This window comes from Pempheris klunzingeri, chromosome 8 (genome assembly GCF_042242105.1).
Source record: "Pempheris klunzingeri isolate RE-2024b chromosome 8, fPemKlu1.hap1, whole genome shotgun sequence".
Taxonomy (NCBI): Eukaryota; Metazoa; Chordata; class Actinopteri; order Acropomatiformes; family Pempheridae; genus Pempheris; species Pempheris klunzingeri.
Window position 1 is genome coordinate 18,569,028 of NC_092019.1, and position 62,355 is coordinate 18,631,382.

Here is a 62,355-nt window from a genome sequence, read left to right on the forward strand (position 1 = left end):
ATGACGGCCTGTAATTGACAGCGTGTAACATGTCTGTGCCGGGAAGGCAGAGGGCGGGAGGCGAGGAGAGGCATGCTGGGGAGGCCGGCATGCGTGGTCAGGACAGAGGAAACAAGATCTGGGGGCAGGAGAGGAGAAAGAGGAGGAGGAGGAGGAGGAGGAGGGAGGTGGTGAAGATTTCTGTCATGGAGGGGCTCGTCCCTTAACACCCCATTGGCCCTCTTATGTATTTCTATTTGTACCTTCTGTGCGTTTTAAACACGTATTCAGTGCAAGCATGAAAATCGTTCGTGCATGTGGTGCATTCATCTCACTTAGTTTACACGGGTCCAAAAACACACCAAAATGTACTTTCAGGCTGCAGACCGGCTTCACATTTCTCGTGCTCGGAACAGCAGTGGTCGCTCTTGTCTTCCTATAGGCTGTGTGAATAATGTACACCCTCGTCCGCTCAGGAGGGCTTATTAAAAGCAGCAGTGATGAGATAACTTAATTGCGTGCATGCTGGGTATCCTGGTAGGTATTAGCGTTAATCACCTATAGGTATCCATGGATTCTCTTGTCGGGTCTTCATCACTTCCCAAGCAGGCCGGTAGTAATGCACTGATCACCAATGGCATCATTATAGCCGGTATTATTAAGAGGGGGGAAAAAATCCAGAAATCAATACAGGATACCTTTTGCAGCGGTAGTGAAAACGAGGGAGATGGGGGTGGGAGGATGGAGGGAGGGGATGGAGGGGAGGGAGGTGCGGGGGTGGGGTGGTGATGTGTGAGTAGTAGCGGGTCCTCTCTCGCCTCAATGTTGCGGCCAGCCTGGTGGCAGATCGCTACAATCCTGGAGGGAGCCGGGTCGAATGAGCTATTGGGGTTCCCAAATAATAACGGGGACAAACAGACAGACAAAAAAGACACACAGACGGATGGACGGAGATAGGCAAGTGTTCCGATACAACGGGAGACCATAACCGGATTCTATACGCTTTCTTATTTCCCTTGTTTTGTGTTGTAGTGTTGTTGTTGTTTTTTTAAATTATTTATTTACCCACTGTCTCTATTTATTTATCTATTTATTTATTTATTTATTTATCTATCGATTGATTGCGTTTTAATTACTGCCTTGTGACAGAGAGCGAGGGAGGAGGAGCGTCAGGGCCAAGCGCGCGCGTTGTGTTTGTGTGTGCGTGTGGAAGAGTCCGCGTAGCCTCGCCCCCCCCACCACCCCAACCCCCACCCCCACCACCACCGCCACCACACTTGTTTATTTATTTGTTGATGATCGCCTTTAATGAAGCTGTTTTAAATGTGCCCGTGACGCGATCCGCTGCTTCGCGCGAGCGGATGAATGTCTTCTATGTAGCCTTCATGCAAAGGGGAGAGGAGAGGGAGCGCGTGCAGCTAGAGACCAAATACAATAGATCAAACCAAATACTACAGAAATCCAAATAAGACTTTATAACTCCGCTGGCCTTTTACGCCGTCTCGTCTGTTTCTATGTACATAATTTATTGTGGTGTTTTAAACTGCAAAGCGAATACCAAAGCTCAGCCCGGCCGGTGATGCTACAGGAGTAGGCTAGCGACTGTTCTCATGCCTTTTCACACCTACAGGAAACATTAACTGGCGAGGACTGAGAGGATAGAATAAGCTGCCGGGCCTCTATGTTTACTCAAGGAGAGCGCTTTAGGTAACAGAAAGACGCAGGTGCATCAACGACAGGCAGGTGACACACAGCCTTTTATTATAAAACTAACACAATAGGCCTGTAATTGTAACACACAACTTTTCCTGTAGCCTGCAGAAGTCCGATCTCCCGTCTGTCCGTCTGTGTGCTCGTCTGGACTGTAAGCTGCACTCAAGGGGACCATCCTACATATATGTTCTATGCACATTTACACCAAAACTAATGCCGGCCACCAGTCGACGTCCACACATGTAAATAAAAGTGCGCAGCTGGGCTACATGTGTACACACCTAACGGCGAATGTTGTGAGCTCTCCATACCAAATATTTTCCCAAAGCTGTCTACCAGAGAAACGGACGACGGTACAGAAGCTTCAGAAGAGGACAGAGCTTATTACAGTATTTCTGTCAGGTTATTTGCATCAAAACAAGAAGCCGGAGGAAGATCATGTTTGTTCCCTTGCCGGTGCCGTTCGTGTTTCAGAGAACTGCCCCTGACCTCAACGCCTGGCGTCTCAAGTCCCCTCTGGCTCTCCGCTCCAACTCCGGTAAGACATTTTTTTTCTCTTCTCCCTGCTACACATCCTCCATGTCGGTCAGACTCGGCCATGCAGACCCGCCCCGCCTTGCTCGGTGCCGACGCACTTGCAGCGGGGAGAGCTGTCGGCTCACACACCCACTTACACACGCACTCACACTCCTCCGGCTCCTTTTGAAGGCTTAAACGGAGTCCTTTACGCTTGCGGGGCGGCTGTTCGAATCAGAGAAGCTTCCCCGAGCGCGCCGGAGTGTCCAGACTGACTGAAAATTAACTGCGTAAAATGTCCGTTTTTGCTGTCCTTACTGTGGAGCGATGCGCCACCGTCCCGCCCGCGTGTTGGTGAATTTCCTCACCGCCTATGTTCTTTTCTCCGAGTATTTTTCTCTCCTGTCTCCGTACCCATCCTTCCCCTCTCCTCCACTGCCTCCGCCTGAGCCTCAGCCTCCGTCTCTCCCCAACTAGACTCTCGGCAGGCAGGGAATATTCATGCCAACTTATCGATCCTGCGGAGATCGATTCCTGGGCCGGTGGAAGCAGGGAGAGGGGGAGATAGAAGGAGAGAGTAGGTGCACGGAGGAGTACGAACGAACGAGAGGAGAGAGAGAGAAAACACCGTTATTCTCTAGTTTTATTTCACGGGCTACTGTTTTGCAGTTGTGCTTTATTCGTGCATATAATCTAGTTAATGACTCAGGTTTAAGCTTGCAGAACACCTCTGATTCGCCGTGGTGACTGCTTTTGGTCGGACTTGCATGCTGGTTAGGGGACAAGGCTCGCGTCTTTGCAGACACTACTGGAAATAGACTTCCAGTGACTACATCTCTCCGTCCCATCGCTGCTTGGCTGCTGCACGGTTGAAAGCGGAGGAGCAGAGGGAGTGTGGAGTCAGGAAGGGGGAGGGTGCTGGCTGGGGCGCCGTCTGCGTTTCATCTGCGCTGAAGCGGAATAAAAGGACGCATGGTGGGAGCAACCAGGCTGGCTTCAGTGTGTCACTGACTGTCGCCGTGAGAGAGCCCCAGCTCAGTCCAGCTTCGGCTGTTTCTCAGACATGCAACAGCTGTGCAGCCCTTTCCCCCCCAACTACATCTTTGGAGAGAGAGGGATGCGCTGGCTTTAATGAGTTTCTTGTCCTCTATGTGCAGACTGAAGGACTGCACTGTTGTATAGTGGAGTTAGGGACATGTGGTGTCACGTGGCGTTTATTTCCTACATATTTCAGTATTGAAGATATTCACTACTGCATATACATACAGCAACTTGCATGTCAGGGCGTAATGATGCGTAAATGTGGATGGTGTGCACCTTAGCCGGTGGATGGACTCTTAAAGGGGCAGGCAACCCCCCCCCCCCCCCCCCCCCCCATTGCACAGCCCCGCTCTCATTTCCAGATCAGTTCAAGCCCATTTGATTTCAGTGATGCCAGGCTTCACCCTTACTCCACATACTCAGTCAGCAGTGCACAGCATGTGACAGTGAACGGCTAGGTGATGGAGGGGGAGAGAAAAGGAGAGTAGAGGGATGAGAGGGACCTGTTACCCACCGTATCTCAAGAGATATACACAGAGAGGAGAGGTTAGAGGGGTTGGGGGGAGGATGAGGGGAAGAAGTGGGGACCAGGGAGGAGGAGTTTTCACGCTCCGCACATTGAAAAATGGCGAATGTCAGAATGAGATAAAAAAAAATGTGGAAAGAAAGAGCGGGAGAGAGAGAGAAGTGGGTGAAAGTAAGAGTAGATGACAGAGTGAAAAACGAGGAGGGAGAGGAAAACCCAGTTTGAGCCTGAGAGGTGAGAGTAAACCACGGATGAGCCATTATGTTGCAGTGTCCCGGGCCAGGGCCAGCATCTGAATAAGCAGGCAAACTGATGGGATGTGTACACAGGCTGCTGGATCCCTTAGATGGTAGGATAACAGTGATTTACAACGCTATGCTGATTTTAGTCCATTTTGATAACACAGTACAAGGTGCTGTCCTTTTCAAACTCAAAGGGTTGTCGCTAAAAGGGTGCAGGGTCGGTTCAGCATCTCAGGACTGAAACGGGACTGCGCTGTTGTATCCTCAAGAATTGTGCATTGACAAACAACGTAGGACGGCATCACTTTTTTTTTTTTAAATCAACCAAATATACTAAGAGTTGCTACACCACAGAGGCGTCTTCGGTAACTTGTTGTCTAGTTCAGTCGTTGTGCCCTTGAGCTCTAATCTGTGCTTTCCCAGCCTCCACTGGTTGTCCACGCTGGACATTTTTATACCGACACACACACAGGCTTTCAGGGGAGTTGTAGGGCTCTTGACTCAGTTAACTTGTCTCCTTGACTGGTAGCAACTCCTTTACTCATTTGAGTTGGAGCTTTGTGCGAGGTCAGAGGTCACAGCAGGAGTGTTTGACTCAGCCCCACCTGACCCTTCTCTGCCCCCTGTGTTTTCATTCTCTTTCATGTTACAACAGGCCCCGAGCACTCATGCACAACTCCAGTGGGGGCTCACACACACACACACACACACACACAAACACGTTGTCATGAAACAGATGGACCATCATATAGCATAAAACAAGCATGTTAGACCGTTTTCCACCTGGATAGCGAGCCGGTGTAACTGATCCAGGTTTTGTTCTATTTTTAATGCCATTGTGTCTGTGAAGTTACAGGTCAGGCCACTGCTATGTGAGCCGTGCGTGTGTGTGTGTATGTATGTGTGTGTATGTGTAGTAAAGTGGTTTGTGAAGCCATCAGCATTAACTGGCGTATGAAAGTTTAATGGGACATACAGGAGAGACCACAGGTTTCTCACACAGCGCAGGGTTTGATATGATATGATATGATGGGACATCAACGGGACAGGAGACTGCTTTTTCGCTCTGCCCCTCCCCCCACACCCACCCCTTCTTCCTACCACCACCCATCTCTCTCTCTCTCTCTCTCTCTTTCTTTCTCACTCTCTCATACACACACATACACAAACACCTAGATTCACTTCAACTCAGCTATGCACCTTCTGTCACACACCATTAACCACCATCTTCTACCGTATACAGTCTCTCACACACACAGACACACAGAAAGAATTCATATTTCAGACTCACTTTGTTTCTGTCTCTGAATGTAAGACAGAGTAACATTAACCATATGGACATTTGTATTTCCCTTAACCTTTCCTCATCACGTTGGGCCTGTCTGATGTTTGATTCCAAGCAGTGCATTCCAATAAAATGCTCAGCCTTAATCCATTAATCAGTATGTCTACAGTTACGTGTCTGGCTTCCTGGCTACTTTCAAGACATTTCTAAGTGTGTATCGGGCGCTGGCACAGATCTACAGTGGCTGCATGATGTGGGGCCATGCATGTGCTTACCCATTTGCAGAGGGAAAGAGAGAGTGTGTGTATATCTGCGCACAAGCATGAGCACACGTGCAAACTAGTGTGTGTAGGTATAGATCGGTTTGTGGAGGGGAGCGTGCAAGTCGCAGTGTTAACATGATTGCAAATGACAAAATGTCAACCTGGGTTTGTTAGCAACATAATGGGGAATCAATAGACACGAGAAAGATGTCAATACTACATGCTTTATTGCATTAAGCTACCTCTCTCCTTCTCTGTGGCCCTCTCTCTCCTCTTCTTTTCCCTTTCCCTCCCACTCCCTCCTGCTCTCTGTCACAATACAATTCTCTCTCCCTCCTCTCCTCTCCCTGTGGTAGTAGAATTAGATTGCAGTATATGAGCCAGCCACAGGGCCCTGAATGCAGCAGGCTGATGGCAGAATGCTTCGAGAGCTAATGGGTTCGGCTATTTACGTATATTAGGCTCACGCAGATGCCCCCGTCACAGTTTCGCAACATGACCATGTCCAAAGGAGACGCAGCAGTGACGTCTTGCGTTTAACTGATAGACTAAACTGATGTATGCAATGAGACAGAATTTGAAAGAGAAAAAAAATTAAAGAAATCATAGGACATTAATAAAATCGTCTGGCAACAGAAAATGCTTGTTTATGACAATATTGCATAATTTCTCAGCATGCAAGCAGCTCTTCTGTACTTCAGGTGACAGTATTCTGTTTAAATTGATACAAAGCATTAGGGAATTAAACCTGTTACATGGTTTTAGATTAATCCAAAGAAATCCAGTGTGTGACGATAACACTCATTTGTGTTGTTGCGACGTTTGAAAATTTTAATCCTATTAACTGTTTTCTGTGTTTTATGGATTTGCACAGGTGTCCATATGTGCCAGTTGATTGTATTTATATATAGTGTGTGGATTTGTGTGTGTGTGTGTGTGTGTATGCAGTGATGTGTGTGTTGACTGAGACTAATGTAGTATTAATGCTGATGAGGTCCCACAGCTCATTAGCAACAGTGAGTGGTATTGAGTTTCTCCTGGGGAACAGGACACACACACACACACACACACACACACACACACACACACACACACACACACACACATTGCACAAACAGTACATCCCAATCAGCCATTAGTGAATTAATAACTATCACCATATACATATAAACACTCTCACCAAAGAATGACCTTTACACATGTGCTTTTAAATATGCACAGTCCAACAAAGACACTTAGAGCACAAACAGCAGGACACTGCAACAGCATCATCTAAAGAGCTTGAATTCACTACACACTATGTCATCAGATTGGCACACACACATACAAAGACTCACACTCTCAGGGATAATTTGTGCACTTGGTCGGTGTGTCCAGTGAAATACAGCCCAGCATTAGTCCTAATCAGGGGCCGGGTGAGCAGGCCACTTAATCAGACCTATCACCTGGAGAACACACAGACAGAGGGATAGATGGTGTGTGTGTGTGTGTGTGTGTGTGTGTGTGTGTGTGTGTGTGTGTGTGTGTGTGTGTGTGTGTGTGTGTGTGTGTGTGTGTGTGTGTGTGTGTGTGTGTGTGTGTGTGTGTGTGTGTGTGCGCGCGCATGCGTGTGCATGTGCGGGTGTGTGTGCAGGCAGTTAATCAACACATCAGCAGGAATAAACTCATACAAACCACCTGACTCCATTCTGCGTATTGATTTATACTTCTTTCTTGTTGCCTCTCTCTCTCTGTCTCTCTCTCTCTATCAATAACATACAGATGATGTACATACTGAGAAGTCAAGCATACTTGACCTCCACATGGGGGACGTCCTGTTCTCCTCTGAGTGCGAATGTGTGGACGCTCAGTCAGAGGTGGCCAGGCTGTGATCAGGGTTGGAGAGGGCTTTCGCCACATGCGGCCAATCACCCCACATCAGACTAGGCAGTCAAAACAAGCCTTTGAACTCCCGCTGAACATATTGAACACTTGATTAGCTGATTTTAGTGCTATTTTTCACCCAAGATTGCCTGATTTATTCAAGCAACAGTGGATATGCTCGGCGGCAGACTCCCTGCATTCCCATGGTCAGACGGACCAAAGCTTCACGCGTTTCATTGCAGCAAAACTTGCAACAACTGGACGGGTTTTTTGCTGACATGACTGTGGTCTCATAAACAGACCAACAATGTGTTTTCTCCAGCCGCTGTCTTTTTTTGTTGTTGATTGCCGCAAGCTGTCACCTCTGCCACCCTGCTCATGTGCCAATACATTTAGATAATAAAAAACACCAATAAAATCCAGGGGTTTGATTGGGTGGCTCCCCTTAGCCCACTAGAGCGGCGGACTAAATCAGGGGTTCTTCTCTCCATTTCATTTAGCTGATAAGATTTATGGTAATGAAGGGGTCCTATTAACCTTTGGGGTTCCACTGCTGTCCTTCAGAGTGAGGCTGGATGAGAGTGCTTACCGCTCTGGTTTTGAGGCGGAGGCAGCGAACACGTCTGCTATAAGCAATGTCACATCATCGCAAATGCACTCTCCGGAGTGCTTACACACACAGCTCACACACACTCACACACACACACACATGCACAACGGAGCCTCTCCAAAAGCAGCGCAGCCCTTTGAGAGAGTTGAATGCATGTTTAATCTCCCTCCTCTCTTTCTCTTCTCTGCATTTTCCCTGTTCTTTATCCCCTCTATCCTTCCTGCTCTCCATCCTTCTCTTGGCATGAGCTCTCTGTTCAGAAATTAATCTGTTGTACTCCACCACCTCCTCTCCCTCTCGTTCCCTTGTGCAATCTCTTTTACTCTGCCTTTCTTTTATAAGTGCACAGTCCCACTCTTTTTCTCATTGCTTGTGAAAGCATGTGCTAAGATATTAGAAATACTCCAGAGTTAACAAAAAATATGTGATAGAATTTTAACTTATTCCAATATATTTCTTTTCCTGCCTGAATTAATTAATTGTAGATTTTGACACCTCCTCCAGTGCACTGCTAATTACTCCAGCTGAGCTCCCTTTCTACCTGCGTCTATCCATACAAACAATATCCACTAGCTGTCTGTAAATATTAGGGGGCAAGGAGAAAGGGGGGATGACAGAGGGAGGCGTTAACCCCTCCTTCTTCTGTACAAGGGCTGCACCCCTCTGTCCCTTTGTCTGCTTGTAAAAGGGGCGAAGGAGGAGGCCCGAGCAGGGGGGGGCGAAGGAGTGACTAAGTGACCTCTCTCTCCCCTTTCTTTTGACGCTTCCATGTTCTGTCCATTTTGTTGTGCACATCCCTCTCCCTCCCTCCTCTTTCATCCTCTTTCGTTCCCCCTTTTTTCAGCCTGGTTAAGTCGCCATGGCTGTTGGCCTCATATGCCCCCCCCCCGCCCCTCTCTCTCTCTCCCTCTCTCTCTCCCCGCATCTTTGGCAGCAGCAGCCTGGTTGCCAAAGTGTCTGTAGGACACATTAAGGCCCATAAAAGCCTGGTCTGCGGTCGCACTCTTAACCACCAGTCAGAGGTAGTTTACAAAAGTGACTTTAAATGAGTCTGTGATTACCCTGGAACATGGAGAGATACTGAAGTGGCCAAGAGAGTGTGAGACAAGGCCGGAGCGTCGGAAAGAAGGAGAGAAAGAGCGGCTCTTGGATGTTTCTTGAGTCTCTTAAGGAAAATTGAACAGAAACGGCTATTTGTTTCTCCCACAGCTAAGAGCTAAAAAGGCTACCTGAGTGGAACAAGCAATGAAAAGTTGTAATCCAAATTTCCTGCTGCCCACCCCCTTCATCACAACCTGCTCTCCCCTTCCCTCCCCGTCACCCCTCTTTCTAATTGGCCACATGCTGCCTTGAGTGACAAGTGTAATCATCAGTCAAATTATGATGGGGGGAGAAGGTGGAGGCCAGGGGAGGTGGAGGAGGAAGAGAGGAACAGCAGAAGGTGGTTGTGGGGTGGGGGTTGAAAGGAAGTGCTTTGATCAGAGATAGAGAGGGGGTGAGTGGGCAAACAGACAGAGCTACATGGAAACCTGCTGTCCACACACCTGCTGCTTCGTAGATGGGCAACATTAGCACCCTCAGACCTCAGTGTACTATAGCACATCACAGACAGGCTTTCTAACAGCCCTCTGTCACCACAGTATGAGAAAATTGTTGCGAGTGTCATACAATGTAAATACTACTGAACTTGGACTTGTCTCTGCTTTTCATTTCAACCCAAGTAGCAACAAACCTCATCTGCTGTCATTACAACTGCAACACAGACTAGAACAATAAAAACGCTGGGTGTGGTAGCAGCATGGTCTTTGATTCTCATTTGGGCACACCAGGGCAGGTCCGTGTTATATTTGGACGCACTTTGTTAGCGAGAGCAGATGTTAGCTCTCCAGCCAGCTAACGAGGTTTACAGTAATTAGGAGTGCTGATGAAGCGCTTTGATTCTCCGGCTGTGGCGGCCCTCTCATTAGCAGCTAGCTAGCTAGCGCTGCAGCAGGCGCTCCAGTCACATCCTATTAGGCGGCTCAATGTACACTCTGAATTAGGAGCGGGAGATTAAGTGGAGATGAAAACTGTCTGCGTACACACAGATAAACACACACACACACACACACACACACACACACACACACATGCATGCGTGCACATGCATACACACAAAGACACACATAAATTCTGACTGTTTTTAAAAAAAAAAGCAAAGTCCACATACGCTCACTGTTATAATGAGGTTAGTAGAGGAAAATTCCTCCTTTGGAACTAGCCAAAGATTTAATAAGATACTAATTGGCCCGTGTTGCACTGAACACAAAGCATCCCTCAAACTTAAACATGTGCCAAGTGCCAAGTTTTAATGAAATGGGCTTGTGTAAGAGTGCTTCTCAGAGAAACAGACAAATGTAACAAACAGGAAGGGAGCTTGTTCGTTTGTATGTTTGTTCACGTGTGTATGATTGAAGGAGGTGGAATATTTCCCTGTTCCTTATGAATTAAAGAAAACAAAAAGGCAACCTTGAAATTACTCTAACACCCTTTTTTCTCTCCTTTTCTTCTCCTTCGTCAATACTCGCTGCATGCTCCACTCTGCTCTCTCTCTCTCTCTCTCTCTCTCTCTCTCTCGTCTTTTGTGTGATGGAGTGATTATTGAGGACGTGGCTCCTGTGTTTAACGCTGGTTGATGAAGTCTGCCTTTGTCTGTCTGCGCTAACCTGTCGCAAACGGGACACCGCTTATAGCAAAATCAATACACAGAGTAGAAGAGAGAGAGGCTTGGCAAGGGAGGTAGAGAAAAGAAAGGAGGGGGAGGGGTTGGGGGGGGCGTTCGAAGGTAGATGAATGCAACGGGAGAGAGGAGCGAGGATAGAACAGGAAGTCATTAGAAAGAAAAGGGAGGAGAGTAAGATGCAAAGAAGTTTAAATACTCCACCGCTGTTGAAATGTGGTGACGGGAATGACTGCTGTCACTCAAAGTGCCTGTGTGTGTGTGTGTGTGTGTGTGTGTGTGTGTGTGTTTATGTGTGTGTAAATCAGGGCATTTATATGTTTATGTTTGTCTTGCCTGAGTGTGGCCTTGACCAAGGGGTGGTGGTGCTTGTGATTGTTTAAGTGCGTGTAACCCAGGATGAAGGTACAGTCCCCATCTGTGTATGACGATCAGTGTGTGTGTGTGTGTGTGTGTGTGTGTGTGTGTGTGTGTGTGTGTGTGTGTGTGTGTGTGTGAGAGAGACAGAGAGGGCTCCGTTTGCTTCCACTCCCCAGAGTCGAAGCTAGTGTGGAGAGGAGAGGGGAGCGACAGAGGGACAAGGAGAAGGACGGAGGAGTAGAGGAGCATAGGATAGGGAGAAAGAGAGGTGCAGGGGATGAGCGGGGGGGTGGCAGTTGTGTGAGAGAGGCACAGCTGGGAAATGAGAAATGCAACCCCCCCCCCCCCCCCCGTATACTACCACCTTACACTCACACATGCGGCACACACATACACACACGATCCCCATCTCTTTATCCTCCCCTCAGGAAAGAAGGGGTGGGGGTGGAGGTGGAGGGGGGTGAAGGGAAGGGAGAGGCAGGGGGGATAGGAAGAGATGGAGAAGGGGACAGATAGGGGCATTAAAATTCATGGCCTTTTTTTTTTATTTTCCCTGCTGAAAATCAATAGTGTTTACTATGAATGAGTGGAACAGTGGACAACAGTGGTGCCGGGGGGACAGAAAGAGACAGAAGGAAGGAGGAGAGGAGGAGGAAGAAAGGAGACAGAGGGAGAGAGGGAGAGGTAAAGAGGAGGAGGGGTGACTTTATTGCGATAGGCAGAAGAACCAGAGGCCAAGGTTAAAGACCAGCAGGGGCAGAGAGACAGAGAGAGATAGAAGCACAAAGTAAATTCAGTTGTCTTCTAAAACAGACATACTGCCCTGTAAATGCATATTTACTGTTGGCTATCATAAGAACGTAATGTAATGTAAATCATAATCTGCCCCGCCGTAATGTCCCCTGCTGTAATACCAACTGTTCCACTGTCTTTACTTTTCTAACTTTCCATTCCTCATTCCTCGCTTCGGCTGACTCTACCTTTCAAAAACAGTGTGTGTGTGTGTTAATTGGCAGCCCACAAACACCACTGACATGGTCTCTGGCAAACAAAGAGCAGACCCACACACATGCACGCACAAGCCGTTCCTGTCTCAAACACACACACACACACTCACACACACACACACACACACACACAAACTCCAGACCAGTTCACACTGAGTTGTTCAGCAACCCTGACCCTGTTTCCTGCTGCTGAAAGCCTGGAAGTTCAGGATGGCTTACCAGTGTTTTGATTAAGCACTGCCTGTGTGTCTCACACCACTTGATCAAAGAAGAAAAACAGTCTTGTTGTTTTTTTTTATTTTTATTTTTTCATTTTGTTTTTTACTGGATGTGGACCCTACATGTTTCATAGCAATCAAAGCTTTTAAAATAGTTATGTATTTTCACTGCTGGCAAAATTCTGTCAGTAAATAGAAAATAGATCATTTAAGGGTGAAACGCTAGTTCTAGATTACAGAAAAGTTTTGTTTTTCTCTCTTTTTTTTGTTGCATTTCTTTCTTTTCTACATGTATGATATCAGATTCTCAGCATGGAGTTTGTATTTTCGGGTATGTGCCGGCGTGTAGGTGTGCATGGCTATCTTGTGTGTATAAGCCCCTGTCATTGTGCACACACTAATGTGTTCCTGCATTATCGTGCATGTTGAAGTGTGTGTGTGTTTGTTTTCTGTTTTTGTGTGTGTTTGTTTTCTGTTTGTGTGTGTGTGTGTGTGTGTGTGTGTGTGTGTGTGTGTGAGTTGTGCAGGGGGTGATATATATTCAGGCAGTTCATGCATTATGGAGAGTGCAGGTGAGAGCGTCTAAATGTGAACTGCTGGTATGTGGAGGGTTCAGGGCCAATCTCACTGAAGCTTTTGTATTCGCATAGCATCTCCATTTCAAATCGGCCTGTCAAAAGCCAGCAGCATGTTTTATTCAGCAACAGATATTGATCACATATTATGCATACATACCAAATCTATATTGCATACCAAATCCAAGCTTTTGATATTTATATGATACTGCTTTGCGAATATGCTGAATGCAGAATGTAGGTGTTATGTGCATAAACTCTTTGGTGATGCAAAATATATTTTGGGGTTTTTTGCAGCTGCAGTTTTTTTTGATGTAGTAATAGTATGCAGTAATGTTGATCAGGCATGGAAGTTGGGAGCTTGGAATGACTTGTTTACTGGTCAAAGGCGAGGAATCCATTCAGCTGCTATGCGAGTGTGGGTTTGGGCGTGGGTGTTCATTACTTCGACTCTTCAAAAGACCAAAGTGGATGTTGTGTGCTAACTTCAATTTCTCAATCCACTTACCGTTCTTCTAGTTTCTTGGTAGAAATGACCTCGAAGCATCCATATACATTAACAGCCAGCATTTCACTACACCGGCTTCTCTTTGTCTATCACCGTGTTTTTCCATCAATAGTTCTCCACGTGTTAAACTGAAGACCCGAGGCCATCTCTGCCCCTCTATCATGTGCCGGTTTTTACCATCACGCTGCATAGGTGCTGCACTAAATCTCCCTTCTCTAAATGACTGGAGTGGATGAGAGGTCAAAGTATATGGGGGAGGAGGACAATGCAGGCTTTAGCTGTGATGGAGCTTGCTTTTTCACCCTTTATGAGCAGAGGTGGCCCATTTGCTCAATGGGATCTGAGGAAGGTAAATGCTGGTTTGTTAGGAAATGACCACATGACCCCCCCTTACCCATTTTCTTACTGAGGTTGAATTCAATGTTTTCATTAGCTATCTGTCTTGTACCTCATGAATTTCTTTTTTCGACCATCTTGTCCCCCCCCTCTCCCTCTCTCCCTCTCCCTCTCTCTCTCTCTATCTCTCTATCTCTCTCTCCCTCTCTCTCTCTCTCTCAGTGTACTCTGTTCCCTTAGCGACCGTTTCCAAGGTGCCCATTCCCAAGGGCTGGAGGAGGGGTCCAGTGATGTCATGCATGCATAACTCTACACCTGTAATTCGTGTCCTGTTCTCCCTTCCTCTCTGTCTTTGTCACATTTTTCTTTACTCCCTGCTTTCTCCTCATTTGCAGTTTTTTTTTCTACTTTACTGTTTTTTCTGTCCAATCTGTTTCACCTCATCTCAAAGGCTTTTGTACACTGTCCTTTCTCTTTTTTTTTCCTTCCTCTGGGGCTATATTACACATCCCAAAAGTACTTTTCCTCCATCTTCCCGCCACAGCAAAATTCTCTTTAGGAATGGCTTTGATTTTTTTCCAGATTTTGATTTAAACTTGTGAAAATGTGAGTGTTTAATTTTAACAGTATGGAGCAGTGACGCTTATCTTTTTACTAGCTGGTAAGAGACAGACAGTTGAGCTGCCCTCTGTCCACAGTGTACATGACTCTCTACATCTGCTCCATGTTTAAAAGGTCATTTGTCAAACCTGACATTTTCTGCCCTTACCAAAGGTTTCCTCAATATCCAGCCCGACTCCCCCATTCAGCGTTTATGTTTTTTCATCTATTTGTTTGTTTTTTTTTAAACCTTTTCTGACAATGCGTTCCTCTTCAGTGTCAAAAGATATCAAGGGAGTAGGAGGCTGAATTCTATCATCTTGTAATGTTCAATAAACAAAGGAATGACAGATGTGTTCCCCCACATTGGTGTGTGTGTGTGTGCGTGTGTGCGTGCGTGCGTGCGTGTGTGCGTGCGTGTGTGTGTGTGTGCGCGGTGTGGGTCTGGGTTATCAGGGTAATGGGGCCAAGGATTCCATGAAATGTAAGTTGCAACCGGAAGTGTAGTGAGTGGGCACTTGCACACACACTCAATTAGGGATTAATGTGCGTGCATGTGTGTGTGTGTGCCAGCAGGATGTTTTTACTCAGCACAGGTTGTCACTCTCCTGGCCCCCCCCCCCCATGTGCCTTTTGTTCCACCGCTATTCCACCATTTTGGTTTTTGTCCCGGACAAAAAGAGGCCCCACAGCAAGACCCCCTACCTGAACACAGCCTCCCTCCTGATATTTTTCAAAGCTCCCCCTCCAACTCACACTCTCTCCCTCTCTCATCTCAAATCCTTTCTCTCCTGTCCTCTCTGTCGCTCAAATTCAAATTAGCTCAAATTCACTTGTGTGGCTGTAATCAAATTCAGTATTGCAAAAGCACACTTCACAAGTACAATAAATTACAATGTAAGAAAAAAGAAAACAAATTACTACACTATACTTTACACTATGAATCACACTATATAACTACATTATTATGCAATGTACTATAATGGAAGAAAAGCAAATTATTCTAAACAAATCATTATAATGTAAATATGTATGTATGTGTATATATATATATATATGATAAGATATAATGTCTTTATTTAACTCTTGATCTTTTTGTAAAGTACTTGGTTCTTATGACTGTATACCGGCAGGAAGTGCTCCTGCCTCTGCCAAGTCCCCAGAAACAGCACAGGCCTGTCTGGGCATTGTGGCCTCGTCCCACTCTGTCTTGTAAGTCACATTATACACATTTTCACGACATTAATGTGAGCAGGGAGCCAACAGGAAGTCAAGTCATCTCAGCCAGAGGAAGTCCGTAACATGCAGCAGCTCTTAACCAGCTCAGCTGGAAATGGACTCTAATGCACATACAGTTCTCTGTGGGCCCCAGAAGGCAGAAGCCTGATAAAAACTGTTGGCGTATGTGCCCAGTGAGCATCTTACAGACATGATATCCAGTTCTGTTAATACATCCATGGCCTCTACCCTTTGTTGTTCAAAGTTTTCTAGGGGTTGCCAGGTTAGTCTGTATCCATCAGTCTCAATGGTCACGATGTGGTAACTCCGTGCGTATTTCGTTAATGTCTTTTCCAGCCTCTCGCTCTGCCTTTGCTTAGCGGAGTGCTGTGGTGATGGGAGTGCTCTGGTGGGCTTGTTGAATGAACTCTGTGGTTGTGCTGACAAATCAATGATAAAGAGTAATGACATCAACAATGTAATGTATCTCCTTGTGCTTTCATTGACTTTCCCTGTCTCCCCCCCACCCCCACCCCCCAACTCCCCACTTACTGTTTATGCCACCTTGGGTCTTTGACTTCGCTTTGCACCATAAACTATGTTTCTATCTCTTTATGTTTGTCATTATATGTATCTTTTATCTCTGTCGTTTGTTTCTCTCAATTGGTCTGTCTATCCTCTGACTCCCTCCCTCTTTCTCTCCCTCTCCCTCCCTCCCTCTCTCCCTCTCTCTCTCTTTATTGATCCAGTCATAGTTTTCTCAGTCTTCACAGTACTGGGCCGCTCTAATCAATACAGATAATTGTCTGCTCTCTCTCGATGCCAAACATAGTCTCCCCTTCTCCCCTCTCCCTCCCTTTTTATCAATGAACCCCAGTCTTCCCTCACCCCGACTCACCCGCCCCGCCCTCCCCCCTCCAGTCAGGGATTCCCCCTCCCCTAATGATGGGAGATAACCTGCTTTCTTTACCGATTTTCTCCCACCCGCCCTCCCCCCCACACACACATCCCTACCTCGCCCGCCACCTCCCTTTCCTCCCTCGTTCATCGATTACCGTGAGAGTCAGGGCCCGGCTCGACCGCCCTACAGATGTAAACACACACAGTGCTCTTGTTGTGGTTTAGTTGCCGTTCGACTGCTTCTTACGTAACGGCCTCTTGGTTAATCAGTGGGACCCGAAGGTTTTCGTGTGGTCACGGCAGCTTTCTATGATGTCTTGGACCCATGATCATCAGGAGGATGATGCTATATGATGTTTGTGATGTCAAGGCAGACGACCTTTACTAGTGTAAGGCCCCAACCCATATTATGATTGATCCTTTTTTTCCATACAGATTTTATCTGATGCTGATGGACACATGACACCACTAAAAGATGCTGACACTATAGCTTGTATAACTGACAAGTAAAATAAAAATGATTAGAGCCTGTAATAAAGCAGCAAAAGTCAAGCCGAGCCAATTTAACTTAGATTACCCAAAATCAGAAACTTGTCTCAGATGGCTTTAAAATCTGCAGCCCCTCAATTCAGGCAAGGAAACCCTCCACAAAACAAACCAAAAGAAACCTGACACACACAGATACAGACGCACACTAAGTGTTGTGTAAACAGAGTAAAAAGTAACAGTATCACAGTTAAACTGTGGAGAAACAGAATGACAACTCTGAGTCAATAAAGTACCTAAATGTATTTAGTAAGTAAGTAAATATTAAGTGTAATGGTGTTTCAGGATAAATGTAGAAGAGTGAAGACAGGAGTGAGCAAGTGAACGTCCACAGTTGGACCCAGTGCAGCATTCATATTCTGTCTCTACATATGAAATCCTACATTTTTAATAATGCATCCACCCATCCAGTCAACAAGGCAGGTTATAGGCCTGCAGGTTATTGTACTGTCTGTCTGTCTGTGTGTGTGTGTGTGTGTGTGTGTGTGTGTGTGTGTGTGTGTGTGTGTGTGTGTGTGTGTGTGTGTGTGTATTCCTCTATGAATCAGACATGTAGCATCCAGCAGAAGTCTCTGATGTATACTCTATCACTGAACTCAATCTGGAGCTACGCATAAACCACACAAGCAATATCAATGACAATATATATACAATATATAGAGTATATGTATCCAATGTTTGCACAAATATCTCTGCTGCAACTGATAGCTGAGGCAATGCCGTGTTTCTGTTTGGTCTTTACCACAAGAGGAGTAAGTGAGATGGAGTTGGAAAAGGGAAGAAACCGTTTCAATCATGATGTCAGTTGAAAATTGAAATGATTTGCTGTATTATGGGAAAACAGAAGATAGCGAGAGCAAATGATTTGTATTTGAATTGTAAGAGCGTATTGGAGTCTTATGAATATGTTTGTGCATCGGTGAGTTATCTGTATGATTGCATGTGAGTGTGCGTGCACATCTGAGACAAACAGAGAGAGTCTGGGGGCTAGGCTCAGGTTTACACGTGTGCGAACAGGCTAAGCAGGGCTTAAAAGGGCCAGCAGCGGGATGGGGAAGAGAAAAGACCGGTGGAGGGAGGTGAAGCGGGGGGGTTATATTGTCCTGGAGGAGGTTTAGGGGGGTGGGTTGGGGTTGGACAGGAGACAGCAGGGATCCTCCTCACCCCCTGGGAGTTGAACCTACAACCCCCTAACCTTCCTCTAGCCCTCTGGTCATGGACTTGAACCCTGTAACCCCCCTGATGGACAATCTGTTCTTCTCCCCAGCCTCGCTGCAGCGCTGTGCATGCCATTAACGGATAAATAGGCTGTGTGTGTGTGTACAGATGGACACTTCCATGTATGAGTCAAGTGTTTGGTCAGTTGGCTGTGGCTTTGACGTTGGGTCTTGCCCCCTTTCTGTTTAATACCTGTCAAACTGAAGAGGTGAAAAAAGAAGCCTGAAGTGCGGTGGTTGGTTATTTTTGTCACTGCTTTGTTGAGGTCTCTGTTTTGCAAGCTGGTGTGAAAGGTGATTTTTATTTACTTTTTTAAAATTTTGCTCTTTTGGAAATGGTTAAATAGAGTATTGAGTGTGATTCACGTGGGCGCTCTCTGTCTCTAGTGGATCCCAGCTCCCCAAGTGTCTCTCTAACGAAGACAGGAGCGGTGAGGTTTATGCATGTTCGGACCCGGGTCATTCTTCACCTGCCAACAAAATCATTGTCACCCCAGAAAATAATGGAGATACTGTGGTGAGGAGGACAGGACAGGGGACAGTTACTGAGAGGAGAAAGGAAATGGAAGGGTAAGGAAGAAAGGAGGAGGATGAGGGCTGATATATGCCTCTTGGTCGTTTTTTTTCCTTCTCCTTTATTTCTCTATTTGTTCCCTTGTTTGTGTTTGCGGGCTCTGCTTATCAGATCCCAGCTCCATTCAGGGCCTCAGTCAGGGGAAGAAGCCAGACGCCTCCATCTCTCTTTCATTCAATCTCTCTGTTTCTCGTTCACTCTTGCTTTCTCGTGCTCTCCCTCTCCTAACCTTTGAGAATAAGAGCCTTGAATTTGAATTTCAGAGCGAGCGAGCAAGAGGAGGGTTTGGGAGGAGGTAGAGGAGGAGGGGAGTGAGCAGGAAAGGAGGGGATGCTGGGAGGTGGATGAGGGGGGGAGTAGTTGGAGCCACGGTCGTTGAGAAAGGGCCTGCTCAGCGCGTCCCCCGGCCTCCCCCCTTAGAGGGGCCCCGATCGATACAAACTCGGAGCAATAAAGCTTTCCCCCTGTCATCTCTGCAGAATACAAAGCAGAATAGAGAGAGGGAGAGAGAAAGAGAGGGAGAGAGAGAAAGAGAGAGAGAGAGAGAGGTGAAAAGCTGTTCCGCTAGCCAGACCAATTTCCTAACCCCCCTCCTCCTCCTCGCTTGCTTCACCACCACCACCACCACCACACCATCACCATCACCTCCATCACCCCCTTTCCTTACCTCCTTCTTTTTATCTATCGCTCTTTCACCTCCTTCCCCAAATGCACATTATATCCCCCTGACTGTATAGCTGAACAGCTATCTCTCCATAATAAATACAGCATGAATAAAGTATACAATAGATTCCCTGTTTCTCCAACTATTGGAGAAGAGAGAGGTAGAAAGGGGAAGGTGAGGGAGGAAAAGTGGCAAAAATGGTGGTGTGAGGGGGAAAGAAGTAAAACAGCCAGGGAGCAGGATGGATGGAAAAACAGTATAGTTATATCTGGGGATAAAGTGTGTGTGTGTGTGTGTGTGTGTGTGTGTGTGTGTGTGTGTGTGTGTGTGTGTGTGTGTGTGTGGAGGGGGGAAGGATAGGGATAAGGTAGAGAAAAGGAAGGAGGCACTGGGGGGGAGAGGGATTGCACCCAGAGAAAGATGGATGTAGCGATACAGGTAGAGAGGAGGTGGAGGAATATTGATGAGGAGGAGGAGGGGAAGAGGAGAGGAAGAGCCAAAATGTGCGGCGACGGGTGAGGGAGGGAGCGAGCGAACGAGAGAGAAAGAGAGCGAAGTGAGAGAGAGAGGTGAGGGGGTCAAACAGCAATCCCTTGAATTGAGAGCCAATTACTGTAATTGTAATCTGGATTCAAAGCATAGAGACACAGCAATGACAGGCACACAGAGCACACACACGCACAAAACAGACAAAAGACAGTGTATGTTTGTGTATCTACATCTCTACATGCTGTGTTGATTGTTCAGTGAAACTGCAGATGTGCATGCGTTTTGTGTGTGTCAGTGTGTGACTTCTTGTCCCCATTCTCCTCCACTGAATGGCAGTGCAGGAGTCAGCCTGCCAATCAACTATTGTACTCTTGTCAATTTAATAATATTTCTGAGCGCTGACCTCCACGGCGCTACAGCCATTTCTCTAAATGTGTGTGTGTGTGTGTGTGTGTGTGTGTGTGTGCGTGCTCCTATATATTTCTCTGTCTATTCCTCTTTCACCTCAGTCTAACCCCCACCCCTCCCTCCCCCTCTATATCCCTCCCCCGGTCCCTGTCTCTCATTCTCTCCTTTATTAGAAGAAGATAGTGCGAATCCTTCATCTCTCCTCCACTAATTCTCTCCATTATTGTCCCTCCATTCAGCCCTCCGTCTCCCTGCACTCCTTCACTTGCGTCCTCCTTTCCTTTCTCACCATGATCTATATTGCTTGCCCGTTTTTTGTTTCATTTTATATATATATATATATATATATATATATTTTTTTTTTTTACCCTGGCCTCCTTCCTGTCCTTTCCTGTTATGCTTTAGCTTTCTCTCATTCTTTCTCTCACTCTATCACCTCACACAGATGTCACATCCCTATCTTTCCTGCTCTCTTTTCTCCCTTGGACCTCATCCCTCCATCACCTTATCTCAACTTCCTCGCTCTCATCCTCTTTTCCTCTCTACGCTGCTGAGGTCCCTTTTCCAGGCCAACTCTTCCTGCCTCATTTTCAACATCGTCCCTTTTTGCTTTTTCATCATCATAGGCTCATTTTGTCAACTCTATGTCCCCCTCTCATTCCTCACCCTCCCTCCCTCCCTCTATTCTTCCGTCCTTCCTCATCTCTCTCTCCCTCCCTCCACCCTGTTCGTTCCCTGGGGAGGTCAGTAATAATGGTAGTGATGGAGTGAGAGAGGGAGGTGCGATTATTGTCTTGTCGGGAGTCAGAGGAATCGATCGGCCCAGAAATATGAGGCGCGAGAAAGAGCCGCTGTGTCAGATACAATAACCACCCGCTCCCGGGGGCTTACACACATGCATACACACACATTTAGACACACACACAACATACAGACACGTACCCGTATTCGACACGAGCATACACATTTATTTGGTTCGGCGCAAGTGCAGACACTGACACACACGCACATTTGTACCATCTTTCTTTTTCATTAACACAATGCACAGACATCCCTCTTCTTCTGTGGTGGAGGAGAGTGGCGAGGCAGCCCAATCATCTACATGCTTTGATCTGAGATAGAGCATAGAAGTAGATCTGTTCTGATCATTCTTCATGCACAGATAAAGGGCAAGGCGAGGAAAATCGCTCACACACCTTTCACTCACGTAGCTATAAACAGACATAAACACACACATACACGCGCACGCCGCACACACGCTCGCACTGAGACCTTTCACTGCTGTTGCCTGGCAACGTGGCCGAGTGTCCAATCCGAGCGGAGAACAGTGGCCAGTGATGTCACAGCTGCTGCTGACCAGCAGGTCTGAGAGAGAAAGAGAGACAGAGGAGGAGAGGAGAAAGTTTAAATTGGAGAAAGAAAAGAGGGAAGGTCGCAAAAAAAAGAGTGGGATGATGATGATGAGAGGGTTTGAAGGAAAGGAAGCAGAGCAGGTGAAGAACAGGCCAAGGTGAAAGAGGGGATGGGTGGGCGGAAAGAGTGCAAAAAAACACAATGTTGCCAAAACTAAAGTACTCCCATTTGCTTTGTATTTTGATAAGGAGGCTGATTCTACACAGCAGCCCACTTTGTCTGTATAACTGAACAGTTTAGTCTTACGTGGCCTCAATGCACCTTGAGCTGGTGATGAAGGCTACCAGTGCCTCCTGGTAGTCCCTCTGCTCTTGGGCAAGAAGAAGAAGAAGGAGAAGAGGGGGTGATAGGAGCGGGGAAAAAAATTGAGCTTCAACCTTGGTTGCGCCGTGGGAGAGAGCGGTGTCTGTCTAGACAAGCCCGACTCCCTATGGCCTGCCGAGATGATGTACAGAGAAGGGGAATCGTGTGAGAGAAGGATGGAGAGGCGGAGGGGCCAGAGGAAAAGGAGCGATTGAGAGGTATTAGGACAGGAGAGGAATAGGTGTTGTAAAGGTGTAGGCGGTGTGTATGTGTGTGTGAGATGGCGCAGGTCCCAAGGTAGCCAACAGTGTGAGTGTGTTTTAGCCCCTGCTGCTTCTCATACAAAACCTCAACCTCTGTAGTCTCCACACTGCTAGGCCCACTGTTTATAATCCTGCAGCTCCTCATGGGGCTACACCTGCACACACACCTATACACTACACTGGATTTTAAATCTCTCACCTTGTAGAATAGAGTCTTGCTGTTGGACTGCGCGCAGGACTTGGTGGGTCCGTCACTGAGCCGTGCTCTGTCCCCGCTATAAGAAGAGGAATATGATGGATTATATGAATTAGAGCCAGTGTGTGCTCCAGGCCTGAGGCTGCACTAGATATAGGAGGGCCGAGCCATAGAGGGATGCTGAACTGGTTTGGAGACCTCAGAATTGTCCCTGCAATGACCCATTATACACACAGTCTCCCCCTACCTTCCTCACCCCCAACTAACATCATCTCTCCTATATTTTGACCCCTGTCTGTCTCCCACCTTCATTCCAGTCACTCTTTCCTTCCTTTTTCTCGACTATTCCTATATTCCTGTTTTTCTCTCTCTTAGTAAGCCCCAATCCTCCCTCCCTGCCTCTCCTCCTCTCTCTGACATTGGAGTGATTGATGGCACTCTAGAGGCCCCAGCCTCCCCCCGTCCTCCTCCCTGGGGTCCCACCATCAGATTGTGTGTGTGTATTTATATAAATAAATACGCTGGTGTGTGTTTAGTATTTTACAAACATAACTTCTGGTGGTTGTGATCACTCTGAGTAAACATAGCTCATATTCCCTGATAAACATAATCCAAATAATACTTTTAGTTATTTATTCTATTTTCCAGGTTGATAACACGTTATCTAGTATGGTTTAATGTGTCGACTTCAGTTGCGACCTTCCATCTCCGACCATGCCGTCGGCCCAATATCATTTAAGTGGCAAAGCTGGAGTGTTGCTAGGTCTGGTCTCCATGGTAACCAAGGCTCAGACCTCCTTGGGGCAGGAAGGGCCCCCCACGGCCACGAACTGTACAACACACACACACACCCAGATTTACCAGCCACCTATTGGAGCTGCTCAAACTAATATGCACACACAGACACACACTTTGGTAGTAATGTGGGTAGATTGGAGTTTGAACAAAGGTCACGGCCAAAGCCAGGCTGCCCAGACGACCTCTGACCCAGAGAAAGGCCCCCTCCCCGATGAGCAGTCTGCCACTGTCCTCAGACAGGCCTGGCCGCTCATACACACAATTCCTCTCGCTGACCCCTGATTACTTACAGGTTGACCAACAAATCTTGCCCTCATGCCCTGATGAGGGCCAAAGCTTTGTCATGAAAATAATGAGGCCAAATAAATTGGTGAAATTAAAGATTTGTCTCAGGCCTCAAGTCTGTTTGATGTCAGGCCTGCAGGTGTTGGACTGTTTGATTGATTAGCGGCACAAAAAAGAAAGAACTGTGAAAACATCTCCTACTAGCGCTGTAACTAACAATTGTTTTCATTATCAATTTACCTGCCAATTATTTTCTAGATTAATCAATGAGTAGTTCTATAAAACATCATAAATACAGCGAGAAAGCCCAATCAGAGTCCATAGTGACATCCTCAAATTCAAAGATTTTTAGGCTAAAACCCAAAGACAACCAGTTTGCTATTATAAATGGAAAAGAAAAGCAGTAAATCATCAAATTTCAGAATTTTAGCACGAGAAAAATGTCTGAATTATTAATAGCTTAAAAAAATAGTTGGTGGTTAATTTTCAGTTGGTCAACCAATCACTAATTGACTAGTCGCTTCAAGTCCAACTATTCACCAAAAAAATACTGTGCATTTGTGAGCTCTTGGTTAAGCTCTGTGTCTATTTCACCAAAGTTTCTATACCGACAGTATGAGTTCATACTTACATATATGTCAGAATATCATTCGTTTGTTTGTCTGTGAGGACAGATTTAAAAAAGATGTGCCTCCAGTGCAGTCCCGTATGCACTTCTCTCTGAGCGTGTACACAGGGCTGTTGTAAATCACCACATAAAGTATTTATAAGGTTAAACTTGGGAACTCTGCTGCCGTTAGCTTTTGAATTAGTGAACTCGGACCAAGGGAGAGGAAAGGGGAGGGAGGGGGTGATCAGCGGTCTGCCTCATCTCCCCCTCCTGGAGCCCGTTGTTTTACTTGGATTAGAGAATCAAGAGTGCCACCTTATGGCCAGATCGGCACACTGTCAGAGCAGCACGTCGACACTTTCAGATTTGAAAATCTAGGCAATATTTCTGCTGAAACGTGCTATTCTGCTTCCTCGAGATCATTCCCACGACTTCAGATTTTCACTTATTTAGCAGCTTCTTAGTCTCCTAATCCTAGTGGGTGGCACTGATCATATCGACTTTATCTGCAATGTTCCACTTTCATGCCACATGCCACATGTAAAGATTCATGGTGTGGTTTTCTGTGGTGCATCACTGTGCAGCCCACAGTGTGGGGTGGTCAGTGGTACAATGAGTGCTGTGACTGTCTTTTTCCTTCCGCTCGGGTTAGAGTGGAGCTGTGGCTGGTAAATGTAGCTGAGGATGTCTCACATCTTCTCTTGTTGGTGCCGACCTTCCTTCATCAGACCACCGTACACCCACTGATATACTCCCTAACAACAACCCCAACAACAACCCCGCAGTCAGACATAGACACAGATGTGACCGAGGAGGGATGGTGATGACTTATGGGCAGAGAAAAAAAACAACAAGTTACAAGAGAGCTTGTTAAAATAGCCTTGACTTCAGGAAAAACTCTGATCAGTAGACTTTTTGATAGGCTTTGAAGGTACACTGGCTCTATATTGTACGAATGTATCATACACTCTTCGGTCAGAATGTCAAGCTTGCTGTTTTTCTCTTGCGTGAGTGAGGGAGTGTGTGTGTGTGTGTGTGAGTGGCTGTTTCCAGCCACGCCATCACTTTCCATCGGCACCCATCATCCCCCTCTTTTTCACCTCTTCTATCGCTTCGATCTCCTCGCTCTCTCACTCTCTCCCACTCTATAACCTCTTGCATGTCCCCCTTTCTTTTTTTTTTCTTTCTTTTTTTGTCTTGTATTTTTCTCTCTTCTGTGCCGAGTTCCTACTACTCTTTTGAGGCTTACTTCCTGTTATGTTGCAGGATGTGGGGAGGAGGTGGGGCTTGGGGGTGTGGACTGTTTGTGAGAGAGAGAGAGAGAGAGAGAGAGAGAGAGAGAGAGATTCTCTCAACCATATGATTTGATACACTCCTCCTTTTTGGTTACAGAGAGACAGAGGGAGGGAGAGAGAGAGTTTTCTTTATGTAGTGTGCGCACACACACACACACACACATACAAACACACAAACTCTCACACAGACACAGATATGACCAAGACAGCAGCAATAGCAGCAAAGGACTTCTCCAGTATGTGGTTGCCAGGTGAGTGACTGTCTGTGCAGCCCTCTCTGTGCTGGCCCTCATTTACCAGGACCAATTAAGCTTTGCGTGAGGGGAGAGTGTGTGTGTGTGTGTGTGTGTGTGTGTGTGTTTGTGAGACTGAGAGAGGGAGAGAGAGTGAGGGAAGAGATAGAGAAAGAGAACTGTGTCTACACTGTTGATTAATGCCACTGGGTCTAACAACCTGAGCTAATTAGAGAACATCAAAGAGCAAGAGATGGTACGAAAGATATGGATGGATGGATGATGGAAGGATGGATGGATGGACGCCTGTCGCAGGCAGAAGGAAAAGGTCAGACACCTCGCCAACCCATAGCATGCCTCTGTGTGTGTGTTAGTGTTTATACTGAATACTGAAAAAGCTTGAGGAATATACAGTAAAAGAGTTTATTTGAATTGTCTTGCTGAAATGAAACTTACTGGTAATGACAAACTAGCGTTGCATATTGTGATTATTTTTCATTTGTCATCTTTATGTCTTTTGTCTAGCTCTGCGGTAGTGTTGCATTTGTGTTCAGTTTGGAGATATGTATGTGATATGGTTTCTCTCCGTGCAACTTTGACACTGGTGTTAACTTTCATTGTGTGTGTGTGTGTGTGTGTGTGTGTGTGTGTGTGTGTGTGTGTGTGTGTGTGTGTTGGGGGGGGGGGTGCACTTATTATTGCTTTGTCCACTTTCATATCTAACTTTATGTAAATTATTTTTTAAATAATTTAAAGCACAGAGCTACAAAGATCTGTTTCGATATTTGAAAATTGATATGAAAACAAAGCAGAACAAAATGTGTCTGTTGTTGCCCTACGGCCTTGTTTCGGTGGTCAGCTCAGGCTGAGAGAGATGGCAGACACAGTCTCACTTGACCGACAAAAATGAGCACTGGAGCAAAGCATAGCAGGCTGTAAGCTGACTCACCAATTACCAGAAAAGAAATTTAAATGTCAATTAGCTCATATTTCTCAGTGTTTGATGTAAAATTACAAGTTTATCTGAAGGTGTGCGTTGTTTATCAAGGAGCGTTTCACCGGTTAAAAACCACTGAGTCACTTTTTAACCTGATGTGGCCACTGCTTTGACCTTTATGTTACTCTGACCAGAGTGTCACATCCTCAGCACCACACAAGAAGAAACAAGAAACACTTCACTGGCTCACACTGGTCCACAAAATACATCAAAATAAACAAGATAAAATAAAGGGCAGTATTCGTGTAATAGTTCAGAAGGTTAATGCAAAAAAATGTGTAGAAGAATAATACAATTTTGCTCAGTTAAAAAAGACGCATTTTGAATAATTGTTTTCACGCGCTGCTGTCTGAGTCATGTTCAGGCTGATTAAACAGTTCAGCGGTTCCATTAATTTATGCCAGAATCATATATGAATAAATGAGGAATATTAATTGTTGGCTTAGGTAAAGTGTACATATTCTTTTTGCCTCCTGCAATTACAGCCTTGCTGATCTGCTCAAAGTACATTAGTGAAAAAAAATATTTTCTTTACACTGAAAAATTAACATAATTCTGAATACAGTTTAAACTGCAAGGAAGGTCCTCATTGGCAAAGGCCTGCCGCAGTGACATCTGTCTGAATTTCAGCAGCATTTGCTTATATTCATGGGGTGTTCAGGAGCCCACATTTAGCATTTTAAGTATTTTTTGTGCCGTAAACAATGCAGACAGACAGTAACTCAACACTGATGGAAGAACTAACACTGTCAGTGGCACAGACGATAATGAAATGTCACGGCCTTGATGGTCAGCCTGCTGCTGCTGTGACATCTCAGGTTTTTCCATTAGCTTCTTACATGATTGTCACGTTTTTCTCTTCAGCTTAATTCAAAAATTCTGCCTTTATTGTGTATTTATTTATTTTGTGTTCAGCTACTCATGTCATTCTCAAATTTTATCATCAACTTCATCCTCATACAGATGTGCTGGAGCTGTTTAGCCGGATATCTGAGTCTTTTAAGTCTTTCTTTGATTTTGAATGAAACATATTTCTTTGCAATCAAAATCGGCACCCCTCAGCGCTGCTTGGTTTTTGAAATCCGTAGTTAGTAGGTTTGATGACTCCAGTTCCCAGATGCCCCCCTTGGCGCTGATGTTGTGTCCTGAATCAGGAAGTGGGGTGAGGGATGTTGGTGGGGGGGTGAGGGGTAGTTGCAGCAGAGTTTCATCTCAGCCAAAATACCCAGAGGAGAATAACAGAAACAGTCCAGGCTGAGCACAGACACTGTTGTCCCTTGTTCCTTTCTATTGCATCATTTATTCATGACACAGGATTATACAGCATTAAATTTGGCCTGTTTAAGATACAGTGAGTGTGATGTAGCTCTCTGGCCTCAAGATAAACCCTGAGCTTTGTTGTAAGATTAGCATAGACTGCAACAGCTTAACAATGGCCAAAAAAATGCCTCTTAACACTACTGTAAAGTAAGTTTTGTACCACACAGACGAACAAGCAGCCACAAAAATTATAAAACCATTCATAAAATGTGACTCTGCTCTGTGTCAAGTGTGTGCGCAGCAATGTGTTTTACAAGAGAGGGAGGTTTTAAAAGATTGAAAGAGTGAACGAGAGGGAGAGAGAGTGAGAGAGAGCAGGCTAATATTAATAGCCTCGCTGACAGTAAGTGTTGGGTTTAGCACTCTGCGTTCAACCCGGTACAAGGGGAAGTCGGGAGGGGAAGTGAGAAAAAGACACAGCATCTTGATATACTGTCCCACCACTGTATTACTGACCACATTATCCACCATGCTGCTGTCTGTAGGCCATTTTAAACCATGAATCAATACACACCTTCCCCGGGTGTCCTGAGAGTGGGCAGTACAGTACAAGATGCAGCACTTTGGGAACTTACATTACAGCAGCTTTATGAGCAGGACTATCATTTTATATGGAGGATTAGCTTTGATATTGTACACTGCACATATTGATGATTTGATAGTCCCATGTAATTCAAGTTGTTATTAATTCTGTTCTGTGTCAAGAGTTTGTTTAAGTTTTAAATGTGAGCATCTTGGGAGGAATGCGCTATATTTTGGCTGTAGATTCTGTGGCTTTTCCCCCATAAATTGAGCAACATCGGACAATTTTAACCATGCCATGCAATACCAAAACAGGAGCAGTATGTAATGCTGGAACAACCACAAACTGACCCCAATAATAGATTGACCAGATGTTTGCATCCACATGGCTGGTGACCGAATTATCTTTTTGCAGAAGTTAATTTATTTGAGGGAAATCCTGTGGTCAGTGTGCGTGTGTGTGTGTGTATTCCCTGACCCCAGGTTTTAACTGTGGCGGCAGAGTGGAGCTTTTTTAACTGATCGCCACTTCCCCCTTCTCCTAAACACACTGCACGCAACAAAGTCCACTCTTCTCACATCTGTTTCACTGAAAAAAGTGTGTCTCTGCAGCTGAATGTGCTTTTGAGCTGAGAGTGGCTCATGTATTCTTGCCTTTATGATGACTGCAACGGAGCAATGTTTTGCTTATTTGAAACTGGAGGTCAATTGAGCAGGTTTGTCATCGTCTCCATGTGTTGCTGCTGCCCCCCGATGGTGAAAACCATGCTTGATCACTTGCTTGTTGGCATTGCAGAGAGTCAAAAGAGAAATACATTTTCTGTATTTAGTGTCTCACATTGATAACAGCACAGCAATACGCTGATGGGAAGATTACCATTTGCCGTAGGGTCAATGATCTCTCATCTGCAACATCAGAAAAAACAGGAGAGATGGGGGGAGGGTGAAAGGGGAGTGAGAAACAGGAGGAGGGTGACTGAGAGAGTTTATTATGCAGGTGGCAGATATAATTAGTTGGTCGTTGGGCAGATTTGCATGTTTTCACAAAAGGGAAGTAGCTCTACGTGTGTGTGTGCATGTGTGTGTGTCGGGGAGAGAGAGAGCAGGGGAGAGAAAAAAGGTTTCAAATGGACACAACAAAAATTGTCTTACAGTTTGCGGTTTCAGACAAATGTAAAGTCTTGTAGTGAGATGATACCATCGGATGATTAACAAAGCTAAACTAGTACACACACAGAAGTATGTAGACATGTACATAGCCACACACACACGAATCCTCTCAGAACTCTTCTCAAATCTTTCCCATCTTTCCCACTCTCTCTGCTGCCAAAATGTCTAAAATTTATTTAATTCTTTTTTTTAATAAATAGAATTTATTAAGACTTAAATTTCTTGCCTCCCTCCTGTCATTGCTGTTGCCATAGGGACTGTCCCAATACAGTATCAACCAGGAAGTGATGTGGTCTTGTAATGAATGACACACAATGTGAGGCACCTCATAGTGCTGAGCTGCTCCCACGTAAACACCTTGAGTTAAATTTAGAACAAGCAAAGCCCTCAAGTCACCTACTCATATGTTAAACCACTGATTGGAAACAATGAATGAATGTGGGTTAGATTCAACTTGTGAGTGATTCAGCCACATTGTTTGGTGTACAGTGTGTAGGCCCGACCTGTGGCCTAAAAACACTCTATCACACAACCTATCCCTATACCCATGCCCTGGCCACACTATTTTCCCCTTTCGTCATTTAGATTCTGATCACCTACTTCGCAAATGTTTAATATTCTGCTTCTGTCTGCACTTTCTGTCTGACACAGATTTAAGAATCCACCTCAATGACTTGTTTATCTCTGTGTCTCCCTGTCACAGATATCAGGATGTCAAAGCCAGTAGAGGCGGAGAAAGTAGGGGCTGACTCACCACTGGAGGGCACAGGTAAGATGTGCTGTTGTTATTGTCAGCAAATATACAAGGCAGGTAGATATATGCATCGTATATATATATGTATATATATATATATATATCGCAGTCATCTGTTTGTGCGTTTGTGCTCTGATGCGTGATCAGTTTCTCACTTTTTCCTTTCCCACCTACACAGATTCAGAGCGGAATGGACCTGAATCAAATCACCAGGTACATGTGACTCCTGTGGTTGTTACGTATATCTTCCACCTCTTTCACCTACATGATTGCTGCACTGAAAAATATAAAAGTGTCAGCTGTTTGCTGGGCTGATTATTTCCATTATTGATCAGTTTGTCCGTTTCTTTCATTTAATCCTTTAGTCTGTATGATCTCAGAAAACAGTAAAAAAAAAAAAAAATGCACGCCCAGTTTCTCAGAGGCAAAGATGCCATCTTGACTTACTTGTTTCATTTGATTAAAAGTGCGTAATTCAAACATATTTTACTGAGAATTAAACAAAACGGAGAAAAGCAAATCCTTACATTTAAGCAGTCGGAAGCAGTGACTGTTTGCGTGTAGTGTGGTTTGTTTTTGCTTGATAAATCTCTAAAACCATTGTTGAAAATAAGATCAAACTTTATATGAAAAGGTTGATTAAGTAACTATTTTGTGTGGCAAAGAAAAAATAAAACATAATGTATAATTCAGGTCATTTTTGGCAATAAATTCTGATATGAAGTGTCTTATTCTCCTCCTGTAGGCTCAGTCAATGAAAGTCAATCTCTTTCCTCTTTCACCAAACCTGAGCAGCACCAAGGTGAGTGCGTGCGTGCGTGCGTGTGTGTGTGTGTGTGTGTGTGTGTGTGTGTGTGTGTGTGTGTGTGTGTGTGTGTGTGTGTGTGTGTGTGTGTGTGTGTGTGTGTGTCCATGTTGCTAAATTGCCCGTGCATTTGTCTCCAAGTATGTCTGGGCCAATGTTTGTGCATCTTTTGTGTTTTAACAACACACAATAGATTCATTGACATTATAGCTGCCTCAGCTTCGTATTCATTGCTATGCATTCAGCTGCTCTTTTGTCGTGTTCAACATGGAGGCTCATAATGTATCAACTCTCCACCCAGCCTTGAATGTAAACAAATTTACTTCAAACTAGGGAGTATGATGGCACTCTCCCTTCACAAAGCCTTTTGAGGGTTTAAATAAATCTATAATGCTACAACTCATCAAAAGGTGAAATCTTCCTCATTTGCATACCGCAGGAGATATGCAAATCGGTGAGCTGGCAGAGTTCTCCTTTTCCAGTTCCAACATGCCTCATCCTGGGAGGAAAGATCAGCCCTTTGTGCATGAAAAAGAGAGACTAGTAGACTGTCGAGAGGCACATTTCTGATCAGCCAACTCGTGACTGATTACGAACATGATCCGAAATCACACATAGAATTTAAAAAAATCTGCTGCCCATCACGATAAGTAGCCAGGTAGGTTTATGGAGTTACAGTTGTATGTTTCTAACTGGCCTTTTTGACCAGTTTTGGGAAGGTTGGTGATGTTGATACTTGCTCTTTTTTTCTGTGATTGTCTTTTTAGTGCTGGCATGTTTTTTTTATAGTTTCTCGCTTTCATTTTTGTTGGATAGTCATTGTCTAAAAACTGTTTGCAGCAATGGGATAATCAGAGTGCTCTTGAAATATATGTGCCTTTTTTAAAAAAAAAATGTATGTCCCTCTACATTCCCCCTCTTTGTTTTCTCTCTTCCATGCAGAATAAGATGGAGGAGTGTGGTGAGATGTCCCCGGCTCTTCCCCTCTCTCACGGCCCGACCCCCTCACAGACGGCCCTGCAACATACACAGCTCATGCTGACCGGCTCCCAATTAGCAGGGGTGAGACAGACTTACAACATAAGCACACAGACACACACTTTGCTTTGCCTTTATCCTGCTTGCTTCTCTTGTGCTGCTTTTTGAACACTTTCTACTACCACTTTCTTCTTTCTACTGTATCTTGACCCTCTCCTCTCCTCTCCTCTCCTCTCCTCTCCTCTCCTCTCCTCTCCTCTCCTCTCCTCTCCTCTCCTCTCCTCTCCTCTCCTCTCTCTCTCTTTCTCTTTCTATTTCTCTTCGCCAGTTGACAGCTCTGTTGCCTGCACAGCAGCAGTTGTTGCTGCAGCAGGCTCAAGCGCAGCTCCTGGCTGCAGCTGTGCAGCAGTCCAGTGCAGCCCACGCCGCTCATGCTGCCCACGCAGCCGCCCAAGCCAATCAGCAAGCTCAGGCAGCCGCAGCAGCAAATCAGCAAGCCCAGCAGCAACAGCAACAGCAGCAGCAGCAGGCGGTACAAACGGGGCAGCAGGCCCAGTCTCAGTCCCAGGGACAGGGACAGAGCACACAGGAACAGACAGCCCAAAGTGTCCCCGTCCCACCTCCTCAGCTCACCCTCTCCCAGCCAATCCAGCTCACCGCCCAGGTACTGACTGCCAATCAAAGCCACTTCCTGATCAGCGCCTTGATTGAGGAACCAGCCATGGAACTGTTCATCTTGCATGTCTATTGTATATTCCATGATTCATATTTTCCACTTTGCATGAATGCACACATTTTCCGTTTCTTTTCTCTCACATTATACAATAACAACGTATTTCCTCCTACGTCTAAGATTGCTGTACGTCCAAATCTGCTCCTCTCACCAGCTGTAGAGAGAATACAAACGGACACATTTTTGTATGACTGTGCTCTATATCCATCCTTGTAAATTCATAAATTCTTATTCTCCTCCTAATCTTTTTATTCTCTCCTGTTTGAACAGGACATCCAGCAGTTGCTACAGCTTCAGCAGTTGGTGTTGGTGCCTGGCCACCCGCTCCCGTCTCCTGCCCAATTCCTCCTCCCACAGGCACAGCAGGGCCAGCAAGGTGGGCAGGCCACTTACAGGGATAGCTTTTCGTGCTTTTGGTGGAAATTAGTTGGAGATGTTGACATAAAACTATTTTTTTTGTCATAATTGTAATTGATCTTGTGCTTTTTTTTCCCTCAGGACTCCTATCGACACCAAATCTTATTTCGCTACCTCAGCAAAACCAAGGGAGCCTGCTGTCCGCTCCAACTAGAATGGGACTCCAAGCACAGGTATGAGGAAACGTTCAGGCTTTTGTCAGTGGAAAAGGAAAACCCAGTCTCTGCACCAATGATAAACAAATACGTCTGTCTCTCGCTCTCGCTCTCGCTCTCGCTTTCATTCCTCTGACGTACCTGCCACAGCGAGATAAGAGTGTGGAGGTGAGCGGTGGTGGAGCCATGACCACGGTGTCCTCAGTGACCTCTCACCCCGAGGAGCCCAGTGACCTGGAGGAGCTGGAACAGTTCGCCCGCACTTTCAAACAGAGACGCATCAAACTGGGCTTCACGCAGGTAAGGAAAAACACCATCTGTGTGTGTGTGTGTGTATGTACAGGTTACTCTCTGAATGTCATTAGTCACTGATGTGTTTTGTCTGCACTGCAACTTCCTTCCATGATCTCCCTACCAGGGAGATGTCGGCTTGGCCATGGGGAAGCTGTATGGCAATGACTTCAGCCAAACCACAATTTCCCGCTTTGAAGCCCTCAACCTGAGCTTTAAGAACATGTGCAAGCTGAAGCCACTGCTGGAGAAGTGGCTCAATGATGCAGGTGCGCTATCATAAGAATAACAGTACCTTACATTCAGACTGTCGTATGCTTTAAATATGTTTTTATACTGTACGGCAATTTAAATTATTCAGTCAGTCTGTTTTCAAGTTTATGCGTTTGCTTTCCTTCATCAGAGACCATGTCCATAGACAGTACCTTGCCCAGCCCCAGCTCCCTGTCCTCTCCCAGTCTGGGCTTTGACGGGCTTCCTGGCCGCCGCAGAAAGAAGAGAACCAGCATTGAGACGAATGTACGTGTGGCCCTGGAACGAGCATTCATGACGGTAAGATAATTAACCTTATTATCCATCCATTGTCTATACTGCTTATCTTTAAGGGGAGCTGGAGCCAATCCAAGCTGACATCGGGCGAGAGGTGGGGTACACATAATCAATCACATGGCCGACACATAGAGACAGACAACCACTCATACACTATGCAAGCACGGGGAGACCATGTATACTCCACACAGAAAGGCCCCAGGTTCAAACGCCAGCAGCGCCACTGCACCACAGTGCTACCCTAACTTTATTATTAGTTAATGAAGAAAGAAAGAAACTCAGTAGAACTGCTTACTCGTATAAAATGATGATTAAAGATTATCAGCCGTTTCAAGTACAAAACGACATTGTGGCTGAATTCCTTTAATGGTAACTGAGTCATTATTTTTCCACAGAGCTTTTAAATGTCACATTCTGCTGTTTGTCTTCTTACAAATGATTTACATCTTGGCGTGTCTGACTTTTGCATCATGTGGCTAAAACAAAGCTGTTTCTGTTTCCTGTCTCCCCTCCCTTTCTGCAGAACCAGAAGCCTACCTCAGAAGAGATCCTGCTGATCGCAGAGCAGCTTAACATGGAGAAGGAGGTGATCCGGGTCTGGTTCTGCAACCGCCGGCAGAAAGAAAAACGCATCAATCCCTCCAGTGCCACCCCTCCCCTGCCCAACCAGCCTCCCACTGCCCCACCAACGCACAAACCACCCTGCTACAGCCCTCACATGGTAAGCATCCAACCTCGACAATTTGTCGAACTCTAATGGATGCAAATTCAGCGCAGCCCTTGCAGTATATTTCCTATGCGTGTTTGAATGATCATTGGTAATAAACTCTGTTGATTAGCTGTCAGTAGTTTCAGAGACCTGAATGTGTCTCTCCCCCTCGCTGCCAGATGTCCAGCCAGCTGTCGCAGGCCGTGACCAGTCTCAGCACAACAGTGACCACCATGTCCCCCGTCTGCCCCCTGACTTCCAGCCTCACCTCCACCCATCCCTCCCTCAGCTCCGCACCCTCCCCGGTGACTCCTCCTCCTCCTCCCCGCAGCACGGCCAGCCCAGCCACTCCCAGCCACAGCACACTCAACCTTAACACAGGGTAAGAGTCCATGAGAAGTTCACAGTATGCCACCTGGTATTCCCCAGTTTACCCAAATTATGGGAAAAAAAAAATGTTAAGAGGTATCTAGCCATTCAGGTAGTTTCATGTTTTCTTTGGCCCCATTTTAAGATATGTGCCTCTAAATGGGGCCAGTGTGCTTCCACAGAAGAGCTTGGCAGATGGTCAAACAGCTAATGAAACCCCATCCTCCCACACCTTTGTAACGTTGGAATGGAGGCTGCGTCCAATAACATCTATAACTCTCTTAAACTGACAATCCTACATTCACTCCCACTTCATGCAGCCAGGTGTGAGGAGGTGAGAAAGCTGGCAGGATTTGAAGTTTGACAAAAGAACCGCTCACTGCACTGTCAAGCTTGACAGTGCCTGATTGCTGGGAGCTGTCAGTACGCTGTGTGGATCTTTTGTCTGTTTTTGTCAAATTGATTATTTTTTCAAGCAAACGTGGCCCTGAGATTTGTGCCTCCACCCCCAGTCAATTGTATTTTGTTTGAGGTGTGGTTTGAACACACTATGTACAGTTTTTGTCTGAACTACTTTTCCCTGAACAAGTAGTCCCTATTAAAACTGTTCACCGTGTCTTCTAGAAATTTTCCAGAGTAATTCAAAACATGTTGCTTGAGAATTTCTCTCATATATTTTTCCCTGCTGTGAGCACCACAGTCAAAATTACATTTATCTCTGATGTACTCAAAGATGGATATTGCAAAACCTGAATAAACTAAACAAATCACACAGTATCTGCCTGGCTGGACACCACTGGAGATTGTTTTGTAATTTGGGTGAACTGACCTTTTATGTGTTACAGCTGTGTTTGGGTTTCTTTTACAGTGGCATATAACTTAATTGAAGGAGTCTCTGGATGTCTGTCCTTTGATTTTCTCGACAACCGTTCATCTAATTGACTTCACACTTGGCAGGTGTATTGCTTAGGACCCAAGGGCAGTGTCGAGTGTGAGCTCTTGAGATATTTATATTTATTAGAAGAATGTTACTACCACCGGAAATACACACTGTATAGTGTGTTGAGAGGGAACCCCTATTAACTCACTCGCTACAGTGCATTCAACCACAGATGAAGACAAAGAGAGAGACACAGAGATCGGAGATGTTACACTGTGGCAAACCCAAACATTTCAAGAATCAGCTATGCAATTTTCAGAGTGAATGCTTGTGCTCCTGGCAATAGTCTGATCCTAAATAGCTAGCTGTTAGCAATTACTAGGTATAATAAAGGCTAAGTATAAAAGGTCAAGAGAAAGTTTGTTTGGCTTAGCGGTTCTCGAGAAAACTGCAAGCAACAATAACAAAGGCCGAGCAATCTGCACCACTTCGTTTGAGTCATAATATTTATTAAAAGATGTCTGCTTCTCTGTCTGTGGTGGCCACCACAACGGAATAAAATTAGGCAAAACATTCAATCACACAGAACACACACTACAACTGCACATAACCACACATTTCCATAAACACACTCATCATGAATACTGCGCTGCACCATGATCGGTTCACCTGCAGTTTGTAGTTAAATGGTTATATACACACACACACACACACACACACACACACACACAGTGATTGTTTTGTGCTCACATATGCTGATATCCCAACATGCCATTGGGCACCACTGCTCCCCCCGTGCAGCAGTGCTTTTTAACCCTGTGTGTGTCTGTGTGTGTGGTTCTTGTGTTCACAGCTTATGGCGTATGGGTAAAAAGAACGGTGACGTGTCTAACTACATCACCGATTTTGCTGCAAATTTGAGGTGAATACGACAGAGACACTCACCTGCAGATGATACAGCACAACACACTTTTATCCAGTTCAGATTGCTGTGTTCTTGTCTTGCATCACTTCTATCCTTTCATATAAATGCACAGTTAATGACAGTTGTGGTGTTTCTTTCTGCATTTCTAACCTCTTGTTTACATCTGTACAGCCAACTGTCAGCAAACTACTGTTCTTTAAATATGCAGGTCTAGAGTTGTCCTTGCTGCTAAACTTGCTTTTTTTCTCACCTTTTCTCCTCTGCCTGTCTGTGTTCGTATATATGCTTGCACATGCATGGTGCTGTGTGTGTGTGTGTGCGTGCGTGTGACACAACAGGAACACTGTGATGGGAGTTAACACAGGGATGAACCAAGCCCTCCTCGGTAACAGTCCCCTGGCCACTATCCAAGGTGTGTGTGGGAGAGAAAGAGAGACACTGAACTGGGTTTATTTCAGGAGAGTCAAAAAGAGAAACACAAAACTTAACATCAGCACCACTAATAAGCAGGATATGATCTGGAGGTCAAGGCTGAGGTAGAGATGTACTTTATTATTTCTTTTTTGGACAAATATTAGGGTGACAGAATACTTAATAATGCCCAGAAAAGAGTGTTTATGGTCAGCACACAAGTAATACATTTCACTACTCTCAAACACTGATACAAACCTTCGTCTCTCGCACACTCCCACACGCATATAAATGCTCAAACTGAGACACATGCTGTACACGAAACATCCCCTCTCACACACCTTCCTACACTTGAGAACAATCCAAGAATAGCACATGAAGACAAAAAAAAAAAGTGTGCAATCTTGCAAAAATGACCACCAAACAGTCCCGACCAGCGTCAGCAGAGCTGATTTTTAATCATACTTTGCGGTGTGAGGACGAGAAGGGGGAGAGAGAGTTGTATTAAAAAGACAAGTGTGATGGTGAGTAATAGAGTTATGCATGGTTGGCGAATCAAATCGCACGGGTAGACTGCAGGCTGGAGACATGGATGGATAGGCAGTGGAGGGTGTTTGCTCATTCAAAGTATGACACAGCTGAAACAGGGAGAGTTGCAGAGAGGACGAGTGACTTATCTCACATGTGTTGTCACTGACATGCATGAATCCATCCCATCAAGTGTCTGTGTGTGACTGATTATCACGTTAATGTGTGGGCTAAGTTTCTGTGTGCGTCTGTGCTGTCTCACTCATCTTCAGCCTTTCATCTCTTCATTTCATCATTGGTCAACTACTTTATGATGATAATTAAAGGAAACATTCACCATAAAACAATTCAACGCAGATTAAAACACTGCTGAGGATGTTTCCTTCACTTTTTTAAATTTGTATGCGAATATGTGGACCAATAACGGACGTGATGACATAAAATGTTTAAACCATCAACTTTAAATGTCGGGCTTTGCTGTCAGACCCTCAGAGTCACAGAGCGAGAGCTACATTTGGGACTCGCCGTTTCAAAGCACTTTGATGTTCAACACTCACACACCGAGAGATCGATCACAGAAGAGGTAGATGTAGCAGTTTCTTCAGCAAAAGTAGTCGCAGCGGACCATAATGCAGTGCCTTTACAGGACATTTTGAGCTTTGAGTAGTCGGCCTGCTTAATGCTTCTCCTCCCATGGAAAAAGAAAATCTGTTGTGCTGTTGCTATGTGATCGCAAATATTATTAGACCTCATTCACTTGTAACACTTTGTGTCTGAAGCGCTGCATGAAGTGCCGCTCGCATCCAATCATGAACCTTGTTTCCATAACAACAGACCACTCATGTCAGCTTACCTGTTGCTGTGCTCCAACTGATCCCACAGCATCAGCTTGCGACAGATATTAGACAATAGTTTTTATCTCCATTGGCAGAATGTTGAAATTGTGGTTTTTTTAGAAAAGTTGAATATTTCTTAACTCTCACCTAAATGAGCCCCCGACCAAGAGAAAAAAAAAATAGCAGTCATACTCTGAGCGCCTGGTGGCCACTCCACCAACTTCTGCTGGATGCAACAAGTTCAGACACTTCCTGTGGCTCGGCTGTGTTCTGTAGGAAATTATTAAATTGAGTGGTGGTAGATGAGGAAGCTTTGGTGGACTGAAAGCATAAATTCAATATACAGAATTTCAGAATTATCAACAACTACCAAAAAGTGTTGAATATTGACAAAAGATAACAAACTTTACTAGGTGACAGAGGAGTGGAGGCAAGGCCAGAAAATAGAGTGGTGGATGCATTTGTTTGCCTGTTAAAGGGTCTGAAGGAAGGAGGATACATTTAACCCAAATGTTTCACTGTGAAGGAGCTAAATAATGATAATAAAAAAGTAAATTAAGATTAAGTCAAGTGCCTAAATAAATACCATGAAAGTAGAATATTCGCTTAAATTTTTCTCTTCTCTCCTCTGTTCCTCCAGCAGCCCTAGCAGCCAGTGGTGGCCAGCTGCCTCTTTCCAGTCTTGAGGGGGGCAGTAAGGTGATGCTGGGGGCCTCTGGGGGCCAAGGAGGGGGCCTCCCCTCTTCCCTCTTCCTCAACCATCCCGCCTTCCTCCACTTGGGCCAGAACCCCGGCGCTGGACTGATCAGCGCCGCTGTAGCCAAAGCCTCCCAGCCCTCCCCCTTCCCCTCGGCCAGCAGCATCAGCCCCACCCCCTGCTCCCCCTCCCCTTGCTCCAGCCCCGCCTCTTCCTGCTCCTCCAGCGAAATGGCACACAGCCCGCCATCTCTAGGCGGCGCCAAGATTGAGTGACCACGCCAAGGGCCAATCATAGAGGAGGAGGAAGGAGGAAACGACAACCTCGCCTTTCACACCAAAGCTATCTCTTTCTCTCTCTTGCGCTCTTCTTCCGTTATTTTATTTCGCAATGGTTCTCTCTCTCCTTCTCTCCCAGTCTTTCGATGCCAAAAATACACAGAATGAAAGAGGAGAGAGGGAGCGAAAGAAGTGAAAGAGGGGAGAAGGGAGGGGAAAAGGGGAAGATTGAAACCAAAAATCTTTATCTATCCAAACAGATGGAGAGGAGGCAACGTGGGACGTTTTTGTCAGTAACACGTGATATCGACATGGCGCCTCTCCACTCTTTCTCTCTGAATGAAAACAAACCAATGACTCTTTAACAAAGAGACGGCAGAGATGCATGTCGGAGCGCATAAACCAAAAATGACAAAAGATAACTTTACTATGTGACAAAGGAATGGCGGCAAGGACAAAAGAAGGAGGACTGTGCTTACGTTTTCCTTTTTTTTTTTTTTTTTATCATTTCGAAAAAGCTGCGGGTCTGAAGGAAGAGGCGTAGGGAGGATAAGTTTAAACCAAAAATTTACCTGAGGAGGAGGCGGAGGAGGAATACACAATGACAAAAAAAAAAAAAAAAAAACGACAACCATACCAAAATCCCAAATACCAAAAACCAAAAATACGGAGAGAAAAGCTTTATTCAAAGGACGTGTAAATACAGAAGCTATCCAGGACCAGGACTCTACTGCTACTGCTATTCACACACACACACACACACACACACACACACACACACACACATCAAGAGCCAATCCATCCTGCCATCCACTCATCCTGTCTGTGTCAGCTCATGTGTCTCTTATAGGTTTTCATGCTAGATATTTTGGATAATTTCGTAAAAGATTGTCACTGAAGAGTCAAGAGCTCATGTATGAATGATGGCCATTACTACTGTATCTTCATTGTGTTAGTCTCTTTACCTACCTCTGGTTCTAAGAGCATAGATTAGCGTTCCTCTCTCCTTTTTGTTTCCTATTTTTTACAGTTTGAGAAGTACAGTTGGGGCTTGTTTTTTAATTATTTATTAGTGTCATTTTACAATCCAGCTCCTATTTATTGTTGCAGCCTTTTTAGTGTTTGCTTTTGGGGTTTTGAATCAGCATCAGTGGAAATCATCATCATCGTCTTCATCATACGCATTCGTGTTGTCAACAGGCATTTTTGTTGTTGTTGTTGTTGTTGTTGTTGTTGCTGTTGTTGTTGTAGATGTGACTATTCTGCAGGAACAGAGATGACGAAGGTGAGAAGATGCTCGTCTCAGTACTCACCAAGTGCCATAGATCCAAAACAGAGCTGGCACACTGCAAGTTGATTTCAAGGTGTGAGGGAATTTGTTAAGACCCAAACATGTGACATTCTGTGCTCTTAATCGGACCACTCTTTCCTCACTCTTAAAGATAACCCATTATCGGGGGACTCCATGGCTAAATGAACATGCCCTGGAAACTTCACACACTGAAAATGATGTTTGTTAAGACTGGCGACCATTTTGAAAGTATGAAATAGGGCTTTGATTGGAGATTTAAAGTAATAACCATTGAGACTGAAGGCTAAATAAGTCAATAAAGCCAAGTTTAGTCACAGCCGGCTCTCATTCCTGCCTCGTCAATCAGCGTAGACGCCCCGACATCTGTCTGTCTAGACATGTTTACTGATATTTGTCTGTTTCCATCATCACTCCATCAATCACATTTCACTGTCATTTTCCACCTCAGACTGCCATTAATTCTCAAATGGAAACCAAAGCATTCTCATGGCTGAGCTCTTCTTAAAGAGCCTCAGCCAAGACATATGAACACAATAAAGACACAGAGGGGAGGGAAGGGGAGGGGAGGGAAGGGGGGCACCGAGAACAGGACGTTACCACTGGACGGCCCCTGGTGTAATCCCCTCCACCCGGCCCGTCCAAACATCCACGGGGGAAGCTTTATTTAGGGAACTGATCCTTAACTCCGAACCCCCAGAGAGAAGGGTACACTGGGACAGGCAAAGGAGGGACACACTGTAGTGAGAGGAGCAGGCGTCACACTTTTTGTAAGAGGATACCAAAAATAAACCCAAACCAAAAAACAAACAAACACACAACCCAAGGAATGACAGAAGCAAACCAAAAAGAACCCTAACCAAATGTGGCTGGAGGGAGGAGGGGGGGAGGACAAAGTGCAGGGGTTGAAAGAAGCGAAGCCGTTGCATCTCTCCCCCCGTCTGTCCGTCTGTCTGTCAGCTTTAGGGCTGCAGCATTCACCCCACTCTGAAACTGTGTAGCATGGATGGAAGGAGGGATAGACAGGCAGGTAGACGGGCGAGCAGGAGAAGGACAGACAATTCCTCCCCTCCTCTGCCTCTCACTCTCTCCAGCTCAGCTCTCTGGTCCTGGATGGAGCTAAACGCAAATGACCTCACTGAACTGAAATCTTCTAAAAATCTGTTTTTATTTTTCTGTTGGTTGGTTCTGATTGTTTTATCTCTGCTGTGTCTCTTGATGCCGTTTTATGTACTGTACTTTAGTGCTTATTACTCATTTGGAATAACGTACTCGCTTACTTACTACAAGAGCTCCTTATTTTTTTCTTAGTCGTGCTAGAGATTTTTATCAGGTGGTTGGAAAAAATACTGTGAAAATTTAGCTTCCAGATTTTTATTAGATAAAGAAACAGACTGTCTTGGCAGAAAAAAAAGACACACAAAAAGCCAAAAACAAAGAGTTGAATAGCAAAACCTTAAAAACACCAAACCAAATACTGAACCAAACCAAACACAGTAGCAAGGAACAGGAGCTGCCTTCCCTGCATGAGGGCACGGAAATGGGTTAAAGTCAATTTGTCTGAGGTGAAACTGTGCGTTTCTCTGTATGTAAGTATTTATAGGAGGCCAAATATTTAAAAAAAAAAATGAATAGGGTCTGCAGTGATGTCTTGTCATTAATTTTGACCCCAGCAGCATAACACACACTTCAAATGCAGAATAGTACACACAGCAAACGGCCTCAGTCAAGTTGACGGTTTGAGAGTTGGACGTAAACATATCCAAAGAATATTTGGTTTGATCCACACCAGAAAAACAGTCGACACACGCGAATCGTTTCACGAACCAAACTTTAGATGTGGGGTTTGCACCATAAAGGTGAAACCTTTTCTCCACATTGACTCTTAGACGGAATGTATCTGTTAGTGCTTCTCTATAGATTTTGTAGAAAAAAGATCTATGTTCTACTGCTTACTTATCGCTAATGTATTAAAAAGAAAAAACTTACAAAAAAGACTTTGAGAAAAAAAAAGATCCTAAAAACATTGATGATAATAACTTGATTTTAGACCAAAAATTTTAACTATCTCTCTTTGGACTTTTTATTTCTCCTTATTAAGATGATTTAGACTTTTGATTGTACTATTTATTCAGGGTAGGATTGATTTATTTGCTTTTTTTTGCCTTGCTATTTATTTGTTAATTTATTTCTAGCGGTGCTTTTTTCATATTCTGGGATGTATTTGTGATGGATTTTTTTTTTTTTGCCCCCCCCCCCCTGCTGAAGTTCTTTCTTACTTCTTTAAACCAAATAATACCAGAAATGCAACCATGGGTCCTGTATGGACTTAATAAGAGAATATGGCTGATTGGACAGTCAACCATAAAGATATTCTCTTCCTCACTGAGACGACCCTCCTCATGAAGGGGAGGGGAAGCTCACAGTAGTGAGAGGCAGCACTGTGTGGACCAACACCTCATCATTTACAGGATTTTTCAAGGGGAAAAACTGAATTTGGTATTGGCTTTCTGGACATACACATGCCTTTGTGTCTCCTGGTAATAAGACAAAAAAGGCAAGTTTCAATAGAGAAAGCATAAATGGGATTTTTATGTGTGAAAAACTGCCCGAGTTACAGCATGAGGTGTTCTTTGAGACATGGTGCTGCTTCTCTTCTATATTTTCTCCACAGGGAGAACACACTGAAAGCTTTACTGCTACACAACCAAAAACACAAAAGAAGATCAACTGGGGCAAAGGCTAAAGTTTTTTACATGAGAGAGAGAAAAGAAGGCAAGAGAGAGGAGGGTGATTTTGGATTCCCAGCCATTTATTGCCCTCTAACTTCTCACTTTCTCTCTGTCTCTTTTTCACTTTTCTGTCTCTTTTTGGTTCCACTTTTCTATAAGTTGGTTTAAACTTTTTTCTTCATCCAATGTAGGATGTAAAAGAGAGATAGTTCATCATATACCTCATATTCTTTGATGATAAACCAAATAGATGAATGCTTTAAAATGCGGGGTTCAAGTGGGGATCAGGGCACCGGGATGGTGCGTGTGGTCAGTTTGTCTGTGTGGCCGGAGCAGGGACAGTGAGGCCGGGTCAGGGGTCAAAGGTCGTCGTCCTAATGGAGGAAAACACAGCTTTGGGATTGATCTGGGAAGGAAGAGATCATCGAATAGATTGTGTTTTTTCTCCATGGGATTCAGGAGGTGCCATTTAGTTGTCAAAGGGCCGCACTGGTTCATGCTCTGGTCTACACACACGCATACACACACACACACACACATACACACCTTGTCCCCCTGGAGAACACCCCCCGCTGTCTGTGTTGAGCTTTGAACACAGCCCTCTCCTCATACCTGACCCTCACTGCTTCCTCCCTGTCAAACACGGACTGTGGGTTTAAAACTGCTCTTTGGCACAGATCTAGGATCAAACCTGGATCAATTTTTTGGCTTAAAAAAGCTGCTTCCTTCAGAGCTACTTTATCACCAAGGTCGCCAAGCCCTCTCTCGCCTTTAGGTCTTCTTTGCCTGATGAGGGGGCACGCTGACCGCTTGATGTCCATGTGTATCAGGGAGCGCCGCAGGGCAGGTAACTGGGGAACGGCTGAGACCGGGATTGCTAGGTGACGCATTCAAACACTTCTCATGACTCAGTGTGCGTTGAGGTGTTAGAAGCTGGAGGAAGAGGTGTGCACTCGATCAGACTGTATGGATTCTCCCTGAGAGTCCATCTTCTCGTTCTGCTCTCTCTGTATTCAGAGGAAATGGAACCATCTGCTGTGTTTCTGATGAGGCACTCTTTTTGAGAACCTCAGGGTTTGAGAGACCGGGTATAAAGTGCATCTCTGTGGTGGGGATACCCCCTTAGTGAATGATACCAAAGTCAATGCCCTGCCATGGGATCCCGCACAATGTACACGCTCCCTAAAATCCTGATCACTTCCCGAGTGTTCAGAAATCCCACTTTGTTCCATTTCTCTTAAACAGATTCATTTGTATTTCTCTCTCCACACAATTACATCGTCTCTGCTTGCCAGACAGACTCAGAGATGTACCTTTACAACAGCATTTATAAAAGAAGCTTTAGGGAAAAACTTTTTGGGAAATACATTTGTTAACTTTGTTGGTGAGAGTTAGATGAGAGAAGTGACACCACTCTTGTGTATCTAAGCTAAATGTGAAACTATAACCAGCAGCCAGTGGGGACGACAAGACTCCAGGAAGTCATTGCAGCTGGACAAGAAATAGTTCCTGCCGCTAACACACAACCACAAATTGTCTTTTTTCCAGTTGGGTTTTTGTACAGTGTTTTACAAGCTATGTAAAATCATAATTAGTTTGTTTGAGTTATAGAGGTGCTGGTGGGTAGATTTTTTTATCTGTGCTGAATGAATCAGTGGCTTTTAGCTGTGGAGCTCCCCTCACTGGTGACTGAGAGAAATGTTTTAGCTCAGCCTTGATACACAGTAAGTCACTGCCCCCTTAAAGTCACATAAATCATCATTATGTGATAATTCTGTTTTAAAGGAGTGTCTGCTGATCTAATACCCTTAAAAACTTGGCTTCTTTAGGCCAAGTTTTGCACTGAACCGAAAGCATCAGATTGAAATTTGCACTGAAATGAAGAATACGTCTTAGGTACATCCTCAAGGGCATTTGATCACAGCTGTCTGAAGTGAGCGAAACTGTCAGAATTAGCAAAGTGACTCATACTTTCTGTCTCACTCTGGCAGAGCCAGGCTAGCTGTTTCCAGTCTTTCTGCTAAGCTAAGCTAACCATCTCATGACTACAGCTTCATATTACTGTGCATATACTGTGCATGTCACAAGAGAGGGGTATCCATCTTCTCATCTAACTCTTGGCAAGAAAGCAAATAAGAGTATTTCCCAAAATGTCAAACAGTTTATTTAAAATGCAAGAAGCAATATTATGAGTATGTTAAAAAAAAACTGTTGTAAATATCTGAGGACACGAGAGATGTAATTGTTGGAGAATCGGAGAGACACGGCGAGCAGAGCGAAGAAAACAGCAACAAACAAGCTGCTACTTCTTCCTCCACCCACTCTCATCCACACGTACACGCTCTTCCTCTCTCTCATCCCTCTCTTCTTTCTCTCTCTCTCTCTTCTCCAATACAGCTTTAGTCCAAAGGTTTCTCCAGCAACACAGCAAAGCGAGTCAGATGTTAAAGAATAAAACCAAAGAGCTCTAACTTGACCTTCCTCTCAACACAAAGCCTCCACTGCATCCTTCACCTCTCTCTATCCGTCCCTTCCTGTCTGCTCTGCTCCAACTCCTCTGTCACCTAGCGAGCTGGTCGTTAAAGCATTAACCTCAGCTATCCAAAGGGGAATAATAATAATGATGATAATGATGATAATTAAGATGATGATGATGATGAAATGTATATTTTTAAGTATTTGTCATTGGAAAAATAATCTTAAGCTTCTCATAATTATGGTGATGATGATGATGACGACGACGTCAACAACGATGATGATGATGATGATGATGATGATGATGATAATGACGTTTCTCTTGGTATCTTTGTAGCTGTTCTGATCCTTCTTAAGTTCTTGTCCTTTCCGCTCGTGCTGCCAGAGAGTACTGCTTAACTCCCATCAGCCCTCTCTCATCCCCCTCCCCCCTTTTTCATTTGGTTCACCTGTTGTTTGGTCCTAACGTCTACCTGTCTGACCTTTACCCCTGGATGTTTGTCTATGCCTCTGTGTGTGTGTGTGTGTGTGTGACAGAGAGAGAGTGTGAAAGAGTGTGCTGTCAAACATTGACAAGGGGAAGTTTAAGATTTTCTCTGGATGTGGTTTCTTGTTGTTAGCTGTTAAAGAGGGGAGGGCATTTCCACCTGTGAGTGGGGCGTGTGTGTGCGTGACCGGGCGGGATGGGGGTTGCAGGAAAGCAGGACGGGTGTGGTTCCCTGCAGCAATTTGCAAAAAAGACAAAAAGATTCCTTGTTCTTTGGACAACGACAAGCCCCCTACACATGACCTGTACTGTCAACTGTAACGTACTGTTTGCCAACTTCCTAATACATGGAGCTTTAATTCCACTTGTCACAACAGTCAGTGTGTGTGTGTGTGTGTGTGTGTGTGTGTGTGTGTGTGTGTGTGTGTGTGTGTGTGTGTGTGAGAGTGCAGGTATGGCTGTATTGTCATCACTCCTCCCTTTGTGTCTTCCATCCTGTGAGCGGCCTCCCCTCTCTCTCCCACTTTCCCCTTTTGTCTCCCCCCTTCTTCTCCCTTGTGGTAGCAAGTTAGCCTTTTAGTGTATTTATCTTGAAAACCAAAAAAAAAAGAAGAAAAATAACTCTACTTGTTCATTGTACAGTGTTGTTCATTTTAAGTCATTTTTGTAACTGAAAGTGTTTCATTCATCCAAATAAAACAGGAGACAAAAACTGTACAGACGACGCCCCCCCCCCCCCCAAGCCTCTAGTGTTGTTTCTTAATCTTTTCCATTGAGCTTTATTCTACATGTGCGTTTTCATCTTGAACCACAGGTTTCACTTGGTTTAGAGAAACCTCATCTCCCAAACAGGAGCTCCGCTTGTCGTGACACCTTTTGTCCAGAGGAGGGCGCTGCTAGACTGAATATCTTCCCTAAAGGGACCCAGATCAGCGTCCACTCTTCACTTCTGGAGCAGAATCAGTTTTATCGGACTTGTACGTGAAGTTTGATTCTGCTTTATTCTGTCGCTCTAAAAGTACATATGCAGAAAATCACAAGGACAACAAAGCTGAACAAAGGTAAATATTAACATTTAACTACTGTAGAACAACTCCCTGTGCCATTTGGATTTTCATTTTGTGTTGGTGTTATGCTTTTATATAAATCACTTTTTAAATTGTCCTGTTTATTGATAATTGATACATACACTTGTAGATTATTGTTATATCTATTTATATTACTCATTTAAATAACAGTTAACAAAATGGTTATTTACGGATTTATAAAGTCTTATTGATTCTGTTTTTATTTTCCATTGTACTATTTCCATAACACTTGCAGTCCTGCATTGCCAACTTTAATTCAAACCTAACATTAAGAGCTGACACTGTCATGTTATTTACTCAAACTAAAACATGAAATGGTTCTGAGCTGTAACAATTAGTCACTTGACAGCAAAAAGATCAGCTACTGTTTTTAGAATCAGTTTTTATTTATGTCATTGTTCAGGCAGAAATGCAAAACCTTTGCTGGTTCGAGCTCCTAAAATGTAGGAATTTTATCATCTTTGATGGTGTTGATGGTGTCGCTTTGTAGGAAGTTGTGATGGGGATTTTTTTCTGATGTATAGATCCAACGATTAATCACTCAATTAGGAAAATAATCAGCAATCTGTAGTATATGTATGTAGTAGTGTCAATCTGTAATGACAACAACTGTTAGTTTCAGCCTTACTTTAGTTGAAACTGTTTTAATCTACTTTACAAATCACTACTTGTTAATGATTCTTAATATCATGGGTATTATGTTGTACAACTAATAATGCGTTTGTAAAACGTGAGCTTGTTGTGTTTAACAGTTCAACAAAATAACCACATTTTAGGGCTCCAACTAACAAGTATTTTCATTATCAATCAATCTGACGATTATTTTTCCCATGAGTGATTGACATTCTCATACGTCAGATCAGAAACACCCAGCCCAAGGTTCGTTTTGTCTTGTTTTGCTGGAGCAACAGTCAAAAACCCAATGACGTTCAGTGTTTTATGATGCAACACCAGGAAAATGAACAAAACTTCACATTTAAAGAGTCGGGATCATCAGCTGTCCAGTGACTAAACGATTAATCAACTAATCGCTGTTGCGCTAAATCATTCAATGCTGTAGTTTTGGTAAATAAATCAACAGTAATGAAAAAGTAACAGTAACGCTTGGTCAAAACAACCCTTTTTCTCTGGTTTAATTGGTGAACTCATGGTTTTCTACCCATAAGCATTGGCTAAAGTCAGTATCACATTTATGTTAAACTGACCCCAGCTGGATCAATTTCAACCTTATGATTCTGGACATTTTGAGTGAGAGGAACTAACGTAGGCGAAGGCTGTGAAGTCTCATCCTGTGTCCCCACACCCTGGAGATAAGTTCTCACCCAGCAGACTTGTTGGGGGGTTGGAGTCAGATCATCTTCTTCTCTCCCTCCATTTATTTTCTCTCAGCTGACTCAGGGGACATCTGCTAAATAACAAACAGCATCGTGTACATTTGGCCCTCTCTTCTCATCCAGAACTGTGTGTGTTTGTCTCTCTGTCTGACTGTTTTGTTGTCTCCTTCCACATTCTCCTCCTCTTCCTCCTCCATCGCCCTCCCTCTCTTGTTAACTGCCTCTCCTGCAGTCTGTCTCCCTCGCTCCTGCTCCCCCCCTGCTGTGTGGCACAGTAGGTGGATGATTAGGTAGGATGCTGGAGTGTGTAAGTGTGACAGCTTTCAGACACCCACCTCCGAGTTGAGTCACGGGCGGCGGTGGTGAGCATGTGATCCTATCACCAGGGTGACTCGGGTAGATCTGTGTAGCTGTGTTGTCGCTTCGATACATAACATTTGTTCTTTTCCAAAATGTGGCCACGTTGGAGATATCTGTTCATATTGATTACTTACACTTTACACTGACATTTGATTAAGTACATTTACTCAAGCACTTAAGCACACGTTTGAAGTGCTTGTCCTTCATTTTATGTTACTTTTTACTTCTAAATGACCACATTTCAGAGGGAAATACTGTTCTTTTTACTTAAATCCCTTTTTTTTTTTAACAGTATATAGAATACTCAAAATTAGCTCCAGCACAACCCACTGCATTAGCAAAATAAAAATGACATATTACCGCATCAGTATTAATATTCAAAACCAATATAACAATCAGAAGACACTTTTCTGCAAGAAGAGTACTTTTACTTTTCATAAATACATTGAGCTGTTACTACTTCTGTGAATTTACTTATTCAAGAACTTGAGTCTGACAGGTTGACTTGTTACTTATGACTTAAATTACAGATCTGAGCACGGTCATTGTTTGGATTTTAATCCAGAAATACTGAGGTCATGAGTCCAAATCTTACCCATCATCCTCTCCTCATATCAAGAAACTTGGAACAGACATCATAAAGAATTTTTCATATTTGATGTTTTAAAGTTAAAGATATCAAGTCTAGAAATACTACATCACCCAAAGAAACCACCATTTGTACGTTTTTATTTTTGTAAACGTCCGTCAGGTTGAACTCTGAGGTCTTTTCTTATTCTCACACTCTTATTCATTCTCACTTATTACATTTCTTAAAGAACTTTCCACCATATACTACTGTGCGTCCTCCATAATTGCATATACTTTAATTCACACTGATGGTTTCTTTTCAGTAAGATGTGTCATACTCTCCAAACAGTTGTTGTTTTTCTTTTCCAATCCTAAATTAGATCAGCCTCATCATTAGTACTTTTCTTAGATCAAATGTTGTTGCTATGAAACAGCACTGAGTCAAAATGTCATGGTATCTCCAGACACTTATTATAGGAGGGAACAAATTATTTGCTGTGGCACTGATGGGCACCATAACTTTGCTATTGCTGGAGCATGAAAGGTTTGACATCATCTTAGAAATGACGCCCGTAAAGTCACTCTCCATGACTGTACAACCACACAATGGCATGAAGCGGGTAACTGGAGAGCAACATATCTGGTTAGGTGAGGAGTCAGTTGACACAGTAGTAATTCTGCAGGCTTTGGAAGAACCCCAGTAAAGGTGGAATTGGCGACGAATAAGGCTTCACTGTGTCAGTGGTACGAGAAGACAGAACGCCAGCTGTCAGTTTAACCAGGAACGCTGCCAGTGTGTGTGTGTGTGTGAGTGTGTGAGTGTGTGTGCACGCGTGCATGTGTGTGTGTGTGTTATACGTGCCAGTGAGAGACAGTGCCAGTGGTGAAGTGCCACTAGACAGATCTGGTTTCCCTCCCTGAGCGGCAGTGTGTGTGTGTGTGTGTGTGTGTGTGTATAAGTTACTGTTGCCTCACCCATCGACCTCCTGCCCGCCACCAAAGCTACACAGTCACAGAGCTCTGGATATGAATATTTTTCATTTTTAAAAATGATATCACATATTGGGATTTATTTCCATGTGTAAATAATTGAGTTGGAGTTAGTTTTCCAATCTTTTTTTAAAGTTAGTATGTTTTTGGTTGATTGATTATTGTCTTTATTATCTTTATCTTTATCTCATCTTGATTATTTTCTTTTGTCCATCAGTCAGAAAACTAAAAATAGTTATATAACATTACACAAAATAGAGAAAAGCGGCATATTTTCACAGGCTGGAAGCGGTGGTTGTTAACCGTGTTCGCTTAATAAATACCTTAAATGATGAAAAACTGTTGTTGTGCATACTGATGCCCAGGTGGCTGTACCATATGACTTCCTGGTTTGACTCCAGTTGGGGACCTTTGCTGCATGTCAGACCCGTCTATCCCATGTTTCCTGTATGCATGACTGCTGTCACTAACAAACAGAGACAAAACCACAACAACAAAAAAAAACTAAAAAGAGAAATATTTTTGATGATATAATTACAGTTGATCAATCAACCAATTAATTGTTTTACCATTAAATTACACTGTCAAAACCTGTTACCTCTGGTGTATCAAAATAACAACAGTATCATTAAAGTAAGAAAATGAAAATAGTATTATTACTGTTGAGCAGGATGTAATCTTCAGTAAGAAATAAACTTAAGGACAAACTTAATATCCCATGAAACTCTTGTCTTTGCTGTCCTGCTCGACTCTCTCACCTCGCTGCACTGATGTAGAGGTGTACTCCAGGGCTCTGTGACATCATTGTTCGCTGTGGTCAGAAGTGACATAGGCTTGAAACTTTCAACCAGAAACACTGCTTTTCATCTAAGTAATAAAAAAAAAGAATGCTCTCAAAGAAGTGCAAGAAGTTTTGTATTTTCTGCCGCTGTAGTTTTGCTGTTTGATATAAATACATATACATCTCTGTCGACTTTATAGCGGGTAAGACAAGGACAGGGTCATTGATTTTAGTCCTTTGACAACATTTTCTTTTGCTTGCTTTGGCAAGAACTATGGAGGATGATTGTTTCCCCTTTCTTTCATTGTAACAATAGAAAAATATAACCTCAGCTTTTCATACTTCAACAGAAAATTCTTTTAAAATGCAAAATGAATCAAATTTCATTCATGTAACATCTTTTTTTGAACAGATAAAAGATTTGGCCTTGTCTTGCCAGTGATGTTGTTACTGAGTGTCAAAGTCTGTGTGATTAAATACCCCAAGATAAAAAAGACAAATGTCTAAGCATGCCTTGCTTCCTAAAGTTTGAGGTTTGATCAACTCTCATTTTATGCTCCTGCTGTCCTTTGACTTCCTGTCATCTATTTAATTCATTCATCATTTGCATCACATACTGTAAATACGGCGCAGTGAGAATGTGCATGTGTTGTATGTTTCAGCGTCTCTGTTCTTTCACTTCCTCCTCTCATGTTTGCTGTCGTTCCCTCTGCCTTCACCTTGTCAATAAACTGCCAAAAACCTGAATGAAGGCAGGATGCTGGCGCTCCCTGGAAATTAACATCAGAGCGCTTTGGGAGAGATAAGGAGGCAGCAGTTATTTAGTGCATGTGCCTCCTCCTCTTCCTTCATCAAAGCAGTTTTATGGGATCTGAACGTTACTCGGAAAACACACACATGAGCACACACCAACAGTGGGCACAGCAGGGATCCCGTCCGCCCCCTGAATGACACATCACCCAGAGCGCCCACTGCCCAGAGAAACCCTCCATAAGACTCACACCTCCTCTGTTGCCCACAGTCTCACAGATGATGATGGCTTTTATTGTCTTCGAAATGTAAAGCAACTCCTCAACAATAACCAGAGTGATCTGCAAGCCCGTTTGTTATCCAGAGTGAACAGTGTGAGTGAAGAGAAAAACAAACCTCAACTGCATAGACTGAGGAAGACTACAAGATGCAAAAAGCTTTTGAAAATGCTAATAAGCAGACCTTGAGTTGAGGCCCAAGGTCAAGGAAATATGCCAAATTTTACTTACCCATATATTTTATCATTACCCAGAATGACCAAATCCACATACAACACCAGCTGTAGGACATTTTATTTTTGTTTCCACCTGTTTGGTGTTGATCAATAAGACTTGAACCTGCTGTACTCACAGAAGATTTTAAGATATGGGACCCTGAAACCACACAGTGGGAAAACAAGAAGAGTCTACAGCCATGCAAGCAGCTTTGTGCTGAAATGCTAACATCAACATGCTCACAATGATATGATGACAATGATATAGTGTTAGCATGCTAACATTTGCTAATTCTATCAATCAATTCAATCAAAGTACTGGACACAGTCAAATCTATCTGCTAGCAGATAGAGTCATCCCTTTGGGGACCATGGGTATCAGCACCAGATGTCATGGCAATCTATCTGGTAAATGTTGAAATATTTCAGTCCAAAGTGGCTGACACACCAACTTAGTGTGGTTAAAAACTAATATGAGATACAAGTGAAGGTAAGTTATTACAGTAAAAGAAGCTTTTGTGAGATCTCTCTTTTTCTGCGTTAAGCTTGCCACATTTTGGATGTTCATTGTTTTACATCTTTATGTTGGTACGAGACAACAATCATTCTTGACCTTGGAAACGGTAGTTAGACTAACAAAATCATTTCCAGAGCTTTCAGCCACACATTCCCTGATCTTTTAATCAAAGAGAGTAATAGTTATGGTCCTCTACATTGAAAAAGCTAGTGAGCTGACCTTGAGTTAATTTTTTTCTTGAACACTACTCTTATTAAAATGTGGATTATTCTCCTGTCTGTGTATACTGTAGCCTACACATGACACATTAAATCCCAGTGGAAGGTTCATAACTAGTGGAGTACTTTTATGATGTAAAGCATGAGCCATCAAACTGCCACAATTCACAATCAACACACAGGTCAGAAAAAAATGAATCAGTGCTACTGTATAACAGCAGCTCCCACACTGTGAATGAGCCCACTGCGGGGCACCTCCACAGAGGGACCTACAGTTTAGCAACGCAAAAACGGTCACACACACATACAGGAACGCACATTTGAGGAGAAATCCGACAAAGCAAAGGATGATGGTGATTATGACACATAGCTATGCCACCCACAGTGGTGCCTGTGCGAGGGCAGAGCACATCAAACTGAGCAAGTGTAACACATGCTCTGTGTCAGTCCTCCTCCCCTGCACTGGCATGTAATGCATGACACATAGCTGAACCACCTACAGGCCTGCTGTCTCCATGCCCAGCTGATGATGATGGGAGGGGGTGTGCTGAGGGTACCGGCCGAGAAGATGGATTCTGCCGGATCGTCTTCTGGGTGAAAGAAGGGGTAGTGTGTCTGTTTACGAGCTGCTCAGTGTGGATAAGTAAGAGGGTGTGAGGATTAGTTATTTCTGGTTAAAACATTGTTTTTCAGCTTCAAAAATATCCACAAATGTCACTTGCAGTGGAGTTCATGAATGTACTGCTGAACCGCTGTTGCGTTCCACCCCCAGTTAAACATGTGAACTCATGTTTGAAACAAGCCTCTTGGTGTTATGTGGTTACAGGGGCATGTGTCCAGGGCTCAGGGCTATTCTCTGTATGTGATGAGCGTGTGGTATTGGCTGAGGGGGGGAGGGGGGAGGGGTGGGCGGGGGGGTTCAGTGGCGGGCGGCCAAGCACCTCTGGGTGATCCAATCTGAAGAGGGGCTGAGTGACCCAGACTTAGCCCGGTGTGGGGATGACTAATTCAGGATGAGAGTGAGGGGGGAGAAGCTGAGGCTGTTACTGGATCTGACCTCTTCTGCACATACAGTACATGCCACACACACACACACACACACACACACACATACGCACATACAGGGAGTGATTGAGAAACCTAATCTAATTCTAGACTTGCTGTGACACACGTTGTGAGTGGAGGAATATTTGTACTGTACGGGATGAAAGGTGAGGATTTTTTTTATGTGCTCTTGTCTATTGTTGTGTTGTTATTGTTACACTTTATCATCTAATCGAAGATTGTTATCATCACCCTCATCTGTGTGTGACTATACCTTTAACCGACGAAGAAACTGGCATGAACTTTACTGAGCAGATTTAAGAATGAAAGCATTTATTTATCATTATTTGACCTTTATCTAGCATCAGCCAGACTTCCTGTTTTCAAGCTGTGAGCTGTAAATTCATAACACATGCTGTACATAGTCATGCTCCTAAAACTTAGAAACGTTTTGATTTTGGAGGAACCCTCTTACCTTTACACTAGCCCCATCATCAGGCCAAAACATGTGTAAATATCTTGAAAACTGATATCTGGAAACACACACATCTCCTACAGGAGGAAACCGGTATCTTCAGTCCGAACCTTCAGGCCAAACTTTGGCTTATTAACTGTAAGGCTGCAAATAATGATTATTTTTTACAATCGGTTCATCTGCTGATTAATTTGTCCATAAATATCCACCAACAGTCCAGAAATTTAACTTACAATGATACCAAACAGAGAAAAGTAGCAAGCATATTCTCAAATTTCAGAAGCTTTCCAAGTCCAAGTGACTGTGAACCGTCTTTTTTTCCCCTAGAGGACTTAAACTTCCTGTAACTGATTTTTTGGTCACTTGGGGGCAGCAGAAACAAGTTGTAAGCACAATATTGACATATCACAACTTTTTAAGTTTATTTGGCAAACATGTTAGCGAGCTCTCGTCTATTTGGACTTTCGTTCACTTCCTCCTCAACTCCCTGTCAAATCTGGCTCTTTAGTTACCAAAAGCTCCACGGTGTTCTCTGTGCCGTTTGGTACCGAGGCTCTAAAGCCCCGAAAGGTCGTACTTTTTTATCTCGGGCAAATAAGATGATTTACTATAAATTCATCAGCATCTCCACATACAACAGAAAAGGCCTTTGGAACCTTTCAAGTTATTGCACTAGGTCACATTACATTATTGATAACTGTTATTGTTGCATTAATACGCATTGCATTTCATTTCAACTGATTTACATACTGTTGGGGATTCAAAGGCACCCACTGTCCACCCACACACAGTTGTTTTGACACAGCAGAGAATGAGAAGAAAACATTAGTCGGTCAATGTAAGATCATTATTGGTATTCTGTGTAGAGACACATTTGAATTTGTATGCACAAGGTAAAAACAGCACTTTTCAGGACTTTAGGGGCCCCGTAGTTTGGTGCTTAGCATGTCTGCACAGTCGGTTTTTAGGGCTTTTTCGCTATAAATGAAACAATACTGATGACAGCAGTGGCAGTGAACCAACACCGCAACAGTGATCTGTGGGAGTTGAGGAGAACTACAGAGCTGCAGTCATTATTTCCGAGCAACCCCTCTCACATACAAGTTGTCGTAGTCATGTGATCCAATTGTTAGTATAGAAACCACTTTAAATGTTGAAAAATAGATAAATCACTGTCAAGTAATTATCTGTTGATAAGCCAGTAAATTGATTTAGCACATACTGCTACTATTCCCTTGTGTTGTCGCTAAGATATTGACTGTGAAAGCAATGGCAGTGGGAGAATAGGCCTTGGCAGAGGTCTGTCCTCTATTGAGTGCCCAATTGTTGCTCTTGCGATCATGGCTGCATCTCATTCATTCAAATAAAGCATAACTGAAATCCACTTTCACAGAAAGAGGAAGAAAAGAGTAATGTGCAGAGAGTCCAAAGCAATTGTTCAGAGAGGAAACAGGTGATAGATGTGGTGGTGTGCTCGAGAGTATATTTAAATCAAAGATAAGGGAAGAAGACCAGAGGGGATGGATGGAAGAACGAGAGCGCCCATCTGGGTCGCTGAGGGGTGGTGAGGAGTAAAGAGGGGAAGAGGAAGCTCTGTACTGTGCCAATAGGAAGAGTTTGTTCCTCACTGAGATACAGGAGACAGTGTCAACACACACGCTGCGCTCAATATAGCTACTGTCACACGGCCAGGCATACCTCTCTCCCCTTTCCAGCCTGACACTTGCACCTTCCTTTCCACTCCTCCCTCCTCGCTCACGTTCTTCTATTCACCCCGCTCATCTGAGCAGGTTACATTCTTCCTTCGCCTCCCCTCAGTCCTCCCCCACAGTCCTGTCCATCAGTGTCACGTCCCCGGAGCTAAATTAACTGATCTCCCCTCCTTTGCTCTTTCTCCCCTTCCCTCTCCCCTCGCTTTCTGTATATATTACAAGCTTGACACCCTGCCAGACATTGGTTTAATATAACACACATTCTCTGTGCCTTCCACCCGCTCTCACATTACCCTCTCTTTCCAACTCCCACCACCCCGCTTTCATATGGGCACTGGCCGCTTGCTTTTTCCATACTTTACCCACCGCAAAAGAAGCTTTTTGTTCTTGAATAGCTCCCTCATTGCCATGGTAATCCAACAGAAAGAAAGTGCGGTTTTTCTGTCTACAGCCTTGCGTATGAAAATAGCAAGTCATGATGGGTTTCTTTAAGTGGCCCTGAATCTGAGAAATCAGTCAGTGCAAATTTTGGGTCTGTCATGAACAAGTCAGACATTTACATGTGTGTATGGTTGTGTGTCATAGCTGACCGCCGTCAAGCCATTTCCCACGTTTGTCTTCCTCTCCCTCTTCCAGGTGGACCTCTTTTTGCCATCTCAGCCCTCCCGTTGATCCCCCCTCTTCCTCTGTCTCACTTGTCCTCCAACGTCACCCTCCCCACCCCCTTCCTTCCATCCTCCACCACCTCACCACTCGCTGTGGTAATCCCATTACTCATGTGCGAATACCAGCTGGGGAAGAGAGCGAGGGAGGGAGGGAGGGAGGGAGAATGTGGACAGAGGATAACTGTGTAGAGGCCTCGGGTCTCAACTAGGCGGTTGGACACTCTAGATGTTTTTTCAAGCTCTTGTCCAGAGTTTGAAAAAAAATTGATTGACACTGCAAATTGTTTCACTGTAATTTAAAACATGCTCAAACTTAGACCCCGTGTGACCCTATTTGGGGTGAGGAGGGAGAAAAAGAGAGTCAGAGAGACGGAGGGAGTGATATCTGGCTGTTTCTCCTGACGGTTGGACTGGCAAGCTTGAAAATAAACAAGTTCTTTGATGACAAAGAACCCATTGACTCTCTTATTCCCTCTCTCTCTCTCTCTCTCCCACTCCTTATTCTCCGCAGCTTTGCTCTCTTTTCCTCTCTCCCTCGCTCTGTCCTTTTTCTGCTCTTGCCGTTTCGAAAGGGATGACGTTGGAGGGCGAGTGTGGTGTGTGTGTGTGTGTGTGTGTGTGTGTGTGTGTGTGATGTGTGTGTGTGTGTGTGTGTGTGTGTGTGTGTGTGTGTGTGTGTGTGTGTGAGTGTGTGTGTGTGTGTGGGGTGGGAGGCATTAACCGCCACCCTGCTGCACTTGTTGTCCCCTCAGCTGCCGGCTTTTTCTTTCATCCGGTCTGCTCTCACCCTACACGCTTTTTAGTCCAGCGACCCATCGTCCCTTCTCCTTTCACCGTCACACAAGAAGTTAAATCTTTTTCTCCTCAGTCAAGGTCCCCCACATGAAGCATTAAAGCTGAACAAGGGTTTAACTTTGCAGGCATTTCATACAATGCAGACTGAAGTTGATTATATAAGATCATTCACTGGAAATCAAGTCAAACATATTTGTAGCACTTACAAAGAATAGGTGAGTTAAAAAAGCCAGTGAAAGAGGTTATTAAGTCCAGACTGAGTGTGTGCACATGCATGTCTGTGTGTGCGTTGGTTCACGTCACCAGTGGTATGAATCATCAGGTACCCTATGTACATATTACACCTCTGTTGGTTGTTTAACGCCCCGTCCAGGAATTATAATCCTGCCTGGCTTCTACTGGTTGCTGAAATGGAGTTCTGCATGTACATTCATTGTGGGTGTGTGTGTGTGTTTTGGTTTGTGTGTCTGTACTGCCTGTGGTGGCACTGGTTAGTGGGCTACCACACCCATTGTCCACGGTAATTACACTGACCCGAGCCATCTGTGTTGTAGAGGCACAGACCAGAAGAGACCAGTGTGTGTGTTAGTACTGACTGGATGGCAAGACGTTGCACCGCTAACATTAATTGAAGTCTGTAGGGTTTTTGACCTTCTTTAGCCACTGTACATCAACTTGTGTATCAGTTCTGATTGTTTGGGACATATCTGAGTCATGCCGTTGATTCTTACTTAGGATGACCCATCCCTTTGCTCCCATAGAATAAAGAATGCAAAGGATGGGGGGTGGGTAAGGGTTTCAATCTATAGAAGAGATATCTGGAGATGTTCACACCCTCACCCACCCGATGGCAAGCATTCACATACACACAAACACTCAGTGACAAAATCTCCTCTCTCCCTTTCATTCGCTCCGTCTTTCTCTGCGGAGCGTCTGTCTGTCACTCTGATTAGGAACGGACAGAGTCACATAAAGCACGGAGGGGATGAAAAAGGGCGGGATGGGAGATAGAGGGAGTTACCGATGATGTGGAACCAATAGGACAAGGCTCTTCTGTGATACACTCTGTTTGTCAAACACATCATCAAGTTCACTCGCCAAGTTCCTGCCCGCTCTAATTTAATGGCCAAATGCATATGACAATTCAAAACGTGAAATGTGAAGAACTCACTGTACATGTGGGAAATGTACTGCCTCCTACGCTGCAACACAACAATTTTTGAACATCAAATATCAAATATCAACCCCTAAATGATTATTCTGAGGAGTACACAAATATTACATTGTTTTTTTGATTTTTAAAGAATATTTTTGGAGCATTTTATACCTGTCTTAGGGAGTTAATAATGGAAAGATGACAGGGCAAAGAGAGATGGAAAGTCACATGCAACAAAGGTCTCTGGCCACGTTCGTACTGGGAACATTGCAATTATCCCCAAGACACCAGAGAACCCGAGATACTGTTTTTAACATGAGTATGTCAGACCTTCAGAAATTATTCTCTGTTTTGAGCTGGCATTTGCCTCATTAGGAGTTTTTCAGCCTAAATCAATTAATTGGGAAGCATTCACATCCTAATGAGTTTAATAAAGTACCTAAAAAAAACAACAAAAAACAGACAGTATTAGCCTCAGCTGGAGAACAGATATACTGTATTTTGTCCGCTGCATGTGTCTAATTATATTGAACAACATTTTGACCTTGAATTTCCAATTACAGCTAAAATCACAAGTGTTTCTCTATTTACAGTTTTACATTTAAGGGTAGTTAACACAAGCGCATGCACTTGAAGCCAAAATAGGAAATAGTCACTTAAGATTCTCTCTGGAAGAAGTATCATAACACAAAGCAGCCAATAGCAAAACCAAATGTGTTAACAGATTCAAGCCCATCAACCTTGAGCTTGCAGCTCAAATAATGACCTGAGGAGAGAAAATGAGTGATGAGTGTGAGGGAGGAAAAGAGATGCAGGCATGGAGAGGTGGCAGAGGATGAAGCGGGAGGAAGAATAGAAGAGGTGTGAGAGTGAGGGAGGGCGGACAGACGTATGGATGGATGAGTGGTAAAAGACGACGGGACCGCAACCGACAGAGTAGCAGGAGGACATGGAGGGAACGGGGGAGAGCAAACAGGAGAGGTGGATAAACAGCCAGAGAGAGGGAGGAAGAGGAGGTGGAGGACATGGGTGGGAGAGACGGAGGGTGTTGAGTGAAGCACTGTGTTTATCCGTGTTCAGAATGTACTGTGCTGTAGATTTGAATGTAATTGTCATCTCCCGTGCTTGAGTTACAATAGACAGACAGACAGGCGCACACATATAAAGACACAGAGAAATATCAAAGGGGCAAAGCCATTTGTCCACCCTGCACTTAATCGCTAAAATGCTCCTCTTGTCCTCTCTTTGATTTCTTCTCTCTCATCTTTCCCTCTGTGTGAAGAGCCCGGGGGCCACTGAAGAGCTCTTCACCTCAAGCAGAAATACAGACATCAGGAAATGGGAAAATGATAGATATGTGGCGGATGCCGTGCCAAATCGCATGCCAAACGACATGACGAGGTGGCAGAAAACAGAGACAGCGAATGGTGCAAAGCAGATTGCCCTATTGTCAGAGTCCGTGTGAGAAAATGCTACTCAGGTCTGCCCAGTGGTTTTCCTGCTCTGAGGAAGACAGGATAGCAGTTTCCCGAATGTGAAGGGTCAGCATCCAATTTAGATGCTCCTTTCTTTCTCTTTTGGTCCAGTTTCTTATCAGGCAGAGCAGAGTGGGGTTCCCGAGCCTGTCAGAGAATGGCCAGCGAAGGGAGGAGAAATCCTGTTTGTAAATCACACCACAGGGATGTTAAAGCTGTCAGGGGACTTTGTTTACATTGTTTTACCACCGCTGTCTTATCCTGTTGACACGGCAGGGCAGTGGTGTGTATCGCTGATGCAACAACACAGGCAAGAAATGGACAAAAACAGCACATAAGGCCTCCGTCCCGCGGACCAGGTGCCAATGTACAAAAAGGCCAAGGAGGAGATGCACTTCACCTCCCATGTATGACACCTCACCCACTCGTACGCACTTACCGATAACACGTAATGGCTTCATATCAGTGGCAAGTGAGGAAGCAGAAGGTCAGCGTGCCTGAGCTGACAGGAAACAAGTCTGGGCATGACACCGGCCCCCACAATCAAACAAACCACACTGAACATGTGATCAAGTGAAAGACACACGCAGAATAATGCTAATGCACACTCTGAGTCGTTGTAGGTGTGTGTGTGTGTGTGTGTGAATGTGTGTGTGTTTGATTGTGAGTTAAAGGCCAGATACAGTTGGTTGCACCTTTAAAAAAAGAGGAAAAGGGAGTTAGTGCTACATGAGAGACTGGCAGCAGAACAGGATGCAGGTTCATATTCAAATCAACCACAGCGTTTGTTTTTTTTCACCTTGTTTTTATGTGAGGATGTTTTTGGTCTTAC

At 44.4% G+C, this 62,355-nt stretch overlaps 1 protein-coding gene across 1 annotated transcript; it reads left to right on the forward strand.

Annotated features, from left to right (window-relative positions):
* The first annotated feature begins 2,130 nt into the window (after positions 1-2,130).
* pou2f2b (POU class 2 homeobox 2b) lies at positions 2,131-40,275 on the forward strand. The gene is made up of 17 exons (XM_070834824.1): positions 2,131-2,230; positions 30,486-30,551; positions 30,715-30,749; positions 31,282-31,338; positions 32,284-32,403; positions 32,648-32,752; positions 32,822-32,983; positions 33,323-33,428; positions 33,551-33,642; positions 33,775-33,924; positions 34,043-34,184; positions 34,319-34,467; positions 34,988-35,185; positions 35,353-35,555; positions 37,276-37,344; positions 37,686-37,759; positions 39,766-40,275. Exons 1-17 carry the CDS (start codon positions 2,131-2,133, stop codon positions 40,092-40,094), a joined length of 2,157 nt encoding a protein of 718 aa, XP_070690925.1. The 3' UTR covers positions 40,095-40,275.
* The last annotated feature ends 22,080 nt before the right edge of the window (positions 40,276-62,355 follow it).

Bases quoted from the DNA above. Each gene is read 5' to 3' on its own strand.
- pou2f2b (XM_070834824.1), top strand. From the start codon at position 2,131: ATGTTTGTTCCCTTGCCGGTGCCGTTCGTGTTTCAGAGAACTGCCCCT. The intron at 2,231-30,485 runs GTAAGACATTTT...TCCCTGTCACAG, and splicing joins GGCTCTCCGCTCCAACTCCG to ATATCAGGATGTCAAAGCCA. The intron at 33,925-34,042 runs GTAAGGAAAAAC...TCTCCCTACCAG, and splicing joins TCAAACTGGGCTTCACGCAG to GGAGATGTCGGCTTGGCCAT.